This window comes from Alosa pseudoharengus, unplaced genomic scaffold (assembly GCF_046254945.1).
Source record: "Alosa pseudoharengus isolate Yale_2024_CS ecotype anadromous, Long Island Sound unplaced genomic scaffold, YU_APseudo_1.1 YU_APseudo_1.1_scf_2, whole genome shotgun sequence".
NCBI lineage: Eukaryota > Metazoa > Chordata > Actinopteri > Clupeiformes > Clupeidae > Alosa > Alosa pseudoharengus.
The window spans coordinates 16217148-16289236 of NW_027468663.1; the positions used below are offsets into that span (position 1 = coordinate 16217148).

General features: G+C 40.3%; 2 protein-coding genes and 1 long non-coding RNA gene across 4 annotated transcripts; 1 reads left to right on the forward strand and 2 right to left on the reverse strand.

The window, feature by feature from the left end:
- Positions 1–31089: 31089 nt before the first annotated feature.
- cxcl8a (chemokine (C-X-C motif) ligand 8a) lies at positions 31090–32272 on the reverse strand. Its single transcript, XM_076293963.1, has 4 exons — positions 32054–32272; positions 31795–31927; positions 31502–31588; positions 31090–31377 (listed from the first exon to the last, which is right to left on the reverse strand). Exons 1-4 carry the CDS (start codon positions 32112–32114, stop codon positions 31365–31367), a joined length of 294 nt encoding a protein of 97 aa, XP_076150078.1. The 5' UTR covers positions 32115–32272; the 3' UTR covers positions 31090–31364.
- Positions 32273–42719: 10447 nt separating this feature from the next.
- Positions 42720–44155, forward strand: LOC143133962 (alveolar macrophage chemotactic factor-like). The gene is made up of 4 exons (XM_076293965.1): positions 42720–42964; positions 43152–43284; positions 43429–43515; positions 43621–44155. The coding sequence occupies exons 1-4, from the start codon at positions 42901–42903 to the stop codon at positions 43631–43633; spliced, it is 297 nt and encodes a 98-aa protein (XP_076150080.1). The 5' UTR covers positions 42720–42900; the 3' UTR covers positions 43634–44155.
- A 2485-nt stretch (positions 44156–46640) lies between these two features.
- On the reverse strand, positions 46641–49106 carry LOC143133964 (uncharacterized). 2 transcript variants are annotated; one of them, XR_012988574.1, is made up of 3 exons: positions 48962–49106; positions 47264–47377; positions 46641–47037 (listed from the first exon to the last, which is right to left on the reverse strand). It is a non-coding gene; the product is annotated as an uncharacterized LOC143133964 (long non-coding RNA). The 2 variants fall into 2 exon arrangements; XR_012988573.1 differs by having other exon boundaries at positions 46641–47040.
- Positions 49107–72089: the final 22983 nt, after the last annotated feature.

Here is a 72089-nt window from a genome sequence, read left to right on the forward strand (position 1 = left end):
TTCCCAACCAGCAGTGCTCAGTATGACTGGATTATGGATCCATTTAATGCAGCATTTCTATATTGTACAATGCTGTATAATGGCCTATGCTTCCTAATGTTGCTGGAAAACAGAAATATGTGTGTTATGCATTTATTTATTATTATATCTGCAGCACCAGCTGATTTTAACTCTGTTGAAGAGGATATATTTAGAACTTGTCATTATTTCAATAAATTTGACAATTTTAAGCTTGACCTACCACTTTCTTAGAGCGATGAGGGACAGGTGTGGCTCGAGAATGCCCCCTCAAAGTGGGGAATGAAAGAAAAAGTTTGAGAACCACTAATCTAGTTTGTTAACTACCACAGTCACGAGTTGGGTCGCGATAGTCTGTCATTTTTAAAAAGTGGGTCCCCAGAAAAAAAGTTTGAGAAACACTGCTCTATAGTGACATTAAGCTCCATTTCCCATTCCCCTTTGATATGTAGAGTGTTATCAGATGTGTCAGCCATTAGCTTTTTATAGATGAGAGACACTTGATGTTTTGTTGTTAGGAGTTGTTGTAATATATGTATGAAATGCATTTCAATATTAGTGGGGCCTTGCTTGATAATGTCCCAGTCAGTGTGCTTTGTGATGTAGTGTCTGATTTGCAGATATCTGTAGAGATCGCTTTGGGGTAAACTAAATTGATCCTGGAGTTGTGAAAATGATTTGAATACATTTCCTTCAAATAGCTGATTCATTATTTTTAACCCACTTTCAGACCATCTTCTATAGACTCTGTCAACTATAGATGGGAGAAACTCTATATTTCCCAATATAGGTATGGCCCGTGACAAAGCCACCCCTCCTCTTAGATGCTTTTGGACTATATTCCACACTCGGAGTGTGTGCTTAATATATATGTTGCTTATTTAAAAAAAAAATTGAGACTGCTGACTAAGAAATGGCAGAGTATTTAATGATATTCCTGATAAGGAATTTCTTTCAATAGACACCCATTCAATCTCTTCATCTCTAGCTACCCAAGCTACCATTGCTCTGAGTTGGGCTGCCCAGTAGTACAATTTGAAATTGGGTAGACCCAAACCTCCTTTCTCCTTACTTGCCATTAATATTTTCAATCTTATTCTTGGTCTTCTATTTTGCCAGATAAATTTTGATAAACGCTTTTCAAGCAACTTAAATGTGGACTGTGGAACCTTAATAGGTAAGGACTGAAAGAGGAAAAGTAGCCTTGGTAGTACATTCATTCTCACTGTCTCTACCCTACCAAACAGTGAAAGCGGTAACATATCCCATCTGCTTATGTCTACATTGATTTCTTTTATCAATTTATTATAATTTGCTGTAAATAGTTGCCCGGCCCTTGAAGTGAGCATAACACCCAGGTAGCGAAATCCCTGTTTGGGTCTTCTAAAAGAGACCCTATCATCTAGCTGGGAGGGCCAATCCCCTGCTATCATCATGGCTTCAGATTTGTCTGTATTGACTTTGTAACCTGAGACAGCACTGTACTCGCTAAGGCTATTCAGTAGTGCTGGGATAGAGGTACTAGGGTTCTCTAGAAATAATAAAATGTCGTCCGCAAATAGCGCTATCTTATGTTGAACTTTTCCTTCATCGCATATACCTTGAATGAATGGATTGGTCCTAATCAACTCCGCTAATGGTTCAATGCTTAGTGCAAACAGAGAGGGGGATAGAGAGTCTCCCTGTCTGGTTCCCCTTCCCAGTGGAAAAAATTTGGAACAGTGTCCATTAACTCTAACTCTGGATCTAGGATTGCTATAGAACATTTTAATCCACTTAATACAAGGATACAAGGAAGTTTATTGTCACATGCATATAGTTACTGGAAGTAAGAAATGCAGTGAAATTAAGTATGGTGTCAGCCTATTTGTGCATTTATGGGGGGGGGGGGTAAAAAGTGCAGTAGAAGAGGGGTTTAGTAGATTAAGTGGCAAGGGCTGCATAAGAAAGGTGGGGGAGGAATGCGATTGGGGGGGGGGGGGGGGCACCAACAAGGAGCACCCAAGAGCAACAGGGGCAAGGAAAAACTCCCTTACCAAGGAAGAAACCTTGGGCATATCCACGGCTCAAGGGGCTAACCCAACTGCCAAGGGTCTTGGTGTGTGTGTTGGGGGGATGACAAGGGAGATGGGATAGTGTGCTGTGTATGTGGGGAGAGGGCAGTGTGCAATATGTGTGTTGGAGAAGCTTCCTCATGAGACAATGTGCTGTGTATTGGGGGGCGGGGGCAGTGTGCTGTAAGTATGTTGGGGATGTGTGTTGGAGAAGCTTCCTGATGAAATAATGTGCTGTGTATGTAGGGGAGAGGGGGGGGGGGGCAGTGTACTGCAAGTATGATGTATGTGAGTGATGACAGTGAAGATGTGTGTGTGGGCGGGAGGGGAGTGGAGCAGTGACTGTGTGTGTGTGTGTGTAGTGTGTGTGTGGGTAGGTGGGGGCAGTATGCTGTAAGTATGTAGAGCAGGGGTCTCAAACTCAAATGAGCTGGGGGCCAATTCTGCCAACGTCATCTGATTGGAGGGCCGGCTATTTCTGAAAATGCAATGTTCTTTTTTTCAAATACCACACAAAACTGCAAACAGAAAGTGCAAGTGTTTTTATCTAGTTTTAGACACCTGTGCTAGCAACCTTAGCTTATAAATAAAATAATGATAAAATAAATATTAATACAAATTATAAAACAAATGAAAAGCATAAAAACAGGTATGTGTGTGTTTCACACCAAATAAAAATATTTTCCTCTCATAACTTTTTTAAACCTGGCAAACTATAGGCGTCAGGGTTAAGAAAGCAACACCATTGGATTTTTATATCAAAATTTCAAAAGGCCATGGCTTGAAAGTGGTCAGAGATAAAGTCCTACTGTAAATGTAAAAATCTTTGAGTAAAACAAAAGTTTATGAAGGGGGTAAATTTACCCATCTAATTTGCTACTGGATGGCAAGCACCTCAAATTTTGCACCTTTCAGTAAATACTGGATGAACATATTTGAGCAGGTTTACTTTCCTTTTTTCATATTACCCTCATAACAAATTAACAGGAAAACACCTAAGATGTACCAACACCTAAGATGTATATGGTTTCTAAACCACAAGGCCTGGTCTACAATAAAGTATTCTGGTCAAATCAGTTCCTATCGCGGGTAATCTGAGTACCCAGAAGTTTGCATCATATTGCGGGTGACTTTGTAGTTTAGAGCCCTATTTCTACTAGCCCTGCTGTCTGTACCACGTCCATTACGGACACTATCATCACGATTACCACTGCAACCAACAAGCTATGTTGGGCAGAGGGTCGAAATAAGCATGGTATGCTTAGTGGACCGTCGTATACACGCACCTCCATTCAATAGACGATCGATCATAATCTCCAAAAGGATATTCTCCTTCAGATTTAGAATAGGTGAATAACATAGCCTACCTAAGACTTCATCACACGTAAACGTTTTTCAACATTTGGTGTAGGCCTATTTCTGCTTCAATTTATGCAACATATGGCCTACATCGCTTCCGCGTCATTACAAATGCACGTCTTTGTGTTTCTCGCGTGTAATACAAGTATTTCCTGAAAACTTTGCGCAGCGATTTTGGGTTTGAATGAAGCTCTGGATGTCTAGCACATAGTGGAGCAGAGTACAAATGAGATTTGTCACCATACTTGGAACTATCGTCTATTTTAATCAGTATCGTTGTTTGTCGCAATTAAAAAGTTCCAAGGGCCGGATTACGTTATTATTTTGACATACGTCGCGGGCCGGAGTTGGGCCGGACGCGGGCCGGGTTTGGCCCGCGGGCCGGGTGTTTGAGACCCCTGATGTAGAGGATGTGTGTTGGAGAAGATCCTGAAGACAATGTGCTGTGTATGTAGGGGGGGGGGGGGGGCAGTGTGCTGTAAGTATGTTGGGGATGTGTGTTGGAGAAGCTTCCTGATGAAATAATGTGCTGTGTATGAAGGGGAGAGGGGGGGCAGTGTACTGCAAGTATGATGTATGTGAGTGATGACAGTGAAGATGTGTGTGTGTAATAAATGTATCATTAAAGCCCATACATCTAAGGGTCTGTTGGAGGAAGAGCCAGTCAACCCTATCAAATGCCTTCTCAGCATCAAGGCTGAGAAGCACTGACGGGGCATTTCTTTTGGCTGCAATTTCCTGTAAATTAAGGGCTCTTCTAATGTTGTCTACTCCTTGTCTGTTGTTAATAAATCCTGTCTGATCTGGTTTCACAAGTTTATATATATATTTCTGTATCCTCTTTGCTATTATTGAGGTTAATATCTTAAGGTCTACACATAGGAGACTAATTGGGCGGTAGGATTTGCATTGTGTTGGATCTTTATTGTCTTTATGGATTACACTAATTATTGCTTCTGACCATGAGCCAGGTGGGTCCCCTTCTTTAAGTGCAATGTTAAGTGCACTCTGAGCAATAATGGTGTTAATTCATTTATAAATGTTTTATAATATTCTCCTGGAAATCCGTCCACCCCTGGTGATTTATTATTTTTTAGATTTTGAATATTATCTTTAATTTCCTTGTCTGTAATTGGAGAAGACAACATTTCTGATTCAGATGATGTTAATTTAGACATTTTAATTGAGTTAAAGAATATTTCCATCTTTTCTTTTATCTGTGGGTCCTTCTCTTCCTCATATAGCTTTTCATAGTATTTAGCAAATGCCTCTGCAATATCATGTGGTTGCGTTAGCATCTTACCCTGATATGGGCACTGTATCTTGTGAACAATTCTACTAGATTGTTCTTTTCGGAGTTGAAAAGCCAATAAACGGCTTGCTCTATTTCCAAATTCATAATATTTTCTTTTTGTAAATCTTAATGCACCTTCTGCTTTAGAAATTAACAGGTCATCCAATTTTTGTCTAGTCTCCTTTAGTGTTGCTAATACTTCCTGATTATTAGATAGCTTGTGCTCTGTCTCTAGTTCCTTAATTTCTTTCTCTAATTTATCTTGTTGAGCTAATCTCTGCTTTTTCAGTCTTGAAGAAGTTGCAATAATTTTGCCCCTCATCACCACTTTGGCCCCCTCCCACAGGATAGAGGGAGATACAGCTCCATTATCATTTAATGTTATGTATTCTATTAAATCTTCTTTTATTTCTTTTTTAATTAAGTTGTCATTTAACAAAGAAACATTCATTCTCCAGTATTTAAACTGTTTACTAGGCCCTATCCTCACCTCCAAAGTCACCGGTGCGTGGTCCGATATAGTGATGGGTTCAATACTGCAGTTCCTAGTCCTAAAGAGTTCTGTTCCAGATATCAAAAACATATCTAATCTCGAATAGCTCCCATGCACCTGAGACATAAACGTAAAGTCTTTCTCCCTAGGGTGTAGGTGGCGCCATACATCCACCAACCCCAACTCACACATCATTGCCTGAAGAGTAGTGGATTTTTTGGACAAAGGCCCCACTGCTACTGGGAGTCTATCCATGTTCTGTTTCAGGACACAGTTGAAGTCCCCTCCTATTAAAATAAACCCCTCTGCTTTATCCGCTAATATAGCTCCAACATTTTTGAAAAATTGTGTGTCATCCTCATTGGGAGCATATAGATTCAGCAAAGTAACTTTTGTACCCCCAATGGTTCCCATTACCATAACATATCTCCCTTCTTTATCTTTAATAGTCTGTGTATGGTTAAAGTAGACTGATTTGTTCAGTAAAATGGCCACCCCCCTTTTTCTCCCGCTCTCAAAGGAAGAACTAAATACCTGGTCCACCCATTCTCTTTTTAATTTTAGGTGTTCTTTTTCCGACAGATTAGTCTCTTGAATCATTGCTACAGAACAGTGTAATTTCTTAAGTTGACCTAATATCTTTTTTCTCTTGATTGGATTGCCCAAACCCTTCACATTGTAACTAACACAGATTAACCTGTCCATATCTCAACCTGTATGTCACTGCATCTCTATGTACCCTATCTTTTATCTCCACAAAAGTTTCACACAATATACATAATGACAGCCCAGCATTTAACTCAATGTGAAAAAAGCAAATTAAAAATAAAATAGAACAATTACCTAAGCCTAACCTAAGAACAAAGTTATGAACCATAGACTTCCACATACCCAGCTGGTAATCAACAACTTGACAAAATTGTTTGGTCGTTAGACTGAACAAACCAGCTCATGGTGTTGCCTGGGCGAAGGGTGGTGACAGCTCCTCCGCGGGTGTCACACTCAGTGTGTTTGCGCTGCTGTCGTCCGTCTCGTAGAACGATTGCAGCTCAGTCTGCACAGCCTCGCGTTTCAAAAGTTCTGTCCAATATTGCATAAAACGATTAATGTCCTAACGTAGTAGTCTTTAACATATCCAAATTGTAGAAGAAAACTCGGCGTAATCAATGTCACTCTGCTTCCTCAAAGAAGGCCCTTACATCCGCATTCGCCAGCGTCGCTGAATCTCTCTCATTTCTCCTTCCTGCGCTTTTCCACCTGTAGCGTCCCATCTCCCCTTCCATCTGCTCCCGTTCATCTATCTGAGGTTGGATATTAAGTTCCCGAAGTGTAGGGAGTGCTTCTGTTAGCGTCGGATAGGTCTTCTCACCAGAATCCATGAATACTTTCAGCTGTGCTGGGTAGATGCATTTAGCTTTGATGTTTTTCTCTTTTAAACTTTTGATGACCTCTCTAACCTGCTTTCTCTTATTTTGTAACTCTGGGGAGTAGTCATGGTCAAAGTATATCTGTTCTCCTTTGAAAACAAGTTTTTGGCCCCATGCTTGTCTGAGAATCTTTTCTTTCACGGAATAGTCCACAAATCTTATGATGAGAGATCTCGGAGTGGCATTGGGACTCGTCGGCTTGGTTGTTAAAGACCGATGGGCTCTCTCAATTTCTAGGCTCACTTCAGGCATTGGGTCGAGGACGGACTGTATCAACTCCTTTGCAAACTCCCTAACATCTCTGCCCTCACTCGCCTCAGGCACCTTATATATTCTCAAATTATTGCGTCTCATCCTATTCTGCAGGTCTTCACACCTGGCTGTTAAGTCCATATCACGGTGCAGCAGATATCTCATTGCTCTCTCATACCTTTTCCCATTGTCTTCTGCCGCACTAATGCGATCTTCCGCCTCTGTTGTTCTTGTCTCCAGCCTTCTTATTTCAGTTTTCAGTTCCTCCATAGACGACCCCAATTTTGTAAGCGAGGCCTTAGTCTGTTCATGTCCATCACGGTTTTCCGCCCGTAGCTTTTCTAACTCGGCTAATACCCTGGATTCCATGTGGTGAACGTTAGCACTAGCATTATCGTCTTCTCCCTTTTGGTTTTGCTTCGGATTTTCATTCTTATCTGTCAAGTTCTGCTGTTTGCCAGCACCTCTGCCTCTAGATGATGTTGACATCACGTAAATATATTATATCGCCTAGTTTTCAATCAGTTGTTAGGATTTTTAATAATCAAATAGACGGAGCTCCGTTTTTAGGCTTATGCCTTAGACATGGCGTCACCGGAAGTCATCTGTAATTGGGTATTAGCTGGGCTAATTGGGTATAGCTGTTAGATTTAACTTAACTCAATGAAAACAATACAATTGAAAATGTATTGATAGTACCTGAAATACACAATTACATGAAATTTTAATGCTTTTAAAAATGGAGATATAGAATTTTGGAACCAAACTTCATATTTTGGGATTTGGGATGATAGTACACTGCTAAGGTGATGTAACGTTGCTTTAGAATCCTGGTATCTTCAGTGTGTGCGTGTGCATGCCTGTGTGTGTGTGTTTGTGTGCATCTGTGCATGTGGGTGTGTGCAACCCTTCGCTCGACTCCATCATCTAGGCTGATTGGTGTACAGTCACTAAATGTACACATAAATTCATTTGCTGTATGGCCCCCCATGAACGGAATTCCACGAAACTCAGCATGCCTTCAGAGGCTATCATAGTGATCTTACGCTAGGGTGACCAGACGTCCCCGGTTTCCGGGGACAGTCCCCGATTTCGGTGACCTGTCCCCGGCTGGAGCTGTCCCCGGAAAAGTCCCCGGTTTTCACTGTGACTGACAGACCCGAAATTGGAATAAAAGAAAGAAAGAAAACACTGACCAAACGTACAGTTGCGCACCCTTCACGCACAGTCTCAAGCTAGTCATAGGTCAAAGCAAGCGCTCAGACCTCAGAGATGTTCTAGAATGCCCATATTTCTGGTCTGCTATTTCGGTTAGTGGAGTAGCAGCGCGGTAGAATCTTTGAAATGCAGTGTTGGGAGTAATGCATTAAAAAAGTAATGTAATTACAGTAATGCATTGCTTTTTGCTGTAATGCAGTAATGTAAGGCATTACCAATACAATTTCAGTAATATTTTACTCGGTACAATTCTCAGTAACTGAAGATACTTTGCTTTTTAATCCAAAATTGAGAAAAGCTCATTTGGCACCAGAGAAGATTATCTAAGAATTAAAAAAAGTCATCTATGCTGGTCCTGGAATTTAATTGCCTTGTTTAGATCAGTGTTTCTCAAAGTGTGGTCCGGGGACCACTGGTGGTCCGCAAGCTAGCCCAAGTGGTCAGCGAGCAGACGTGGTAAAATATAATATAGATGAGTTGTTTTTCAATATTGAACCAACTTGTATGTAAATGCAAACATTTCTGCAACACTGCCTATGTAAGCCATGCCAGTTTAAATCATATGAATTCTCTGACACAATAATACAATCAAAGTGGTTCAGTGAGTAGGCCTATTGTGTAATTTACTATTGAAGTAGGTCTAATTTATTTATTTATTTTTAGCTAGGTGGTCCGTGAGGCTTTTTTTATTGATTAAGTGGTCCTTGGTCTGAAAAAGTTTGAGAAACACTGGTTTAGATGACTGTAGAAAGGGAATTTGAGTTATCTCTGCCATTCATGCAACATATCTAACATGGTTAGGCTATACTTCTCATTTCAAGCAGTGAGAATAACTAAAATTTTGTTTTTACAGACAAAGATCGTAGCCATTATTCTCAAACTATTTGCATTAAGTCTACACCACTGTAAGTGGAAGGAAAGGCAACCAGTAATGATGAGAACCATTTAAAGTCAACATACAATTTCACTATGGCTATATTTTGCTATATTAAATTGTGAGTGACCTTTGGCCTTTGGGGCCTACATTGTCCCATGAGCCATAACTGCAACCATTATATTGTTCTTTTGTTAGCCTTAAGCCTAGCTCAGTCATTATGCCATACCACATCACCTCCTGCCGTGTAATGAGCTGCATTGAACACATGAAGATCTATTGAGAACACCAAATCCATATTTCCTGTTATTTTGGTGAAAGTAATGTAAACGTAGTGTAATGCCTTACAATTCAAAGACAGTAATATTGTAATGTAACAAATTACTTTAAGATGACAGTAACAAGTAATAAATAATGTATTACGCTTTTGAAGTAACTTGCCCAACACTGTTGAAATGAAACCACTTGTGCAGGGGATTTATTTAAACTAACGTCATCACGAACGTGCCAGCTGCTCAAATCCAGGTGAAACTAAAATTGCGGAGTAGGCTACTTGTCACACAGACAGCATACATCCTATAATACGCAGATATCACGTGAACGGCCGGAATCTAAGCTTTCCAATGATATTAGCGATATAACCAAGTTGCTGTGATAAATGGTTCGCGAGAAAAATAACAATGAACTTATGTAACAACTCTAGCATCGGTAGGCCTACAACAACAAGCGGTTCCTGAGTAATCCGGTTTTGAAACTGCAACAAATTTCTACATGTTCTGCAACTTTGGGCCAAAATTATAATGTAGGCCTATTCTCATGTAAACTATTTATGTCAGTAGCCTACAAACATTTTTGTAAATTGTTTAGCCAGAGAATGCCTATCCCACCATGGTTCTCATATCGCCAGATTCCAGACAATCAACAAATATGAATATAGCCTATATTTCTACTGGCATGCTTCTTAGTGACATTAACAGAAAAATATAAAGAAAAAAATTCATGAGACGTTACATTATTACATCATACATTCTCAGATATGGGTATAGCACAGACTGTCCTGAAAAAAAAAAGAAGATAGGTATTACAATGACCAAGATAGCTAGATTAACTAACAACACGGCTACTAGGATATAATTTAATGTAGGCCTAGTGCTGAAATGTAGGCAATACTATTTTGGACCATTTCTGAACTTTGAAACTGTGAAGAAAATATGCTTTGTGGTTGGGCAATAACATAACTTATTGCAATATATTATAACCATTCCACCTGTGTGTGCATGGATAAAATTCTGAAGTGCAAATTTAGGCTACAGCACAAATAGGCTATTTCCATCCATAGATAAGAATAATGAAGTCTAACCTCTGAATTTCTTTTAAAAGTGCACCAAATTTATGCATTTAAACAATAAAATATACCAAATTTTCTTACGGGGGAGCATGCCCCCGAACCCCCCTAGGGGTGTTTGTGGACTAGTGCAGGTCTAGTGACACCCCTGGGACAGTGTCCCCGTTTTAAGTTTACAAATTAAAACATTACATGTTTTACGCTTCTCAACTGAAAATGTCCCCGGATTTTGTCTCAGAAATCTGGTCACCTTATCTTACGCGTCAAATTTATTTTTTAACAACAGATTTGAAAAACCTGTTGTTTTGTATTTTTCACTTTAACGTTCCAATGATAATAGCAAGGTTGGATATAGTTTTTGCCCCCAGGGAACATTGTACCATTGCGGAATGAAAATCAATATTTTACAGATATGAAGTTATAATAATACAAATGATCATAGGAAATCATCAAAAGCACTGTTATGTAGTTAAAAGCTCCATAAATCTCCCCAAACATTCTCCGGTACAGTATACATACACACACAACCACACACACATATCCATGAGTTTGCACACTTATACCCATGCATACTCATGTATGCGTACTGATGCACACTCATGCAAGTTACCTGCACCTGACTTTCTGAAAGTTTATAAGCAATTTGTCTCAAAAGAGAAACACAGGGGGTAGGCCTATAGCAAATAGAGGGATAAGTCAGGCCTCAAACTTGGGGCTACAGGGTACAGGGTAGCAAGTCTGCAGCTTCAGCGCCACATCTAAAAGCCATGGATGTTGGTATGATAGTCAGGGCACATACTCAACCATAGTGATGGCATTCTATAAAACTTCATGAAGCACACTCATGCACTTCACATATACAGTACAGGTGCTTCCCTACTTAGAATATTTGCTATGGCCATATGCAAGTCCGTTATGGTCAGGTTCCTAGGGTTAACCTTTGAAAGTCCATAGAAAATGCTTGGGGTCATTTTTGGGTGAGAAGCTCCTGTGCGTGGTTGGATGATGATATGGCGATGTTCCTTCCACTTGCAGATAATGGCCCCAATGGTGCCTAAGTAAGCCTCCGCTGCACGCCGGGGTCCAGTTCGCCCTGTCGGGACCTATTTCCCGATAATGACCAGTTCGCCCTGTTGGGACCTATTTCCCGATAATGACCGGTGTTCTATACATTATCCCTTACTTAGAACACAGCTGATCAACCATCTCAACCATTAATAATAAACCTGAGACTTCAATAATCTCAACATGCATTAGGTTGTTGTGGGGGAAAGGTGAATCATTAACAAGTAAGGTAGCCTACAGTATGTCAGACTTGGACAGCATGCGTATAACATAATAGAAACTCACCAAGATCAGCAGCTCTAAGTATTACTATTATTATTATGAATATAATAATAGAATAATAGTAAAAATATATCTAGCCAAGTGATAAAATATTATTTTTTTCACCTTTATGGAACTATCTTGTTTCTTATATCAATTAACATTTGTCAAAATGTTTTTAATAGGGAAAACCTCTAGCTTAGCCAAAAGTGTAGGCCCAAACATTTGCCATTTTGGGGATATTATTGAATTTATATTGAGTTTTTGGGAAAATGTCTAAATGCCATATGTTTTAATCTGTTTAAGTTAAGGTACCCAATTTATTTGAGCTGTATTTAACCTGTAAGAGGTTTATGTTTGAAGGAAATTTGATGATTTCTGATATTTGACAAATATCTGACAAAATTATAATTTTTTAATGATTTAAAATTGTTAGAAAAATGCTTAGGGTTTTTAAATCATCAGTAAACCTCTGTAAATATGTGTTTGATTTGTTGGTTGGCACACGTAGTCGGGGTTGGTTGGAACACATATGTTATAGTCCTTTGCAGTACTCCTTTTGGTTTTGTTTGAAGTGCTCATCTATATCACTGCCTGTAGGGCTTTGCTGATGTCTTTCCTGTGTGTTTTTCTTCAGTAGGGCCCACCGTCAAGACCAATTTGGTCCCTACCGATTTTTTTTTTAACTTCAAACGTTTAAAAATGTCTGAAATGCTTCCAAAAACTATGTTACAATTACAACATAGTTTACAGTTAAACAGTTAACATTTAAATGATGTAAGAAATAACTGTTAATTAGTGCCAAAATACATTTAGTTAACTATTAACAAATATTAATACAATATTAGTTAATAGATTTGTTAAAATATTAACATACAGATTTTATGCAAACAACTAACATTGAATTAATGATGAAAAAACTATTAACTTGTGCCAAATAGATATTTTAGTAATAATTAACAAATATTAACAAAGGGTTCGGTAATTACTAGTTTGCTATTTATTATGGCACCTTATTATGGAGTGTTACCTCTTGCTTTTATTTCTCATGAGCTATGTATTGAGTTTCGCAGTGCATTTTGTGGTTTGAATGTTCAATGTAAAATGTGACTAAATATAACTTTTCTAATAAAAAAAAAAAAAAAAAACTGTTGATTACAAATGACAACAATAGATTGTGGACATTCATTTTGGAACTACATTCTAGAGTTTGCAAGTGACAAAATGTATTTGCCAAGATAGTTCTGCTTGCTAACTTTGTTACAATTGTATATGCCAATAGGTATATATACATAGTAGCCTATATATGCACCCGCTTCGAACGTTATCACTCGATTGAATGGGCGTTATCACTCGTAAGGCATAAAAAAAAAAAATTCTTGGGTTCCGGTTTCCGACCGACCCTATCAATTTATGTGCGACCCAAATTTATTTTATGAGCTTGGGGAAGAAATAACACTAAATAGTCTAGGCTGCATTAAATAAATCCACAAATAAAAGGCGAACTATAATTACATTAATTACCCCTTGCGTTATGTATAGGGATGAGCGTATTCTCTCTGTTACAAAGTAGCCTATATGCACAGCTGTTCACGAAGACGATTGTTTTCGTCACTTACCAAGGCACTTAGCCTGGCTAGCGCCACCACAAGGCACTCGCAATTTTGTCCAAACACCGCAACTTTTTCGCAAATTTGACCAATCATCGTAGTTTTACTGTGAAATGTCACCTACCGCAACAGTCCCTCGCGCAGAATATTGAGCCAGATGGCACACTTACTTCTGCACCTTCTGCATATGACACCAAAGACTGCCCTAAGTGTTCGTTCCTCTGCAGTTTTGATGACAATAAATAGAAGGCTAACGTTAACGATCTGCTTACTTGCATCTCTCAACCTGGTGTTGCTAACCTACCTAGGCTATGAAAGTAAGTTAATTAAGGCCTACTTGGTTTACTGACATTTGAGTAGGCTATGCAACCCATTGGCAAACGTTTAGCTGGATATGTCCTTTTAGCTTATGTCATGTTTATGTCAAGCTTATGTTTGCTAGCTTGGGCTTAGTTTGAGTAGTGCTACCAAAATCATAGAAATTAATAAAATTGCAAGACATTTACCTCTTCTATGATCCAAGAATGATTTCATTCGAGTTGTTTTTTTTAACATTTATTTTAACTAATGACATAGAAGACATTCCCAATTGCATCAACATATGGTAATGCACTATGCAAAAAGTGATTTACACTCGTAGCCGAACACAGTGAGATGCAAGCCTTCCAATCCACTCAGAAATGTAATTAGGCTACTCTCACGTCCTTAAAGGGGCAGGCAGTCAATTAGACGTACACCACCAATGTAATGACATTAAACAGAAGTGTAGTCAAATAGTTTAAATCAATATGAAATTACTAGATACTTACTTCGATATTAGTAATTATGCAGGCCACAGACTATGAATTATTAAAAAGATATGAACTTAATATGAATTAGGGGAGCGCGGGGCACAAAGTAACACTTTATGGTTATGGCTAAATAATTCTAAAATCATTTGAGTTTCACTAGTTATACTTTTTAACAAGCAACATACATATCTCTGTTACACATATGCACTGGAAGTTTGTTTGTAGGAGCTACTGTTCTTTTACAATTCCACCGAGAGTGGCGATAGGTGAAATGTTACAACCTGCCCCATATGCGGGGTTAGTTGTAACACTCATCCCAAAGGCTGTTTTTAATTAAATGAATTCAATAAATGTATCTGAATGTGTATGATAGAATAGGATCTGACTATTTATGATACATAAGTCATGAACTAACAACAGACATGTGTCGAAAATTGACTTTATTTTCTATACGGAGAAATAACATGAGAAATATGCGCCAATGGAAGCAAAGAGTCTAACCAAGGTCAATCCTGCCAAGAAAAGCCCTCAAACCTGAAAACACATGAGGCAAAATGCAAAACATCACAAAAACTAACTAAACTAACACTAATACGCGCATATTTTTGTATTGCAACATCATTGTACAGTATGAGTGGCTTAGTTGTAACAGCGTGTTACAACTAACCCCGCTGGGTCACGTTTGTTATAAGATAAGCTAGCTCCTGCTATGAGTTGGCTACATGTTTCAAAACGGTGTTCATTTTTAGCCTACAAGACGGTTATTAAGATGATAGAAGATTGGAGTCAGTGAGCTGCACCCACAACTCAGTAATGGAAAGACAAGTACCACCTAGACATTTAAGTTGATGTCTTCAAAAGGAGTTTTGCTGCAGATCTACGTGGAAACACGTCCATACTGACTGAAAATTTGTGGAACACCGTCTCATAGTAATATGATTAACTGACCAATAGCATGCCTCGATCAACCCCCTGCAAATAGGGAAAAAGTCCGTGTTACATTTAACCCCGCGTTACTTTGTGCCCCGCGCTCCCCTACAAAATATATGAATGTATTGAAACATATGACATGATGCCATCTCTTTAGGTGACTGTCTTTTTTGGACAGTTCTACTATACTGCTTTGTGAATTAGCTCAGTCAAAGCATTTTCACAGATAAAGTAGGCCTACTTTGATTTTCTGTAATCCTTACTGTTTACCTTTGATTATCCTTTTTAATAAGCATCAAGATTATCAGTGTGATTTTGGTCTTACTAACCTTAATTGCCCTAAATTTAAACTATTTTTGCAATTTTCACTTCCTCCCGCAATTTCTCCACAAGAAACAGCTAAAATCACCGCAACTTCCATCCAGGCATTTTAGGTCGCAACAGTCTCAAAAAACCTCGCGAAATCCTGGAGGGATTGATTTTCTACCTATCCCTTACTGCCACTGGAAAAAAAAAACAAAAAAAACAATTCCCTACCGACCCATGGCCTCAACTGACAACCAACAGGAACCAAACCTTTTTTTTTTTTATGCCTAATCAGCCTCATAGTTATGGGTTAGAAGGGGCCATCTACACCTTCTAGCAGGTTCAGAAGGCTGTTATCATCTATTCGCATGGTTGATACTCCGATACGAACACATTAGGATCCCAGAATCTATCACGTGACACAAGCAACCACAAGAAAGCGGAAACGCTGCATAGAGCGAGCCATGGAGAAAGTTAGCAACGTTAATTTTGTAAATAGCCTAATAATTGTGTTGTTTTTTGTTGTTTCGAACAAAATATAGGCATACTTATCTGACCAACACTCCTTCATAGTGTACAAAGCCTAGAATCGCGCGAATTTAGTGCAATTTCTCAGTACAATTCAAAGGCTTGTAAGTAAAAGTCGTGGACAAATACGTGATTAGGTAAATAAATCATTGTTGACACGTTATGCAAATTATCGAAATGAGTACGATTGTGCTATAATCCTGCTAAACATATTAGGTTTTAATGTCCAAAATACAGTTTTTCCTAAGTAGGAACTACAGATATTCCAAAACAACAGTGTTGAGACCTGAAGTTGTAGAGTTGTATTTTATAGTAGGCCTATTGTAGTATTTGAATATTTACCCACAACAGTTTTACCCTTGTCTCACCAATATACATTATCTGTAAAGGTGTCCTGATATTTTATTTAGGGATGGTCCTGCAATCTTTTCTAAACATATCTTAAATTTCTCCCATCTACTTATGTTTTCACAGATCCTTGCTCCTGATATCCTGATGTAGAGGTTGCATTTCATTTCATTATATAACTCCAACAGAACACCTACACAAAGGAGCTGTTTAAGTGGTGTCCTGCTACAAACAACAAGACAGCCAGCATGTAAACAAGGCCTTGTTTGTCTACTTCCTGAAGGGGCTGAAGCATGCTGGCCTTGACACCTCAGTTTTTGCTCCCATTTACAGCTGTGTTGTGGAACACATTCTCTCATCCTATGGTCTACTGCAGCGGGTGGTTATATCTTTCACACAAACATACGGGTATTTGTGGGCGTTTTTGCGAGGTAACCAGGTACGCCATGTTTTTGTAGGCGCAAACACGCTGCATTGCCATTGAGTTCACATAGTAAGGAGCTGGCTCAAGGGTTATTTGTCGTGTTTAGTTGTATAATAAAAGCACAGCTTTTATAGCCATCCATGCATCTTTCCTTCTGGCTCTTTGGCTATGAATTTGGTAACTATAGCGGACTATTTGACGTCTTTAGAACACTAAACAGGTGGAGGTGTCAAATGTTGAGTTTCTCCAGTCTAGATTTTTTGACGTTAATCACTCCTATGATGTATTAGTATTGTCTATCCAAAGTAAAATACCTGTTTCGAAGTTAACTGATGGTCAAATCAACCAAAACTCTGATTGTTTGCACCTCCAAGTGGTGTGTGACGTAGGTCTGTGACGCGAGTTTGTGTGAAAGAATCGGTATAGAGGACAATTGACAGCAATCTACTCATTATCAATGACCTTTACACCAGTAGAGACATATGATGCTTTCTACAGGTATTTTGCTAAACATAGCGGTTGGTGTGGGGACTGCTGGCTATCTTGCTGCCTCTCAGCCTGGGATTTTGTCTTGTCTTTTGATTTGGACTTTGTGTCATGTCTATGTAGTGTTCTGTTATGGTTTATCTTCCATGTAATAAATCCCACTGGTTGGGTACATTTTAAAAGGTGTTCCTGTTATTTATTAGGATGTGGGGTCAGTGGTGGGTCTTTGTTCACCCCTAAAGGTGCCACGTAAAGGTGGGGTGTAACAAATGGGGGCTCGTCCGGGATTGAACTATCCATGAGGTGAGGTGATGTCTTTGTTTGTGTAGCTGTGATAGACTAGTGTGCAGTAACTTGTGTTACTATTTCCACACAGAATATGCTGCCATTTAGAGAGCATATTATTGACATATGTTGTTAAAAAAAGTTCTTAAACCATATACAAACCATTAAGACATCCATATTTAGATTGATTATTATACACAGAGGTGTGCTGTGCTGAAATAAAAGCAATTTCACTTATCTTAGGTGCTGCTGGAATTTTGATGAGCAAGAAATCTTCAGAAATGGCCGTAAAGAGCATATTTTTGACAGATGTTGACCAACAAAAGTTCTTAAATTAAACATAAACCATTAAAACATCCATATTTTGATTGAATATGATACACAGAGGTGTGCTGTGCTGAAATAAAACCAATTTCACTTATCTTACCTGCCATGGCAAGTTTGATGCACCGGACATACTCAGAAACTACATTTGAGACACCCACACTCTAAAAAATACTGGGTTATTTTCTCAACCCAAACGCTGGGTAGAGGCTGGCAGGGCAATTTGTGGGGTTGTTTTTACTCATGTTGGGTTATTTTCTGTAACCCAGCTTGTTGGGTTGATAGTTTAGGACAGCGCCCCTCCTCTCTCCCACCTGACGTGGAGTACACTACCCAGCACCTGGGTGACTTTAACACAGCTGCATAGTTATTTGAGAATTCGAAAAAACATCGTTATTCTTCCAACCGTCCAGTCCACCAGCTGTCAGCATGCAATGGAAATCAGGCGATTTCGTAAGGTATGTATCTTTAACTTTTTTTAAATGTTTTATCCAGACGGATTTTAAAAGTCCACCCAGAGATGTAGAAGCAACCCTCATGATATGAATGGATATTCTGCCTGCCAATTTCGTTATTGTGTCATTCATGCTAACTAACATTAGCTAACATTAACTTACAATTACTGTTCATGTTAAATATACACAAAGACAGACTCATAAAAACATAGTTCATTGTTCACTGGGTATGAACTGCTGACAGAAACAAAACGAACTTTTACAACGAACTAAAATGAGCATACCAAGCTGGTTAACATTAGCAGACCATATAGCTAGCATCAATGCTAATTAAATATGCTTTGTGGTGGTTGTAGCCTAGACTAACGTTAGTCTATGGTTGCAGCTAACGTTTGTCAGCTAATATTAGCCAACACAGTTGAAGTAGCAGCTAATGTTAGTCTCTTCACAAGCCACACGTACGGTAATAATAATGGCAAACAACATCTTATTAATTCATTCAGGGTAGCTTCATATTATACAGTAGCCATGTAACTTAACTTTACTGGGTGTTTTTGGTTGTAGCAGAGAAGACGGGCTCTGGTTGTAGCATCAGACAGTCATTTAGCTAACGTTACTAGAACTAGAAGCTACAAGTTATTATAACAACTCCATACAGTAGGTGGTCATGGTTTCCGAGTGTGTTGCGCTAATATTTTGTCTCCTGGTGGATTTTTAATGTTTGTCAACATCATTCAATGATAATGGTTCATGAAAATCTTGATATAAAGTTCTGTAAATAACAGTGATTAATGCACTCTTTTTTCCTTCTTTGATTCACAGGGGTGATCCCCAAAACAGACGGTGGAATCTGCCTGCCATGGAAGTATCACAAGCTTTTTCTAGCTATCTGTTCAAAAAATAAACTGTCATATAAATAAATGTCGAACTGTTTTATTTCATTGCATGGCTATTGTTGCCCATTGGATGGATTTTAAAACATTATATTGTAACATTAATGATTTGCAAACATTTATTTGAATTATTATCAATTAATATGATTGGATTAAGGAGAACAATAAGATACTTAGAATAACCCATAAATTAGGTCATCATAACCCAGAAATGACAGTGAAAATAATATAAATCCTGGGTTGTATAAGATAGCCTACCCAACAATTATGTAGGTTTAACCTAACAGTTTTGTTACGATAACCCAATGTTTGGGTTAGACTATCAACCCAACTCATTGGGTTGACCGAACAACCCAATTTTCGGGGCTAATATAACTCAGTGCTGGGCTCGACCACTATTTACCCAGTGATTGGGTTGAAATTGGGTTGTTTTTAACCCAATGTTTTTTAGAGTGCACATGGCCAGACTGGCCTAGGTAAGTGTCACACCCATTATTTCATGAAATGTCAACATGTGGCACATATTTTGATAAAGGGAATGATAACAAACTTGTTTGTCAAATTTGAGACCTCCAGCTGCTTGTATGTTGTCAGGAGGCGGAGCCAAAGATTGGAAAATGTAGATTTCTAGGGGGCGCTATACAGTCTGTGAATGTGTGAGGTGTGATTTTACTTATCTCATATATTTTATGTCATAGATAGATGTCACATGCCAAATTTAGTCTGTTTATGGGTTAAAGACAAATAGGGTGTTCCAAGCACAAAAAAATAAAATGATTAAATTGTGTATTTTTTTTAATTCAATAATGTGCACAAATGTGTTACCTAGGTAAATATATATTTTTTTCCTGAGCATTTTGATTATTTTGTGTTTTTAGTGTTGTCGACAAATAACAATGGCGCAAAAATGTCATTCAGTGCAACGACTAATTTATGAAAAAATACATACAGAAGAAACAATCTTAGCCATTTAAAATGTATGAGTTCAGTATATCTCTTACAATAGATTTTTTAAAACACAAGAAAGTGCTGTTAGTCTGTTTTAAATTGTCTGCACCTTGTTTGCATTCTAATGTGTCTTGTGATTTTGGTAGTTTGTATGAAATAAGTTTTTGCTACGCCTTCTATTCTATTTAAAAATCAAACTCCATTTTCTATAAAACAGGCATGGTTTCTCTTACATTCACATGAAAAATTATATAATAATATGAATTGTAATAGTTATTTTAAGCAAAAGTTTCTGTTGCACTGTATGACGATTTTCTGTTGTACTGAATGACATCCTCCAAAGTGTCCCGTTTCTTGGTAATATGTGGATGAAACGTCTTACACATACAGTATCTCCTTTAAAGTAGCAGTAGTAGAATGTTAATATGCCACACCAATGGCAAGTATGAGTTATGGTATTACTACATTATGAAAAAAAGTAAGGCAAACAGAGGTATACTTGTTCAGAAAAAGCATCATCTTTATTCTGAAGTAAAACAAGAGCCTTGTTGCTGTTAAAACAGCATTTCAATATGAAAACATTCATACTGAACTCGTAACAACTCGTAAGGCACCATAACACATTTAAGAAAACAGATTTCTTAAAAAATGTGGAATCAATTAAAGTATGAAGTAATTGAAGTCTCATAACATGTGAAAAAATTTGGTCTAATGTGGAATAATTTCAAGTATGTTTCAAGATCTTAATATGTCATGTAAAGTAACTTTCAGCATTTCAAATATTTGAAAAAATGTAGTATAATGTCATTTCAATCATTTCAAGTATATTTAAAAAATGTAGTATAATGTAATTTAATCATTTCAAGTATGTTTCAACATAACTTTCAGTATTTCAAACATTTAAAAATATGTTAGTGTTTAACTAGTTAAAAACTACTTTTAATATCAAAACAGCCTTTCTAATGGGTGTCTTAAGTTTATAACATTTCAGTTCATGAACTGAACAAATGTTTCCCAGTCCTTTTCTGCTAACCTTGAGGCTCTATTTGAAGATGGCTCAGGTTCTGCGATAACAAATTTGACGTCTGTTAGCACGCTCGCCTCCCGTTCCGAGGTGCTGCTGTTCGCGGGTTCGAGTCCGGGCGTGTGCAGGGCTTAATGGCGCGGGTTCAACACAACGCAGGTTACATTGGTGCCGTGACCCGGATCGGGAGTGAGGTTTAGGGGGTTGAGTGTAACGGCTGCCAGCTAGCTTAGCTGTGCTTGTGGAACGTTGGTAAACCTCACTCCCCGACGCCTCAAGAGTGCTGCTGGCATGTGAGCCAGTAGCCTGGGCTATTGGCTCAATTGTTAGCACGCTCGCCTCCCGATCCGAGGTGCTGCTGTTCGCGGGTTCGAGTCTGGGCGTGTGCAGGGCTGAATCACGTAGGTTCAACACAACGCAGGTTACATCTACAGAGGAATGAGATCACGCTCTCTCTCCTTTGTTTAGCCTTCAACACCATCTCACTCCTTGCTACTTTTTCTGACCTTTTCAAAAGCTTATTTAATGTGTTGCACCGTAGTTTGGTTTATGCCAGTTGTTTTTGAAGAGCAGCAAGTTGTTTATTCAGATCTCTTTTCTCCTTTTTGAGTTTTTTAAAGCGTATTGGTAGTCTTTCTGGAGTGGAAGAAGCCAGAGGAGCATTCACCGCATGTGTAGGGGACAGAGGCCTTTGTTCCACCTCTTGTAGTGGTATAGGTTCAGGCTCAGGTATATTAACAATGTTTTCAGGTGGTGCTTCAAATGAATCTGGGGTGAGGTCAAGCACCGCTTTTGCTTGCTTTTGTTTCTTTCTGAACTTCCTCTGAGTTTCTCTCCAATTTTCTCTTCCTTTTTCAGCATCAGCTGCAGAAACATCTTTAATTGAAGGGTGATCTGGATTTCTGCCATTGAGAGCTTGTTTTCTTCTATGATAGCTAAAATGTTAGGAGGACATAGGCTTAATTAGAATCTTGCAATACAAGACAAAATAATTTGCATAGAACATGTAAGTGATCAAATAAATAAACAATCCTTTCAAACACATTACACACATAAAACCGTTAAAATACATATGACATTTGCAAAAAAGCATCACGTTTGTCTTACACCTGTTCTCTTCATTTACTCCTGTTTACAGACTCTTCCTTTAGCTGTCCTACATTAAAATGTACTTAACACACTTTACCATCATACCATAACACACCTTAACATCACCTTTATTTTCTCTTTGCTAGTTTTTCCTCCCTGAGAACAGGATTTTCCTTCAATTTCTGTCTGTACCTAGCTGATCTCTCTTTAACAGATAAAGAAAAACATAAAAATATTAATATTTATTGTTCAAATTGCTTTTATTAAGAAAGCCTAGAATGGAATCATGTGGTATTAATATTTAACTTATTTTAAAATGTAAAAAAAGTTAGTCATCGTCAATTTAGGGCAACAGTGAAATTCTGTTGCACTGAATGACTGTTGTGGTACTGAATGACAGACATTTTACTTCAGCACATTTTACAGTTAGCCCTGTGATTAGCCAAAGCTAACACTGACCTTAGCTTAATGACATTTCTACAGTTATTCATATTTAAATGTTAATATCCTTGTTTGTTTACAGAAATAACTGCAATATTACATTCTCTGTGTTGTACTGTATGACACTCAGTTTTGTACTTTTATGTGCCATGACAGTAAAAGGAGATTTTTATCAAATCATTTTGAAATATACTGACCTTGCATGTGTGATGAAGGGTCCACAGGGGTCTTCTTGTGATGTCATAATTGGTAACATGACTGCAGCAACTTGATTTGATTTCAAAATAAGGGTCTTTATCAAAGTTGCACTGAATGACAAATGAAGATTGCGGAAATGGGGACTGAAAGTGTCTTAAATATTATTAATATTAAAGAACACATCTTATGGAATAAAAATTAATATATTACACATGACTTTTGTACAAATATGCCAAAGCAGAAAATATTACGTTTTACTGTAGATTAATTTGTTTTTTCTTCATGTTTTAATCCTTGAAGAGGTAGGAGGACAGTTGCGCTGAATGACATTTTGGGGGTTTCAGGGGATATTTTTAAAATAATTATAAATGTTCTGAAAAAAGCACTTTAAGTTTCAGTAAACATGTACAATGTGTATAGATTGAAGGTATGTCCACTCATATAAAAATATATTTTTTAACATTTATTAAGTGGGGACACCAAAATGTTATGTCTCGTCTTTGACCCTTATGAGGTATGCAAGTTAGAAATGCTAACCCTAGGTTTAGATGGCCATAATTGGCATAGGTCAGACAGGCCTTGATAGGATTACACCAGTTAATTCAAGATAGTACCAACATGTGGCACATATTTTGATACAGGGAATGATAACAAACTTGTTTGTCAAATTTGAGACCTCCAGCTGCTTGTATGTTGTCAGGAGGCGGAGCCAAAGATTGGAAAATGTAGATTTCTAGGGGGCGCTATAGAGTCTGTAAATGTGTGAGGTGTGATTTTACTTATCTCATATATTTTATGTCATAGATAGATGTCACATGCCAAATTTTGTCTATTTATGAGGTATGCAAGTTAGAAATGCTAACCCTAGGTTTAGATAGTCATAATTGCATAGGTCAGTCAGGCCTACACCAGTTAATTTAAGATAGTACCAACATGTGGCACATATTTTGATACACGGGATGATAACAAACTAGTTTGACAAATTTGGGACATCTAATGGCTTGTGTGTTGCCAGGAGGCGGAGCCAAAGATAAAAAAAAAAAGGATTTGTAGGGGTTGCTACAGTCAGTGAATATGTGAGGGTTGATTCCATTTCACACATATATTTTGTGTCATCCAAGGATGTTACATGAGAGCTCGTGCCCAACACGGACTTTCGTGCACGGAGCTGGATCCAAATGCTCCATGCTGCGCCATACTTGCTATGGCGTATGCTAACATGCAAAGCTAATCTGCACGCTCTTGACCCCCTGGTAATTTAACTCCGATCTCATATTTACTAAGCCTAGGTTAATAGGTCATAGGTCAGACAGGCCTTTGTAGGGTCACACCAATTACTTCACAACATTAGCACATATAATGCATGGGATGAAAACAGACTTATCTGAGACTAATTTAAGCCTTGACCTTGCTGATTATAATCAGGGTGCAGTCAGTCAGTGGTCAGAACATATAGAACCAATACAAGTGAAAGCCAATTGTATATTTTCAAGTAATTATTAACATGGAAAAAAATCAGTGAGGCTCCTTTTCTATCAAAGTTGCTTTGATGTATATTGTACATTGACACATGAAGGGGATAATAATATACTCAAGTCCCAAAAAAGGATGATAATAGAATAGTAAAAAAGAAATTCACTCTCAAAAACAATTGTAACCAGTAAGCGTTTTTAATGTGATTATGGATTTGTATAGTCTAAGAGCAAAAATAGCAGTATTGCTTAAAGGTGCCATGTGTAAGAATTGAGGTAAAAATATCCAAAAAATGAGCTACACACATCAAAAGAATGAAAAGAAATAAGGGCGATGGTGTCATTAAAAAAATGACAAGGTATAGTGCTGCAGAGATATCAACCTGAATTAACATGCTAAATTACTAGCCACAGCCCGACAGGTGTCATAATACCACTTTCGGCCATGGGAGGCGGTATGCGGGCAACATCACCGCCAGCCAAACTGCAATACATGTGTCTCGGTTGTTACTCTAGGGTAGGCCAACTCACTTTCTGGAGGTATACTGCCCCATCTTTTATGGAATGTGGAATATGAATTGATTTTTTGGCAGACATTACACATGGCACCTTTAAGCCTATATGATGCACCAAAGTAAGTAGGAATGTGGTCAACCAATATGACTACCCTAGCAATCATCTTAATTACCCTACCAACAACCTAACAATTACTACCATAATGTCAACCTAGCAACCACCATTGGAACCAACATGATTAACCTTGCAACCAGCATAGCAACTGTTTTGTTAGCATAACCCCCATTATATCTACCCTAGCAACACCATAACAAACTTCTCAGTTACCCTAGCAACAACCTAGCCACCACTACCATAGCAACCGCCATGTTTAGCATAGCAACCACCACATCGACCCTCATCTCAATTACCCTAGTAACAATCTAGCAACCACTTTGATATTGTCAACCAACATGACTACCCTAGCAACCATCTCAATTACCCTAGCAACCACTTTATTTACCATAGCAACCACCATATCTACCCTAGCAACCTTCTCAGTTACCCTATCAACAACCTAGCAACCACTTTGATATTGTCAACCAACATGACTACCCTAGCAATCATCTCAATTACCCTAGCAACCAGCATAACAACCACTTAATTTAGCATGCAACCACCATATCTACTCTAGCAATACCCTAGCAACCTTATCAGTTACCCTATTAACTAGGGATGCACGATATATCGGCAGCCGATATATCATTAGCCAATAAGTGAAAAAATGAAAATATTATTATCGGCCCGATAACAGAATTCTGGCCGATAATTTGCGCCGATATTTTTTAAAGTCCTAATTTAGGCCTACGTAGGTCCGTCTGGCTACACTGAGCTAGCCTACTTGAGCTTGGTTGGCTATACTTTTTCCTCAATATAATGTCAGCGGTGTGAATGTATTTCACTACTCTAACAAAATCTGTGGATATGCGTTCATTTGGGAATCTGTGCATCTCAAAATCCTCTCATGAATGATCCGCCATTTAACCTTAACAGAGCGGAGCTCAGCCCTATCTAGAGCCGTCTTGTGCTGGTGTGTTTGCACTTTACCGCGCTGGTCGGGGAAAAAAATAAACAAACTCGTTAGTGGGACGAGTACATAAGTAGGCCTAGTTCTAAGTTGTGTTTTACTATTATATTTGCATTACTTTAGCTTGGGTTTTGTATTATTACCTAGAAATATGCTAACCATTCGTGCTTCAGTTCCAGACAGGTCATCATAATAAGTTATTAAAACCTTCGGGGCTAACGCCTTTCATTTCTGCTGCAGCAGGTTGTGCGCAACAGAGTAGACGGACATACAGTCTGAGGAGTTGCAGCTTTATTCAGTTACCCGCAGTTGAAACTAAACCTAAGTTTCCCTCACAAACTCTGATTTGGTCGCTATACTGTAGCTTATTCCAAGCTGAGCCGTTATGAGCGTTTAGTCCTAAATGAAAACAATTCAAACTCTCTAGCCACTCACTCGCAATTTACTGACGTCAGGTTCACTTAAAGGAGCCACAAATACTGTAGGGCTAGGCTACTGTTATGTTGTTGACTGCCGTACTATTGAGGACTATTATGAGTTCTGTCCATCATTTGATGGTAGGTAAAATTACTGCAATAAAATTATGCTTATTAAATGCTTTCCCCAAATCACTTCTCACAATTTTTTTTCAAGAGTAATATTATCGGTTATCGTATCGGTATCGGCCACAACAAACCAATAAATATCGGTTATCGTTATCGGCCCTAAAATTCCATATTGGTGCATCTCTACTATTAACAACCTAGCAACCACCACTAAAATGCCAATCTAGCAATCACCATAGCAACCAACATAATTACCCTAGAAACCTGCATAGCAACCACCATATATACCATAACAACACCATATCAACACCTTCTCAGTTACCCTAGCAATAACCTAACAACCGCTATGTTTAGCAAAATACCTGTAGAAAGCCTCATATGTCTCTACTGGTGTAAAGGTTATTGATAATGAGTAGATTGCTGTCAATTGTCCTCTATACCGATTCTTTCACACAAACTCGCGTCACAGACCTACGTCACACACCACTTGGAGGTGCAAACAATCAGAGTTTTGGTTGATTTGACCATCAGTTAACTTCGAAACAGGTATTTTACTTTGGATAGACAATAGCAATACATCATAGGAGTGATTAACGTCAAAAAAATCTAGACTGGAGAAACTCAACATTTGACACCTCCACCTGTTTAGTGTTCTAAAGACGTCAAATAGTCCGCTATAGTTACCAAATTCATAGCCAAAGAGCCAGAAGGAAAGATGCATGGATGGCTATAAAAGCTGTGCTTTTATTATACAACTAAACACGACAAATAACCCTTGAGCCAGCTCCTTACTATGTGAACTCAATGGCAATGCAGCGTGTTTGCGCCTACAAAAACATGGCGTACCTGGTTACCTCGCAAAAACGCCCACAAATACCCGTAAGTAGTCCTTATCCTGAACTATCTGTCAAAAATAAGCCCCGCCCCCTGAAACGCCACAAACCACGTGCTAGCCACGCCTCCTTTTTATGCAAATTAGCCATGTGGTTTTCGCCACGTGTTGTTTGTTATTGTTATTGTTTTGTGAGTCATGTGACAGTCATGTGACTGGTGTCATACCCCTGGGCGGCCATATTGGATGTAAAGTCATGTGACAGTCATGTGTCTGGTGTCAAACAATGCCACGCCCCCCTTGGCATCCATATTGGATGTAGTGTCATGTGACAGTCATGTGACTGATGTCAAACCCCTGGGTGGCCATATTGGCCCCCAAACCCCCCATGTGTGTTTTGTTGTTATTATTATGTGTTATGTGATAAACTTTGTAAGAGTTGTATAGGAGTGTTAATAGCAGGAAATAAACGTATAGTATGCTACTAGCATAGCCAATAACCTGAGCATGTTGTTAGTGGTTTTGGTTGAAAAATGTGTTAGCTAGAGGCTATGCATTGTAATGTAACCTTTATAACTGAAATCATGGTGGTCTTAGGTGACAAAAATGATAGTCTATGATCCCCCTACTTTGTAGGGGTGGTGTTTTGTCCGGGCATGTCTCAGTGTATTGTTTGAGACCCCTTTCATGTGGGGGGTCTGCCTACTACTTACGTACACTAGTGATGATAACATTGTAAAAGAACTGTATGGTTTGTCAGAGTTTCTGGTTGGTTTTATGTTCGATGTGGTTTTATGTTTATGTGGCCTGCTTCACTTTTGGGCCGGTCGAGGGAAAAATATTGGCATTTGTCACGTTAATCTATCTTCTCTTAAAGTTGGCTACACACGTTCGCATTCTATGCCTAACACCGCAGCCTCTGCATGGGTTCTCCCCTCCCAAGAAGAGTTAATTGGTTGGGTCCATATAGCCCGTCTTTCCTAAAAAGTTTTCTCAGATACCAGCCGTGCCGGTCCTACCGTAGTGATAAGCGTCAGGGAGGATGGATGGTAGAAAGATGCCATGAGGGACTGAAAAGGCCAGGTAAAAAAGACGAAAAGTATTGGAGTGAAATGCTGCCAAATGTGCCATGTTTCCAATGTTCATGTTTTTGAAGAGGACAGACATAAGTGGCAACTGGTAAAGAGAGATAGCTATGATTATAACATCGTAATTGGGCTAATAACCTACTGGACGTTGTAGCGTTGTCAACCTATTCACAAGTAACATAATGAGTTAAAATATTAGCATTTTGGTATCATCCAATATGGCTATTCATAGACTTTGCAAATATTATGCAAATATTGATAACAAAACTCAAGCTTGATCTGTGTATGCAGTAACCTATAGGCCTAAAAACAAAAGTAGCCTGAGCAGCAGATCAGCCAGTCCCCCGCAATGATGAGCCCGAAATGAACTATGACTATAGGGACAAGTAGAAAGGATAATAGAGTTAACCATATGAATTAAAGTTATTTTATGGAAGAAAGAACAGTAGGCTATGACAGCAGTAGGCTGCATGATCAACCTATATGGCTTGTTTGCTCAGAAGTGGGTGTAGTAAAGGAGAAAATCACCAAACAACAACATGATAGCTGACCCATGCAGAAAAAACATGTAAACAATACAGTAGTTCAATATGCCTCTTAGTGGAGTTGTGGGATACATTTCAAATGCTTTATTTCTTCCTTCCTGTTTTTGTTAACTTATCAACCTATCCTTGTGGAATAGTGGAATATTAGCCTATAATAAAAACTACAGGATAGTAAGAGCTGAAATGATGCCTTTTTAATCCAATTTCCACCACCACTAAAAAAGGGGGCCGGTCTTGGGCCTGAAACTTCTGGGCTGAAAAGTGGCCCCACTCCGGCCCTGTCGCTTGACGCAGAGAATGTCTAATAAGGGGAGAACTGCCACTCTCGGAAAACTTCCAGTTTCTGAACTGGTTGCAGTTCCTTCTGTGGTTCCACATGAGGGCGCTCGTCCACGAGTGCAGAATGCATGGAGGTCTATGGAGCTGTACCCCTCAAAATCCACTTTTCTCGGGATATAATTTTTTTTCAAGTAATTTGAATATTGTATTCGAAAGGGGAGGCAAAGAAAATACACCTGGTGGAGTATTATATTTTTTAAAGTCACTCAATTGTTCTAAAAAGCCTTTCAAATGACGTCACTCATTAGCACAATGCTAGCGTGTTATGGGCAACAACGACCCAAACTGTAAGAAATCAAAAGGACATAAGTACTCGTTCATTCAACTTTTGACCTATAACCCATGTTGAAGTTATACAAACTACAATCAAATCTGAGATTTGTCAACGACAATCAGGTGAAAGAGACAAATTTAGCCGTCTAGCTCCATTGACTCCCATTCATTCTGCACTCATGGCGATCGCCCCCAGTGGAAATCTGGTGGAACTGCAACCAAAATTCGGTACAATGGGACTTAATACGGAGTGGCAAGGCTCTCTGTAGACGGGCTCTGCTTGACGTCACCCATAGGACTAGAGTGGAATGCGACACGACAAAAAGAAGTGTCGTGCAAGTGGATCGGTACCGTCACTTTGCTGTGAGGCAAAGGAAAGTAAGACGTTCACTAAAATAATGTAGGTAGATAATGTTCCGCTGGATTTTCTGTGTTCTGTATGAATAGCCTACGATGATCGCGAGAGGAATTATAAAGGAGGGCAAACTGCGAAGATCCCGATTCGAATTGAAGATGACCGCAGCCGACAGCGGTGTCGAGAAGTTTGACGTTTGTTCAGGACTGAAACAAACTAGTCTATGCAGCTTGGCTTGAAGAAATCCTCTTGTTGGATTATTGCCATCTCTGGTTTCAAGTTTCAAGTTCCTTCCTCTTAATTCCCCTGTCTGAGCAACTGTCGCTGCACTTTGTTAACTTCTCCGACGGATATAGCTAGGCTAGGCTATTCAGAACTCTGCAGTTTACTAACCACCTGAAGTACCATAAACATTCTGCCTCCCATTTTCCCTTTATTCTAAAAAGCAATGTGTATTATTTCCCGAGGCTACTTTTTGTTCACGTTTTGTGCCTGAACAGTAGCCTATTGACATTATATGATCTGACCTGAATGGCAAATCAAGAAATAGCTAATTTCTTGTAGGCCCTAGGTCCTGTAGGACAACTTTCAACATATACAATTTGCCCTGTAACACCTGTCCACACCCTATGGGTGTGTCTGTGTGTGTCTTCCATCTCCACAAAAGTTTTCTTCTTAGTATTTTATATTTCTTGTAAAACACCAATTATGGGAACAGCCACCAGGAAATACACACCCTTCTGCATGCCATTATCCACAAGTAAAGGTGAAGGTCCATCCAATATCCTGTTTATTTACTGAACACTTTCAAATGGAGACAGTGAGCTGCTCGATCCCCTCCCCCTTCAACCCCACCCATTGAGGACCACAATGGAAATACGCTTTTTAGTTTTACTGTGTTATCCTTGATATCTTTGTAAGAATGTGCATGAAAAGCAGATCTATATGTTGTCTTCCAAAGTAATAAAGTCCTATCTATCTATCTATAAATAAATAAATAATATGGACATGTGACTGGAGTCTCTTCCTACCAGGCTTCCAAGCAAGGAAATCCACCTGACCATTTAAGCTCCTGAGCTAGTTACTTTTTTTTTCAACCGGGCATGTTCTATGACTCACGACCTGAAACTTTAGAGTGGTTCCATAGGCTATTACCAGTTTCATTATTTACATTTTTTATTAAAAAACGATACTGTATTATAGAATTATTGTGAAATGTATTAGAGGAAGACCACTGAACAGTGATAAATAAATATTTCATATATGACCAAAAATTCTTATTAAATGTGGGCTAATTTGCTATAAAATAACAAAAGTGTGATCCAAAGCCTGCTAAAACACAGGATTGTTTTTTTATCTTAAACAATAAATAAAAGCAGTATAAGTTAATAAATAAATAATATAAATAGATAAACCATCACAAATACTTTGACACATTAAAATGTGACAATATGGTATGTTTTTTCTGGTGTGCATGCAAAAATTTCAGTTGCTGAAAGCTGGCTCCATATGAGGTACTGAAGTGGTGCTATGGACATGATTCAGCAGCCTTGGCTGGAAAAGGTTGTCATTGTCAAAACGCTGGTCCTTGTTTCATGGTTTTCTGCTGTAAAGATTAATATATTGATTAGATTGATACAAAATTCATGCAAACTATTCAATGCAATAATAGTAAATACAAAATTAGCCTCAATCTAATCAAAAGGTCCAACATTCAACATTTTACTTACTTGGAAAGGATCTTTTCAATGACTTTCTTAACCCAAGGAGCCATGGTGTCCAAGCAGATCTCCTGAGCAGTGCCTTTTAGTGTTGCACTGCAGGTGGTAGAAGACATGCGAGACAGTTAGAGATGATGCCAACCAATCAGAGACAGAGAAACTATTGTTTTTTTCTACAGGACAGGCGTACGTCTCCATTACTCTGGTTCTGTTGCCCTTCAAACTGCTCTGACCTATTTGCATGAACACTCAAAAGAGTCAATGCTGGCAAAGGTCCTGGATTCAAAAGAGGCAGAACTCACATAATTTCTGTGTCCTCACAGTGGGGGGTGGGAGGAAAGAGCTCCACGCTCTCGATCAATTTTCCAATTCGTCGGCTCTCCGTCTCGATGCAACGGCATCGAGGCTCCACGCCAAGGCCTCTCAAACTCATGCCTGCAGTCAGGAGATGAGTACCTCAACATTAGTTATACACTACATTACAACAACGTAATGCAGACAGCAGCTAGCAGGTGGGATAAACACCGTAAAGTTTGTCATCCAAGGTAGTTGTAAACTCACCCTCTGACATGGTGGTGATGGCAAGGAAGGTGGCAAAAATCACAATGAAGATTCGACTCATTTTTCCAAAGGCTTTTAGGAGACTCTTTCCAAGGCTAAAATAACACTGACAGGTTGCAGTGGCAGTTGTTGCAGTTGTAATCTTTTGTGCTGGTAGAGCTGGTAGCGGAGTATGTCTTCTCCCTCTTCGTCTATGGCCTTGAGGTTTGAATGTGGCGCTGAGCAGATAGCAGGCTCCTTTTAAGGCTGAGCCTTGGAAGTGAGTCAAGTCGGGATTTCGCAATAATGAAATCTGGGAAAGTCTGGACTGACGTCACCTTCAAGTCAGCAGAGAATTATTCTATTCAGCCTTAGCTGTCCATTAGTCAAAATATTAGCAATATTATCATTTGTTATCATTTGTGTGGAACTTTTTCATGATGTAGGCTATATTTGTTTTGTTCTCATCTTATATAATTCATGTATTTTTTATTCCTTTCATTTATCAGTTAAACATTTGGTAGAGAGATGTAAACACTAAATTTCTTTGAGTAACATTTGCACATATTCCACATAAGTTGTTTTAATTCAAGCAAAGTTCAAATTCAAATGTATTATAGCAATAACAAGATTAAATCAAGGCATTATAGAGCAAAGAGCCGGAGGCTAAATCTTTGTGTCATCAGCTACATAGCTATGGTTTGGTATTACAGACACAAGCATTGTCGTCAGAGGCGCTTAAGATCAAGGATTATGATACAGGATGTATTTCATGCCAGATATTCTTCAGTGAGCCATGGATTGACTGTGAAACATGTACAAGTCCGAACCTGTCACTTCCTTTCCCTCCACTTGAATTTACATTCCCCATCTGCTCTGACAGACAACTCATTTGTTTGTGTGTAATTGCTCAGCACTTACACAGATTTCAACAGCACAAGCTTCAGAATACCAGTGATCTTATGTTTTGTCATAAAGTATAGCACATTGGCGTGATACATCTGAAAACCCTCCGCTTTCACCATTTTAATAGGACTTTCTGTGGATGCATTATCTGCAGAGTTATAATGATTACGCCATGCTCATTTTACTGGCATGGAGACCAAGGTGTATCTCTGACTGACAGACAGACAGACAGACAGACAGACAGACAGACAGACAGACAGACAGACACACACACACATACATACACACACACACACACACACACACACACACACGGATAAGGATTTCCCTGCCTTCTTTTCCTTCTCAGACCGATACCTTTTCCATGCCTTAATGCCCTTTAAAATGATAGCTGGTACCTTGCTGATGTCAACTAAGCTCTAAACATGGGAAAGTACATACCAACAGGATGACATCCCATACTTAGTCTTAAGAAGGCTTATAGGTATATAATCTCTTCGGTGGAACTTCCAGAAGCTTATCTGAAACTGCCACCATTCCTCTCCAACTTCACAAACAAAAACAAAACAGGGAAACCTAATTTATCATGGCTACTTTCAAGTACAGGCTACACGACCATATTTTAATAAATTATCACAATCAGACAAGTATTCAAATAGAATGTATTTTTTCATACTAGATATTCAGCATGAAAAAACAAATAAAATGGCCATTTCCAAGTAAAATAAAAGAATATAAAAGAAGAAAAAAATGAATTAAAATGAATAAATAAACATATGACTATACAACAATCCACATGGCCTAATAAAAAATCAGCTGATTAATCAAAGGCAGTATAAAATAGTGCAGTTTTAAGTCTCTTTTTAAAACAGCTGAGCAGATCTATCTCCATGGAGAGGAGTTTCCAGTGGTGGGCAGCATAATGGCTAAATGCCATTTCACTTTTGAATGACTGAAATGCTTTCAATTAACTATGATGTGAAAGAGGGAGAGTAATGGGTGCATCTCTGTGTGTCTTCCATCTCCACAAAAGTTTTCTTCTAACTCCTCTAAAGGAAGCATTTTACATTTCTTGTAAAACACCTCCATAGCATGGGAAGAGCCACCAGGAAATACACACCCTTCTGCATGCCATTATTCACAAGTAAAGGTGAAGGTCCATCCAATATCCTGTTTATTTAATGAACACTTTCAAATGGAGACAGTGAGCTGCTCGATCCCCTCCCCCTTCAATCCAACCCATTGAGGACCACAATGGAAATAAGCTTTTTAGTTTTACTGTGTTATCCTTGATATCTTTGTAAGAATGTGCATGAGAAGCAGATCTCTGTTTGTTGTATTGCAAAGTATCGAATAAAGTTCATCTGTCTGTCTATCTATCTATCTACATTACATTACATTACATTTGGCTGACGCATTTTTAACCAAAGCGACTAACAACATGGTAACAGTTAAGTTTTAAAGCAATTCTCTCAACAATTTTAGGACAATTTAAAACGGTAGACAGGGGCTTTCCCTGTCTGTGGTAGAAGCAAAGAAAAGGGTGGTTATATGATTATTGTCATTCCCACCCCCACACTAAGCACAGGTGAAATCTGCATGCACTTGTTGACTCAGGCCTGCTATCTTGTTCATCTCATCTCAGTTGCCGGGACATTTAAATTCCCACGATGCGTGGACAATAGGAGGTGTTGCATGGTGAAACAGTCTGTAGCTTCTGTAGTGACATGTCTGGTATGTCTTTCTAGGCTAGGAGTTCAGGCAGTTGAGCATACTTCCTTGAATGTGTGTGTGTGTGTGTGTGTGTGTGTGTGTGTGAATGTATGTTTTTAAACAGATCTGGTTTTGAAACATTTTCATGGATGCAGGATTGACCTGAGAAGTTTCATATGAATGTCAGTTTCAGGTTTAAAGTTCATTGCTTTTAGCTTATTAATTACCCTCGATAAAGATGCAATATTACCAGTAAGATGGAGGTTCCATCTGGAGTGGTTAGATGGAAATGTAGTGGTTAGATGGAAACGCCAATCATTTAGAATATGTATATTGCACATTTACCTGTAGTAATCAGCCTGGACATGCACAGAAAGCTATAGCATGTTTCCAAAGAACATGGAATTTTACAGTGATGCTACATGTCAAAATTGTCTGCAACCATGAGGAAACATTATTATGTTATGTTATGCTACATGACACATCACATTACACATAGTTGCTCATGTGTTTTGCACGTGCACGTGACAGTGACAATTTACACCATCAGAATGTTCAGTGACAACATTAAGATTTGGATTGTCAAAACAGCATTTCATTGCTCTATACAGAGGATCAACTATGCAGTATGTACATTTATGTGTTTAAATGTTTTGCAAGATGTCATCTTCAGGGAGTGTGTGTGTGTGTGTGTGTGTGTGTGTGTGTGTGTGTGTGTGTGTGTGTGAGTTATGTGTGTTTATGTCCAGTCTATTAATACCAGGCAATGGTCTTAGATTCTTAGATTCTAGGCGACTATAGAGCCAGTTATGCCTGCTTGATGGTTTTCTTTGCCCCCACTGTCAACTTCAAGGTAGCGCTGCCTTACCTTACCCTAACTTTCCTAACCCTTGCCTAACCCTAGCGCCTTCCAGGCAGCTCTGCCTTAAAGTCGATGGTGAGGGCCAAAAAACACATCAGGCTGACATGACTCTGTGGTTGATGGACCATATCGTCATGCGCACATTCTATCAGAAATCACCAAAATGTCTGTAATTAATAAAAGTACCAACAGCAACAGTATTTGCTGAGGAAGCAACTCAACTCACGTTTTAGACACTGCATTTCACATCATGCCTGATAACCCCTTTTAGTGTTCATCGGAACCTATGGCGTCTTGGGACGTATTGCTTTTCTAAAATGATGAACTTATACCTTGTACGTTCAAGGAATTCTTGTTGGCCGTAAGGGTTTCTATTGTTCACTACACCGTTTTGAAAGTGATCCACGATATTATTCTATATGCCGCTGTCATTATAGTATCTGTGTCCGTCTTAGATCTTTTTTGGCTAAAGTCATAAAAACTGTACCATTATCATCACAATTATCATTGTAATGGTATTTTGGAATATTTTTATATTCAACTTCTTTAAGTAGAGTGTTTGTGAACTTTCAGAAGTAGTTCATGACTTTCTTTTTCACTAAGGTATGAAAATAAAGTGACACATGAGGCTTAGCACCCTAGTCAATTTTCAGCATGGGAAAGATAAGGGAATACAAGATAAGATAAGGGTTGCCGGTTCGAACCCCGACCAGTAGGAACGGCTGAAGTGCCTTTGAGCAAGGCTCCCCGAGCGCCACTGTTGTAGCAGGCAGCTCACTGCGCCAGGATTAGTGTGTGCTTTACCTCACTGTGTGTTCACTGTGTGCTGAGTGTGTTTCACTAATTCACGGATTGGAATAAATGCAGAGACCAAATTTCCCTCACAGGATCAAAAGGGTATATATATTTATATACAGGGTGCGATTTGTGTGAAAACCAGAGGGGGGGATGATTTTGAATAAGTTTGTAAACCCCCCCCACCCCCCCAAAAAAAAAAATGAACGAACGATTCATAGCCTAGTAATGTCATGGCTAATAATACCCTATATTGTTTTTGCCACCTTTGTAACATTTTAGTTTTAGTTTAGCGTGGTGTATGACTTTAAACAGCGAGTGTGCTTGGTATGATGATCAGCTCCTCTAATGCAGGGTAGGACTACGTTTTGACAAGCATACAAATTCACCTTGTTCTTGCCCCATCTGAAATGACTTCTCTACTTTTGCTGCCTCCATCCTTTCTGTATTTGTTGTGTAAAAAAACGTTGTATATGATGGCACTGAAGTCTTAGTGAATTGGCTAACAGTGTTAGTTGGTAACCAAATAGCCTACACATTGCGCTACACGCTGCGTAGGCTACGTCCATTCTCTCTCCTGCTGATTTGCGTTCAGTAGCCAAGTGCGTAATATTGCAAAAGTTGAAAAAATAAATGTGTTTATTGTAGCCTACAGAAAATAAATAGCCTATCATACTATCAGTTAATTGCCTACAGTGCAGTGAAGAGTTTGGAGAGTAAAGTTATAGGGCCACTTGGAAGTTTTATGAAAATAATTTACGAACCAGAACATAAAGACCATGAAGCTTCTATTTCTTGCAGCTGTTAAAACACCCGCTAGATAGTTTAAATACCCACCAACATTCGTTTTTGCAGTACAGATTATTTCTAAAAGTTATTTGTCTACTACTGGCTGATTTATCAAACGAGTGCTTTCTCGTTCGTCCTCCGCAAACTACAGGTGTTTCGGTAGAGAGCCATTGAATAAGCGATGCCAAGCAATTTCTGTAACAAATATCTCGAGGAGCAAATATCTCCTCATTTAATGTAAGTTCCTTCGGACAATAGGCCTACGTTCTACATCTACGTGCAGTTGTCCTCCATCTCAGTTGCATCAGTTTTCTAATTTTGAAGGTTCTAAAACATTATTATGCTTCACTGAATCCTTCTCGTTTTCTTTCATTTGTCCAGCTAACTTTTCCATTGAACCTAGCCATTTATGATGGATTACACACTCGACATTCTGAAATGTCCTGCACGATCAAGGCCAAATTAAGTTATCACGCAGGCACTGTGTCAGCGGCATCAGTGCTGACGGTGACGGTGCGTTTCTGATGTCAGATTATTATGTAGGCTAGCCTACTAGACTGTTCTCACGTTGCAGCACTTTACTTATATGAAGTAGCATTAATCAATATGAGGGGCAGAGGGGGATAAATGTTGTCCCCCCCGACGATAAAAATAATTTAGCAGAGGTAGGGATAGAAAAAAAAACAGAGGGGGGGGAAATCCTAACCATCCCCTCTACAAATCGCACCCTGCTTATATACTTATACTTATACACTAAATACATTTAAATAAAAAGAAAGTGTGTGTACATTTGTAAGTCAGGGAATGGCTATAAAAACTAGGTAGCCTACTTGGTTGAAAATGCACATACAGTTAAACAATAATTAAAAGGTTCTAATCTACTGGAAATATGACAAACATGCTTGGACAAAGACCCATGATTATCTTGCCCCCATAGTATGGAGGATGGTAAGAGAGGCAAAAAAAGAACCACTATTGGAGAGTTATAGAAAAAGGTATTATCTTTGGGTCACCAAGTCCCCCAAAAAATCATCAAAAGTGACCTCACTGCTAATAGATTATTTAGAGGTATGCCAGGTAAAAGCCTGCCCAGTAATTGAATTACAAATGTAAATTGTAAACCGCAGGAATTACTGAGTGGTAGGCTATGTGACTTTGTCTGGAAGTGGTCTATTGTCAGATGACATGAAAAGTGTGCTCTTTGGCAAGAAACACTTTAGGGACACTATTTTCCACCTAGTGCATGGCGGAAAACTCGTTATTTTCCCAGCGAAGTTTATTCTTATATAATTTGCACGTCTTGTTTTTAAACAATGCGCCCAGGGTTGTGGCAATAAACAACCTAGGGAGTGGTCTGGCGCATTGTCTAAAAATTGCTATCGTACACAACTTAAAACGCATTGCGCCACTGACCAAGAGAAACCTGGTCAGAAGTCCATGGTGAGTTGTTTATATACGTTGTTTTATTCGAACATTATTAGGGTAAGTGTTGCTTTTTCCAGCCTATGTTTTCAATGGTAACCCATTGTCAGTCAATAGCGAAAGTAACTAACTGTGTATAACTGTTTTGTCATTGCAGCACAGATCACAGCACTGAAACAGCTCTTAAGGTTTTAAATGACATACAAAACAGTAGGCAAAACATAGTGTTATTGCACTATGTTTAAGCACTATTGTTAAGCACTATTGTTAAGCAGAAGAGCCTGATCAGCTGGAGACTTCGCTCACTGCCTTGCACAACAGACAGACTGAGGAAGTAATTTGTCCCCAGGGCCATTGAACTGTTCAATGCTTCACTTAAGGAAGAGGAGAGATAGAGAGATATAGTCCACTAGCCACTTTTTACCACTGTCTTTTTGCCTCACTGTTTGCATGCTATATTAGCACATTAGCACATATGCATAACCCCTCCCTCCATGCCACAGCCGAACTGTGGCCACACTTATACCTTTTCTTAAAATAGTTATATATAGACTTTATTCTTGCACTGTTGCACTGTTGGACTTACTCATTTGCACTATCACCATGACCACTATCACCATTGCACTATCACCATGATACTCACTCACACAGAGCACCTTACCTTACCTTACTATGCACAGAGAATCACAGACTCAGTCCCTGCCTCAGTCATTGCAAGCGCCTCTTGATTGATTAATCACCACTATGTGGATACTGTTTTTAGAATTGATTTAGATTAAGTGTTAGTATAATTTGTATTTTAGTATATTTAGTATATTCTTTATCTTCTACTGTCCTTATTGCTTAGTTGTGTTTTTATATTATATACTTTTAATTACTTGTTCTGCTGTTAGTGAATGTGTGTGTGTTGTCTGTATGCTACTGAGACCTTGAATTTCCCCTGGGGATCAATAAAGTATCTATCTATCTATCTATTGGACCTAGAGCAGCCTTCGACATGGTTGATCACAACATATTATTACACAGATTAGAGCACTAGACTTTCAGGTATAGTCAGGGATGTAGTGGAGGCTAAACGCAAGTAAACACAGTTTATCAACCTCTGAAATTTCAGAAATAGAGTGTATACCTCTTATTAGAGTTTATCCACCTCTCAAAAGAGTTTATTCACCAATTGCAACTTTTACCATTAAAAAAATCACACTGTATTATCTACAGTCAAAATATGTACACTCATTAACACTCTAGGAATTCTTAATAGGCTACAATTGGTATTGTTATAAACACTGGACACTAACCTCCACCATCATCAAACATGTTCTGAATGCCTTTTTAAAGATCTGATACAGCATGGCACAGTCCACCTTACTGTATTCACAGAATTCATAGTTTACCCACCTCTTGCTCTTACCACTACACCTCTGGGTATAGTCACCAATTGGGTCAAATCATATCGACAAGAAAGGAGTGTATTTGTTGCCATCAGCAACTTACGGAGCCCTAGAGGTGTCATCGCAAAATGTTTTGCATATTGAGAGAATGTGCGCTCGTTTTACTACATTGTGCACTCGTTTTACTCTATTGTGCGCACAATTTACTATATTGTGCACTCGTTTTACTAAAACGTACGCTCGTTTTACTAAATTGTGTGCTTGGTTTACTAAATTGTGTGCACAATTTAGTATATTGTGCTCTCGTTTTACTATAGTGTGCGCTCATGGCCCCAGCCATGGCGCAACTGGCTGGAGCACCTGCACCGTACGCTGGCGACCCGGGTTCGATTCCCGCCCCGTGGTCCTTTCCGGATCCCACGCCGACTCTCTTTCCCACCCACTTCCTGTCACTCTCCACTATTCTGTCGCATTAAAGGCATAAAAAGCCCCCCCCCCCCCAAAAAAAAAAAAAATTGTGTGCGCTCATTTTACTAATTTGAGCTCTCATTTTAAGCATAGTAAAACGAGGGCACAATTTATTAAAACGAGTGCACTATTTACTAAAACGAGCGCACAATTTACTAAAACGAGGGCACAATTTATTAAAATGAGAGCACAATTTAGTGAACATGGTTATAGAACATTGTGTGCACGATCTACTTAAACGTGGCCACAATTTGTAAAACGTGCACTCAATATTGTCTTCTTGACATGTGTAAACATGAGCACGTTATAGTACATTCAAGATTTTAAGAAATTAAATTGTGTGCACAAAAACGTAGGTTTTAGTCAACAATCCAGGAGGTAGTGGAAACCGGTCATTACAACAGAGCCCGAGTAGTATGTAGCCTAGTAGGCCTAGTTACATTTCCCCATTATGGGTCTCCATAGCTGGCGGTTGACACCGCAGGTGACCCTGCTATAAAGAGTAGAAGTCCGCTGACCATCCTGACCACCTAATGGTGAAAACTAAAAAGGCTTTAATTAACTGCATGCATACATATTTCGAGAGCTCAATTTAAGCCTAAAACGGGGTCACGTTTTATTAATTCGAGGGCTCAATTAAAGGAAAACGTGCTCACGTTTATTAATTCGAAGGCTCAATTAAAGGAAAACGTGCTCACAAATTATCACGACCAGAAAAAATATCACTTAAAGTGACCTCTCCCGGGATCCGTAGCAACTGTACCTCAACGCCAATGTCCTTGACCTGTGGTGTTCCCCAGGGGTCGATCTTGGGGTCACTATTCAACCTCTATATACTCCCACTTGGACAAACCATCAAAAACAATTTCATTTTCATAATGCCGATGACACCCAGTGCCGGTGGACATTCCACCATTTGGGGAATTACACTCATTTTCCACCTCCCCTCAAGTTAAACAATTGATTTTTACCTTTCTCCAGTTCACCCAGCCGTTCTCTGAGTCTGGCGATACCACTTTTAGCTCCAGCCTTGCATAGATCATTGAGTCGGATTAGACCATCTCGCCTGCTAGCATCAAGTGACTAAGAATTCCGGTAATTTTCACATTTAAAACTTGTCTCTTCTCAAGTTAGAAAGTGTAATAAGACTAATGGAAAATTAAACGTGGAGATTTTGTAAACTGATTTGACATGCAACTATTACTCTCAAAATGAATGCTTCTAAATCCTTGCTAAATCCTTGCTTCTCTAACTTTATGGAGTGTATGAGAATATTACGAGCTGTTTTTTGACAAAGGGTGGCTTAAGAAGGTATTACAAGCAGGAGTGGCAATACGTTTTGTTAAAAATATTTATTTCTTTATGACATTTTTCTTTTTGTCATAATAAATTTGGTTCCCTTCAAGGTTGGCTTTTAGTCAACTTTAGCAGAGGTGCCAATAATTCTGGAGGGTACTGTATGTACCCCTTATCATCACTTAATTTTTCCAAATTCTATGGATTCTAATGGAACTCTGCATGGAGGGATACCCAGGTCATCAAAAAGTGGCCAAAAGGGCCACTTCTCCTGCCTACACCTGAGTTATAGGCCTACATAATGCTGTTATAGTTTGATTCTTGCTGTGGTACCGACCGAGATGCCATTCTTCCTATTATGTGTTAGAGGAACATGACAATGCCTTACTTTTGGCATTTTGGGCTACTCAGTCATTGTATGTGTGTGTCTATGTCTATATAATGTATGGCCATACATCAACTGACCGATGATCTAATCAGATCCTCAACGCATGACCTCCAACCAAAGTTGTGGATATTCCAATACAGAATGACATCAATATTACTGACCCTCTGTGCAGGGGGAATAACAAGGGCAGTGGCTTACATCAGCTGATGGGGAAATGTCAGATTTTCACTTCTCCATCACACTTGTCTTCATGATGGCATGATGAGATTCACTAAATGTGTATTGTATCACGACCTGGTTGATTCCCAAGGATATATTCAATACCTATTAATGTCAGTTGTTTGACTGTACATGGATTTGGCAACTATTGTCTATTCTTAGTTTAGGAGTTTAGAAGACCGTTCACTGCTTAAGCCTTTGATTATAATCCATTATCTCCTCACATTCAGTATGTGCATTCAGGTGCTTGTGCACAATGCAGGCTCTACAGATGGGAGGCAAAGTAACTCTGGTCATGGTCTTGTTGCAAAGTTTATTTACCAGCTGTCTTTTTGCATTTGTGTCATCTATTTGAGCATTTTTCTGTTAACGAGGTTTGGCCAGACTGTAAGAGTCCCAGATTACGAAACCTCATGACTCACTTCCACTGTCATTGTATAAAAAGAGAGATTGTTTCTCCCCACGACGTGACATTCACACGCTCAAGGAACAGGGAAGCGTTCTTGCAAGGAGTTCCTGGATCTGTAGTTAAATATTAAGCAATCTGTTGAAATTCTGAGCAAGCACGTTGTGGATTCTTGACCTAGTGACTAACCTAGAGATTAACTATAAGACCAGAATGGGCAGTAAAATACTCAGCGGCTGTTTGACCGTGCTTGTGGCCTGCTTGGTCATCACAGATGGTGAGTTCCCTATGCCGCAGCAGCATCCCATAGCCTACTGCAAGCATATCTGCATGCATCTCACAGACATTCATCTCCATTCAACTGTGTATTGTGTGTTCAGCTGTGCAAGTTTTGTAAATATGAATGTATTATTTTCCTAGAGGAGGGCGTATGCTAAACTCACCTTTTATAAACTCTACATCAGGTATGAGCCTGCAAGGGGCAGGAGTGGAGCCTCGTTGCCGCTGCATCGGCACAGAGAGCCGGCACATTGGGAAACTGATTGCGAGGGTGGAGATGTTTTCCCCAAGCCCTCATTGCAAAGACACTGAAGTCATGTAAGTGCTGAGCGTCAGTCTGTCAGTCATGCTTTTCTATTCTCAACCCTAGCTGGTCTTTTCACAGTTTGTTGTTAAATTTGGTCATAAATTAAGTCTTTTGAGGTGATGACATTTTCTCTTCTCTTTTCTTTCTTCTGACAGTGCCACCTTAAAGGATAGTGGGAAAGAGATCTGCTTGGACCCCAGTGCTCCCTGGGTAAAAAAGGTCATTAACAACATCTTGTCGAGGTAAGTTGGTAACATTTAAAAAGGGTAACTGGATAAGGCATTTAAGGCACTACATCATAATCTGAAATTTACTATGTGCTATGTTTCTCTTCCCCCCCCCCTCAGAAACCAGAGATGAAATCTGTTCCTACATGAAGATCACTAAACGTCCTGGTACAACACTGTCCAGTTCTAAGTGTGTGATGGCTGTACTCAGGATACACTGAAATGGTTTGTTAAAACCCAGGTGCAGTTTACAAGACCCAATGCTTGGAATATTTCTGTACTTACTGTAAATGCACTCAGAGTGAATGTTGAACATGTACGGTTCATGAAAGGCTTAGCAAAACATGGATGTATTGCACCCTCTGTTGGTGAAGTAAAAGAAGTGAAAAGTGTCCACCTGGGTCAATGAACACTGAGTACAAAGACAGAAAAACATGAAAACATTCTGTAATCTGTAAGTGCTTCTTCACATGTCTGAGTCTCTTCACTGTCTCCTTTAACATCAACCATAGCTATGTAACACAAGTCAATATAACACCACAGTACTAATTGGTCAGTAGGGTAATATAATGTTACAATTGACACCATATTATTTGCTGTATCTGAACTTGCATGCTGTCATCTGAAACCTGAAAATAAATTCAGATTGTGGCTATTTTGATGTTGACTTTACCCAGTCTACACTGGGCGTATCTAAAAAATGTGCCCTCTCTTGGTTGATAAGAGGAAAGGCTGCAGGTCAGGAGATTTCTATCATATAACATCACTTGTCAGAATAATCTATCTAAATCTAAAATAAATTATAATTTTTCAGAATAGGTGGTTGTGTTATTTCTATGTAGCTTTTGTGTAGCCTAATGCACATTACGTACAACCCCAATTCCAAAAAGTTGGGACGCTGAGCAAAATGTAAATAAAAAGCCGAATGTGATCATCTGCAAATCGTAAACCTACATTTAGGTTAGGAAATAGATATAACTCAAATCACAATAAGCTCATTTTTTGGTGTAATGATAAAGACCACAAAAGGAGGAATATTTCACTAATAGGTTACTGGCACCTAATAGATTACTGGCACCATGACTGGGAATAAAAAGAGCATCCCAGAGACGCAGAGTCTCTCAGAAATAAATTTGCTGAGGTATTCATCACTCTGCGTAAACCTGTGTGGACAAATAATGAAACAATATAAGAATAATGCTTTTTAACATGAAATTGTGAAGAATTTGTGGACCTCATCATCATCTACAGTTCATAATATCATTAAAATATTCAGAGAATCCAGAGAAATCTTTGAAAACAAGGGACAGGGTTGAAAAACAAGATCGGATGGCTGTGGTCTTTGTATAGCGTAAAACTTGTGTCACCTCAAACCGAATTTGAATATGTTGTATATGCATTGTATTGAGAAACCGAATTTGAATAATATATGCTGAAACTAAATTCATTAGATTGAAACTGAATCCCAGTCAACTCATAGAAGTGGCCTGGAAAAATCCACATTCATTCATGAAGTGAATAGTCTGGTCACTCTCGATTGGGAAACATTTGCAACACTTGCATCGTGATGTGCACTAACTTTGAAATCAGCCCTACCAATCACATTGGTCAGAGATTCCTCACGTTGCTTCCTAATTCACCTAAACTTTACAAACTGACAATAAACAGCATCAACCGTCAGGAAAAAAAGTATGTGGGTCTACCTTTGCTGTAAATACATTTCTGCATTTTTCCAACTGCATTTTTGACATTTGCAGGTGTTGCTGCTTCCATTTATCTCAATATGTTTCAGTTTCGTCTTCCCCTCTCGTTGCTGATTGGCCTGACATTTTTCTTGTCTGAAGGAAACGGTTATGAACTATGGTGTTCCAGACTAGATCTCCCTGAAAGAAGTTCTAGGTGGGCGGGGTCAGGCTACCATAGAAGAATCCAGGTCCTAAAATGGCCTGTCTGCAGTGTAGACCTCTCGCACTGTTTGTTAAAAAACAAATTTACAGAAAAACATACAGTAGGAAACAACCCTTATGACAACCAGTTCATCACTTTTGCATGTAATGACTCAAGCGATGAAATAAGGCCAATTTGTTTTATAGGGTAGGACTATTCAGCATGAGACTAGAACCTTTTGACCAACATGACAGTAGCAATTGAAAATGTAAAAAACATCAGACATTCATACATAATCAGTTGCATGGATGTAGTAAAGCATTTGCTGTTGTTCAAGATTGGGAGAAATTGCTTTTATTGTGTGCACAAGAGATAAGATGATAGAGTTTGACCAAGCAGTTTCAGGAAATTAAATTCTAATCTGAGAAATGCACCAAAGCGACTGAGAAAAACTGTGTACAGTGTTTGAGAGAAACAGCTTTTCTCTGCCTATGAGACATGCCATAAACCTACAGTCGACAGATCAACTATACTGACCTGCCTGTTACATCTCATAGCCTAAATACTGTATCAGAGATGCACTCAAAGTCCCTGAACTTGTGAAGTGGAGACAAGTCCCTGAGATTGTCAATACATGCCCAGATTGCTTGATATTGTACTGTGTAATGCTGTTTAGATAGATAGATAGATATTTTTTTGATCCCCAAGGGGAAGAGGAAGGATCATGACCCTTTTAGTTGTTTTTTAACTAACTGGGTATTGTGTAAGCTCTAAATGGTGCCGTATTTTTCATTGTATTCCTTTAGGTGATACATGGTACAACCTTTTGAGCAATATTGCAAGGCAACCACATAACCGTCTCCATGTGTTCAGACTGGATGATGATTAAAGTTCTCAATTGGTGTGAGAGGGAGTGTATTGTGTGTGTGAGCAACCTACATGTTACTCATCTTGCACTGGATCATCTTCCTGAATCTCAATATTCTGATCACAAGGAGGCTGGGCAAATTACTCAGCACCAGTCAGCATATAGTCCAGATAGCTCCGCTCCATATTGAGCCCAGTCCTGATCTGCATGCTGCAGCCAGGGGTACTTGGTCCCTGTTTGGTTCACAGAGAAACTGATGCTAATGAAAGGTTTACGTAGGTTTTCATAATTTAGCACACCCTTGGAGTAGTCATTACAGTTTAACCAATAAAAACATATGGAAACAAATGAATGAACAACTGGTGTATGTGTAAATAAAGTATTTATTAAAAACATTTTTTTCCAGGAATAAAAATGCAGATTCTCTTTTGAGAAACCATTACATTGAGGCACATTGTTCTATTTAAAATGATGACAATAGTTGATGCTACAATTATGTTGCCTTTTCAAAAGAGCATGTATGGGTGTCCTTATAACAGTGCAAAAACAGCATGAACCTACTGTATAATACCTACTTAGAATGTAAACATTGGCTCTGACAGAGAGAGAGAAAAGAAAGTAACAATGTACTTGTGAGACAGACAGGCGGACGATGAGTGTCTGTCCTCTCTGTTCCCCGCTGGCTGGATAGTCCTCTTACAGGCACATCTGGGGGGTCACTCTCCTCTGGAGAGGGGGGAAAACATGGCTGCCTGAGGCTTGGTGCTCCTGCCCACTGAAGCCTACTGAGACAGGTAATGTATATGCATATATTTATGCACATATTTACAGTTTGTAAGTGTGTGTGCGCACATGTGTGTTAAACCCCTGACTCTTCAACATACTCACAAAGGCTTCCTTTTCATGGTTAGATGCAGTTATAGTTCAGTAATACTGTTCATGGCTGAAAAGTCCATTTGATTAGACCAATGCAAGAGAGCGAAAGGGTAAGAGGAAATAAACACACACCTGTAGATGGCGCTGTTGAGCTTGGGTTGAGCAAGTAGCCACTGGGCTCAAACAGACCTCCAGAGGCTTCACTTGCCAGATGGTCTAAAAGACTGATATTGCCAGAGTGGAAGTCTTAAGATGTATGTATGTGTGTGTGTGTGTGTGTGTGTGTGTGTGTGTGTGTGAGTGTGAGTGAGAGAGAGAGAGAAAGAGAGAAAAGAAAACACTTTAGTGTCTTGCCTCTACAAACTCTAACAATCACTCACAATAAACAGCATCCACAGCATAAAAGGACATATAACAGTATAACACATACAAAAGTGAATAAAAGTAAAATAAAAAGGACTTTTTTAAATATTTGATTGTACTTTATTTCACTTTAGGCAAGAGAGATGATAAAGTAGTTGTATAGTTGATGTGTAAGTGTACTTGTGTTCTGAAGGTATAAAAACAATCCATTTGTTGAGAGGGCAACATGCTTGATGTGTAACAACTGCTTGGTGTGTAACAATAGCTTGATGTGTAACCCTACCAGGGAGGCTACAGCGGGTGCACAACTGAAGCACTCAGTTCATGTCACGTTACAATAGTTTTAGAAGACTGGTCTAACTTTTTAGAACATATGCGCAGCTATCATGTCTGTTGCAGTTCCATTGATTACAGTGGAAGCTGTTGCAGCAGATGCTACGCGAACGGAACACTTCAGTTATGTGCCTGGTGTAGCCTCTGATTCCAAGATCATGGTGACTCATGGTGACCCATTGCCTCACTTCCAGGGAGTCTAAAACATGCCCTATCTCTGGTTGTTTCATTTCAGGGTGCCCCAGAACTGGCTGCAGCATTGCCAGATGTTTTAGTGCCTAACTCTCACAGTAAGTCTCTCATAGCTACAATAGCCACTGTTGGTTAAGACTTATATTATTCACTCTTGTTAGGACAAATCAGCCACATAAATGAAGGGAAATGAGCAAATAAGCTTGTAAATTTTACTGAGAGCTTTTTCCAAAACATGCAAGGATTTGCAGAGCTTATAAAAAGGTGTACTGGAAATGGCCCCATTATTTCCAGCCGTGGATCCAAAAGGTCAGTCTAAAACGTTTCTCAGAGATCACTTATTTATTTTACGGTCTCTTCATAAGGAGCATGGAATTTGGTCATTAGGCAATAATAAATGTTCAACAGCCACCCCCTTTGGACCTCGAAGGAAGCATTCTTCTCTGTATCAAATTAATAGGTGGTTTTATTTAGCTCAGGTCTGACATTTCTAGTGGGTAATTATCTCTTCATTAAACTCCAGATGCTGTTTAAATAAAAAGCATCTGCCAACAAATCATCATCCAAGACCATTCCACTGCTTCTGAAAAAAAAGTTTATTTTTCAATTAACCATTGTTACTAAATAGCATTGTTCTCAAAGGCAAAACTCTGGCACACCACTAATTCCCTTTGTATTCAAATTACATTTGGTTTTTTTCAAAGCACCATTAAGAACATGTCAGTGCTTCTGAAAAAAATTTTTTTTCAATGAACCATTGTTACTAAACAGCATTGATCTCAAAGGCAAAACTCTGGCACACCACACATTCCCATCGTATTCAAATGACAATGTTTTTTTCCTGCAGAAAACAGTAAATCTTAATGACTTTAGTAGGTTTCAGTAAGTTTTCAGTTCTGCACTGAATCTAAATAAGGACACACACAGCAGACGGACTCTTACCATGATATGCCCCTGTTAGGTCAGGATAGAGCCCCTCATGTTTCGGATCACACTGGTCCGTCAGCAACCCCAGCCTGTCGGGATGGGCCAGTGGTTCCCCTCGGCCTCTAAGCAGGCTTACTTCTGAGAACATCAGTGACGAATGGAATCTATGGGCGAGACAGGCAGGCACTTGCGTCCACTTCACCGTATTTCACTGACGTAAATTACAGCCCACAACTTCGGTCATGAGGAATCAGAGATGCAAAGTCCGCTTTCAGAGAGTTCTACCATGTGCACTCAACACAGGTGATTACGTGAATTAGCTGAACTACCTGGCTGAGGAGTTGTGGCAATTGCATTCAGTTGGTTTAGTGAATGGTTGGAACAAATATGTGGTATGACTTTTACTTTCTGAAGCCAGACATTTACACCTCTGTGAGGAACTCCGAAGGGTCATGTTAATGTATGAGGCAATTCCATCTGCGTGTGCTGCCACATAGAGGAATCGTATACAGGCGTAATTGAGCACTCACAACACACTTTTAATGGGTTAGATATGTTTGACTTCCCCCACTACCCTGTGGATAACAGCTGACCCAGGGGCAGTGTTGTGTCTTTTTTGAGTAAAAAGTAGTGTAACGCGCTACTACTAAAAAATTTGGTAACGTAACGTAGTTCCTTTTTCAAAGTTACTTTTCCCAGGGACAGATTTGACAGTGACGCTGCTTTCTCAGCTGCACGCTTGCGCAATAGGCACGAGCTCCACACAGCAACCTACGTGACAAAGGGTGGTAGAATGAAGTGCAATCATAGCAAGTGAGACGCAGCCAACGCTAACTTCTGAGAGATGGAGGTATTCACATTACTTCGAACTCATTGAAACTAAGGGGAGGAATGTGAGTGTTAGTTGTAGCCTACACTGTGCCCTGATTTTGTCCACTGCCGTTAACTCAACTGCCAGCCTATTGATACGATTTGCACTAGCTTTGCACCAAATTTCGGAGGAGCGCCTGTTTAATGAAAGAGGCTATAAAATAAGCCCTCATATATTTTGTGTTCACCTATTTGCCCAAGATGTATCGAGGCTATGTTATTTGATATTGTTTCATAGGGCTTTAGTGGTGGTGTTGAAGCAGCCCAATGTTTTCTTGTCAAGTGCTCTGCTTGTGGCATTTTTTATAATAAAGAGCACAAAAGAAATACCTGTTATGTCCTCCATAGTACAACGTAGGCCTACAGATATTGGGTTCTGCCCAAAGTCGAGCAACATAAAAGTAACGTAATAGTAATGAGTAACGTTAAAAGTTACTTTCCATAGATGGTAACTAAGTAAAGTAACGGGTTACTTTTTTGAGAAGTAACGAGTAACCAGGGTTGGGTCAGATTACTTTGAAATGTAATCCATTACTGACTACAAATTACATGGCAATTTTTGTAATCAGCAACGTAATCAGGATTACCAAAAACATGTAACGTAATCTGATTACTTTAGGATTACTTTTAGATTACTTCAATAAATATGTCCCTTAAGTAAAAGACACCACCACTGAATTGATGAAAGAAATCTCATTCTATTTTTCTGTTTATTATTTCATTACATCTAAGAAATCTCTTTGCTCTGAGTAAAGCATTCCTGTGTGAATTAACTGATCTTTTCCTCCAAAAATCTTAATGTAGCCCCTTGTTTTAGTGTTACCATTTACTTTGAGTTCACCAGGTCCCATTGTCTGAAAAACACCCAAAACTAATACATTTCTATAGCTATTCTCCACTTTGGGGGTGGTATTTTGGTGGTTGAAATTTTCCCCATCCCAAAATTGATCACTTAGTCATGGATGTGATCATGGATCACTATTCTCCAAACATGCACAACTCAGTTTAACCTTTATAAGGGCACACCTGGACAATGAATTTAGCTTTCGCTGGATTTTTTTGACCCAGGGACATGGCCTGAGATTGAATGACACCATGTCCATTTCAATTGTGGGGGTGAGAAAATTATTCCTTTGGGATGTTTTTCAACCAGGGGGACCTGGTGACTTTCTCAAAGTAAACGGTAACACTAAAACAAGAGGCTACATTAAGATTAGGAGGAAAAGATCAGGCAGTGTGCCGAGAGACCTGCCCCAATAGTAAATAAGTTAGTAAGTAAGTATAGATACTCTTTTGATCCCGTGAGGGAAATTTGGTCTCCCAATCCGCGAATTAGTAAAGCACAGTGAACACACAGTGAGGTGAAGCACACAAAGAGCACACAGTGAGGTGAAGCACACACCAACCCGGAGCAGTGAGCTGTCTGCTACAACGGCGCTCGGGGATCAATGAGGGGTTAGGTGCCTTACTCAAGGGCACTTCAGCCGTGGATGTGGGCATGGGAGAGCAGTGCTCAACCACTTCCCCCGCCCACATTTTTTCTACTGATCGGGGATCGAACCGGCAAGCCCGAAACTTGTCGAATTAAAAGATAACTAGGCTATCATTAAAAAGTTGCATTGCTTGCATGATAAAATGTAATCAGGTAATCCCCAACAATGTAACTGTAATCTGATTACACAATTTTTTTATTGTAATCTGGGCTGATTATAGTTACTTGATTTTTGTAATCTGATTACGTAATCCAGATTACATGTAATCCGTTACTACCCAACCCTGCGAGTAACAAGCAAACACTACTTTTTAAAAGTAACTTCCCCAACACTGCCCAGGGGACAGTGTGAGGACCCTTGACTGTCTATGCGGAGCCAGAACCTATGTGACCCAGAATCAGCCTGCTAGATTATGGAGTGTAATATGTGACAAAATGTTCAAACAATACTTTTCAAATTCAAACAAAAATCAATTAATCAAAATATCAAATACAAAATGAAAACAAAAAAAATTACCGCTCACTTCACGAGTCCACCACAGCACTGTACGTCCGTCAAAACCGCCAAAACGAGAAGAGCAGTCATCTTCCGAGGCAAGTTGTAGTTCAGCTGTCAGTCAAAACGCATCAGCCAATAGGAATGCACCCCAGAGAAACCCACCCACCCTTTGCGAGTTTTTATTTTTTTCTTTGACTTTATTTTTTTTGTTTTCATTTTGTATTTGATATTTTGATTAATTGATTTTGTTTGGATTTGAAAAGTACTGTTTGAACATTTTGTCACATATTACACTCCATACTATGTGGGCACGATTCAGATGAAAAGCATTTATTCTAATAAAAACAAGAGCAATGCAACAAAGAACTGAGAGCTGCTGTTGTGAAAATGACTGGGATTATTGGGAACTCATATCTAACTAAGGATTAACAGCTGTTCTAGCCTCTCCCAGATGGAATGCTACTGTACCTACTTAAGACACTATGGACCAATCACCCAGCTTTGTTTTTTTTTTTTTTTTACCATCTACAGCAGTGAAGCCTTTGGTTATTTCATTTTGACCAGGCCACAACAACCACACGGCAGGAACGTTCTGTCTTCCTTACACAGGGCTCATTCCCGAAAGTTCTCTGGCATTAGACAGGAATGTGTGACAAGTCACTATAACTCACCGCTGCCAACTTTACCCTTTCAGACCTTGCTTGTTTCACTAACAAGGCCCTTTAAACATGCTTTTTTTAAAAATAAATCTGACAGCCAGCCTGCAAAGCACCAAACGAGAGTGTGGTTCTCATATTTGAATTGCCTTCCTTCTTCAAAAGCAGCAATGTTATGCGTTTCATGTGGAACCGAGTGTTTGTGTGGATGACGTGCGGGCCCGGCTCCTCTGGCTGTTGTGTTTTGCAGGACGCTGGCTCCTGGCTCCTCTTGGACGAGAGGTTTGGTGTGATTCATAAACAGTCCTGCTTCTGTCAGAGCCGCTGAAATCCGCCCAGGCCTAAAGCCCGCTTCTTGCTCAATTCAGATCGGCCATAAAATGTTGCAGTCGAGATAATCTATCTTCCAAAAATGCTGCTTTACTGGACAATTCCCATGTCAAAGGGATATAACTTTAAATGTAACACAGCCTTCACTCTTGGGCTTAAACGGAACAAAATAAAATAGAAATAAATTGCACTTCTTCAGGAACTGATGAAGCTAACAGATGTGTGCATGGGAATAAAGGAATAGGCCTAATATAAATGAGGAGTCCCCCCGTCTAGCAGCAAAGTCACGTCCAAATGTCTGTGGTGCTTATGGGCTCAGTGAACTCTCTGCTTACCTTTTGGCTCATAACGGCCCAGAGGTAAATCTGATGGTTGAGTTTGGCCTTTTGCAGAGAGGTATTGTACAGATGTTTATAGTGTCTTTTGAGCAACATTCACGTTGTGGCCCTTAAACCTTGCCTAAGTTCACAAAATTGCTATGCTTGTGCTTGAGATTTGAAATATGATTTACTCGTTGTGGATGAATTTCTATAAAAGTTAAAAGTCAATCAACTAGAAGCTCAACTCATTTCAAAGCATCATATCATTAAGGGTGAAAAGAGAGGATTATTTTCTTTTAACGTGTGGATCGCAATTCCTGAAGCCCTCCTGTGTGAGAGAGAGTGAATGTGAGAGAGAGAGAGCGAGATGGTGGTGCTCGTGTTGGCAGAGGGTGGTTTGGGGGGGGGGTGCCTCTGATGTTGCTGTCAGCACAAACTCAGGAAACAGTTCCACTCTTCATAGTTTTACAGCTTCTCCTCTCCGGGCGCATTAATCAGTGCCAGCTGACCAGTGCTGGCCGGTAGGAATGAGAGGAATCTTTCATGCCGCGCACCAAAGTCCCCACTGTCTCATCGCACTCATCCTCCTCCTGTTGATGTTGTTTCTCTCCCCTCTCCCTGGCACTTCACCCCTCCATTTCACGCTATCTCACTTGAAGTGATCTGGCTCTTTCTCAAGGAAAACTCTCTCTAATGAGGACAGCTGATGCTGCCAGTGCCAGGACAGGTTAAGAGAAAGGAGGGAACTGTAAAAGTTACACTCCTCATGGACTTAAGTCATGAAAGTTTATCTGTGATGTGACTGACTTTTTTAGACTGTCAGAATCAAGTTTAAATATCAATTAAATGAGAGACGGATAAATAGAGAACTGAAGCACACTTAGGTCAGTCATTGCTTTTCTCAATAAGTAAACAGTGAACTGAAGCTGTTCATTTCTCTCTTGGAACAAATACTGAGTCACACTTGACATACAGTAATTGTGCTGAGTCATGGTTTGCTGGGAATAATACCCACCCAGCCACCCTGAGTGACTATGGGCTAGCTCTCTAAGCTCCTCTGTCTGCAGCAAGATTCCCATAAAGATGCCAAGTAAGACTAAAGGTGTCCTCAGAGACAATCCAATCTGCACACAAAAGAGCCTACTGTTTTTTAGTACAATACCAGATAATGCTTTACGGTAACAAAACAATGTCAGCTGATCTGACACTCATGCTTGGGATTTCATCAGAAAGGAAATGTCTGCTGAAATATCCATGCCTGAGATATCCATTAGTGATAACAGTTAGGACAGGACACTAAATAGGCCATTTTATGATAGGCTGTCAAAGCAGACCAAAGCCAGCATCGATGAATCATGTTAGATATGTCCCCCTCTCCATCCCCATAGAGACTGACACACAAGCAAATGTACACACACACACACGCGCGCACACACACACAAACCCACACACATACAGATATACATAAACATTCCCCTTTAGAGCGAATAAGCCAGCCAAATGGAGGACATTTTTCCGCTGATCTGCTGATGGATAGCCACCCCACAGTAACCCCTGCCCCCTCTCTCCTCACCACAGATCGCATATTACCCATGTATCACTAATACATTCAAACTGACACAGGGCACCGCAAGCTCCGAGAAATAACAGCACTATGTGAAATTCTAAATGACTGCAAATGGCTCATTTCAGCCAGTGTAAACACATTTTGCAATGAGGTCAGTTCCTGGTGGCAGGCGAGGGAGTGAAGATAATTTGGTTTAAAATGTTTAATGTCTTTCAAAACTATCGGTGGGGAAAAACAAGTGCTTGGATTGGTATTGACTTTGGCAGGCTGTCACAAACCACAGCCGCTGAGCGTTTCTATCGCCCACTCCATCTTCGGCCTAATGGTGACGGACGGTTTGGGCCGTGCGTGGAGCCGAGCCGACGGAGGTGGACGCTGGTGGTTCTACACCGACAAGCACTCTCTAATAGTACCTCATGAAAAAGTACTACAAGTGGTTTACTCCGGACCAAGGCCGTAGTCATGATGTCAACATTGGGGGGGACCAAATCTGTGGTGGGGTCTGAGGGACCCCCAAACAGAATTTCAATACATTTCCTACCATGCAAAACTATTATTAAAAATCACAAACAAGTCGTTAGTTAGGTCAGTCAATTAGGTTATTCCAAACTTTTGACGGACATAGGCATGGCATGGATTATGAACCCCTGGACACAGATGCCCCCCCCCCTCCGGTGAGTTTTGTGAAAAGAGAAGGGTGGAGAAGAAGCAACTTCACTGGTCCATCCCTGTGTTCACCTGTGTTCAAAATGTATACTTTAAAAGAAATTATCTTATCTTAAGTATCTTATGATAACCTCTATATTACACAGAATGTGGTTCTTTAACTTATTACTTACACCTGAAGATTTTTTTAAACTAAGGCTTAGAATCATAGGTTTGGAGCCTAATAAGATTTTGTCTTTTAATTTAAATTTTATTATGCTGGCGGCTAATCACACAATTTTAACGTAGTTTGAAAGGGACAGGATTCAGGAATAGGCTACTATAAGACAGGCCCCTCTTCTGTCTGACTCACCTCATGTTACCCCTGTATGCATTATAGACTGGCTTCTGACAGAATGACGTTTTGTGCCAACATGTAGAAACACTAGGCCTACTACAGCCTTTAATTGGTGAATGGAGGTGCAAATTCCTTTCTTTGGTTATTGTCTGCGATTCACATTAACTGTAGGCTATCACGTATTGTAAACGTCGCCACATTTGATCACGTTTTGCCTGCATGGATGCGCGATTGAGTGCACATCTAAATAATATGCAAGATGCAACAATCATTTCTAAGAGGCCTATACACGGTAATTTCTGGCATTACTACTAGCATATGAATGCATTATTTATGTTGAAAGACGTGAAAGAAATGACACAGGCTTGCACAAATTCATCATTTAAAATAAAACGTTTCACTTTCGCTATCATTGCGAGAATAGGCTACAATATGGTCTGATCGGGTCCAAATATGTATGGGATTTCCTTAGCCTGTGCTACACCTTTCCAATAAGTTTTGTGAAAATTGTACCGGTAGCTTTTGCGATATTGTTGACAGCCCTACCTCACCACAGTAGGGTGCAGTAAATGGAAGCTTTTGATAGCGCACGCCACTAACGTGTAAGGGGTGTAGGCTACTCTGGAACCATAGGTCACTAATTTGTGCGTTATTTACGTTCGATTACATTTCAGATACGTTTTGGTTTCCTAGTATAGCGCTTTATTCTTTCTTTATTTTTCTATGTCCAAATATTGGGGGGGACATTTTGGTCATATTTGAATATTGGGGGGGGACACGTCCCCCTCAATGTCTATGGTGACTACGGCCCTGCTCCGGACTCTTGGCTATAAAGGATTTCTAGGTTCCAAAAGCACAAAGGGGGTTTAGAGCTCCTGTATCAGCTCTGTTCCTATCTCTCCGTCTTAGAACAGCTGTTTAAAGAGAAGCCTGTGAGTCAAATCTTAAGCAGGGCTTCTTTCCATTTACATTCATCATCTTTTATTTAGTCTTTTTCTTTGTAACATTTGTGGTACCAGACGACAAGGCTATAACTGCCTTAAGTGCTTTTCATAATTCTTCTATTTGCAGGTATTTCGACGACAAGCAATTCTATTTGCAAGTATTTCCATGACGCTTAAAAAAAGTAACTTTTTAGCGATTCTGGAAAAAGTGACTATGGAACTGTTCGAAGGCAAAGGCAAGACCATGCAAATCTCTGATGAAAATATTTTGGTTTTGGTTCTGTTTGTGTCTCCATAGTTCCTCGGTGCCTCTGCCCGCGGGCCACTCTGGAGGCTATTAGCTGCAGTGGCATGCGGCTGGGCTTCAGCTTGTGTTGCCATTTTGTAACTTTTCTGCTTGATGCACAGATATGTCTTACAGATGGTCCCCCCCCCCCCCCCCACAAGTGACAAACAGTCCATCAGGCACCATGGAAACTACTTCCATCTGGACACTAACAAGGCCACTTCAGTTTGTTTCAGCCTCAAACGTCAGTGCCACTCTTTGAGGAAGATCGGCTACTTCAGTACAACGCAGGGTAGAGTTCTGCGTTCTCTCCTTCCTGCATCATCATGCTCGAACTGCTGTCAATGGCAACGGAGTTTGTGCTTCTAATTCAGGTCTTTCATATTACTATTTTTTACAGTCTATGATTACTACGCAATGACTGGAACTTCATTCAAAAGTGAAAGCAGACGGTTGATCAGCTGTGTTCTAAAGAATGTTTGATTCAAGTTCAGCGTGTATTGTTGCGAACTATTTGTTTCTCAGCAAATGCCACGATGAACGGTAACAAATAGGCTAGGCTATGTAGGCTAAAGTCATATCGTGGGGAGTTTATTATTTCGTTTTGGCAAGTAGCTGTGTAATAAGCGGGATAATGTATAGAACGGCGGTCATTATTGGGGAAATAAGTCCCTTCAGGGCGGAACAAGACCCCTCCGCTGCACGTCGGGGTCCGGTTCGCCCTGTCGGGACTTATTTTCCCATTATCACACGGAGAGAAGAAATACTCTTTTCTGATTGGCTGGCGGGGTGGGTTTTAATTCTGAATAACGTGACACCTATGAAGTAGATCTGGTAAAAAAAGTTTAATCGCCGTTCCATATTAATGCTTAAGAATCGTAACTATAACAACAATAGTAGGACGACGGTTGAGCCTGGAGGCAATGGAATCAACTAAACAAGCTAACTGTCCATACTATCGCTGTTATAGGGCCAACGAAAGTTGTACAACAAGCTGAACTAGCTTCTTTTTAAACAGAACTGCGTGTTTCCTTTGCTTTACAGTGGCACAGGGCTCAGATTATCTTTTTGTCTTTAAGGGGGTCTCTCTATCTCATAAATAGTTGGCACACCCCGTGCATAGCCTAACAAGGCGATAAAATAGCCTAGGCGTACAATATATGCGCACGGTAGGCCTAGGCTTTACCTTGACACACGCACACAACAGACATAGATTTTTCATAGAAATTGATTGCTTTTAATTAATTAGAGGGCATGAAAATGCACTCTACTGTTATCCGATATATTCTTATTATTTTTCTTCTACGTATTTGTGCGTTTAATTCAGCTTCAACCGTTTGACGTTGAAACTTCGTTCAAACTGCTTTGCGTAGGTCTTACTTAGGTGACTTCAGCTATGTATTTTCAACTTTGTAACTTTTATACTTTTTGAACTATTAATTAAAAACTACTAAAAATTTCCCCATAGACTTAACATTGGTGATTATGACATCACAGTAAGGCACTTAGAATCCTATGCCAAGTGTTCCGGCCACCTCCAGCAACTGTCTGTCTCAGGCTTTAAGCATACAATCTGGCTCTCTTAAGACTACAGATCCTGTTCAACTGCTTCCTCTGCCCACAACTGTTTTAAAATAAAAGTCTCCACTACAATAATGCCCTATTAAATAATTTAACCATTTAAACTATCCAACTATTTAACTGTTCAACTATTCCAACTGTCAGTTATCATCAACTATGCGTCTAGCCTACAGTACTATATTAAACCACCACCTACCTAGCAACCAATTTAGCAACCATTGAAATTAAGCATCTATGTCAGATTCCATAGCAACCAACATGATTATACTAGCAAACCACTGTAGTAACTCTTTATTTCTGATAGTAGCCACCATGGACACCCTAGCAACAACCTAGCAACGACTTCATGTACCCTAGCAACAGCCTAGCAACCACATTCACAGTTAAAACCTAGCAACCAACATCATTAACCTAGCAACCAGCATAGCAACCACCATAACTACTCTAGCAACAGTCAGTTGTCATCAACTTTGACTCCCGTCAACTGTTTCCTCTGCCCACAACTGTTTCAAAATGAAACTCCTCACTACAATAATTCCATTTTAAATAATTTAACCATTTTAAAGGACAATTCCGGCGCAAAATGAACCTAGGGGTTAATAACACATGTGTACCGAGTTCGACCGTTCGCTGGGATTTGTTTTCATGCTAGTCGAATGTGACCAGTTTTATTGCAAACCGCTTATTATCGTTTAACGCTAGCCTTCGGGGCACACGTACACTAGAAAGAAATCGCTATTTCTATACCACTAACAAGGCTCAAAATAGCACCACACTTACACAGTAGCATAATTAGGGTCTCTACATGTAAACCGAAGCATTGAGAACTTTGTAAGTGTACAGGCAGTTTATTAAAAAGAAACACATTACCGTTCACGTCTGGTTCACATATACAGGCAGGCGATGTGAACTAAAATCAAACGTAATTTGCTCAATATAGGCCTTTCAGAAATAATAGCTCCGATGTAACATAACTTGTATAGTGTACTTACTTAGTGGATGTCCATCTGGTCCCTCAGTATGGATCGCCGCCGCCTGTGTGGCATTGACTACAGGTAGCTTCTAGCTCTCTCTCTCATAGCCCTTTCACGGAGCTCCCGCAGCTCTTCGTTGGTATATTCCGACCCGAAAAGATAAGGACGTCCAATAAGGGTTCATCCTCGATGTCTTCAAATTCGTTCAAATAACCTGCCATCTCTTCCTGTTGCGTTCAGTGCTTCTCTTTTGCACTGTCCTTCTGCAACAACGTTTCACCCGAGATTCACTTCACATTCACATTCTGTTTAACCAAGGCGCCTGCCTGTGAACCAGACGTGAACGGTAATGTGCCTGTACACTTACAAAGTTCTCAATGCTTCGGTTTACATGTAGAGACCCTCATGCTACTGTGTAAGTGTGGTGCTATTTTGAGCCTTGTTAGTGGTATAGAAATAGCGATTTCTTTTTACTGTACGTGTGCCCCGAAGGCTAGCGTTAAACGCTACACTAAACGGTACACATGTGTTATTAACCCAGGTTCATTTTGCGCCGGAATTGTCCTTTAACTATCCAACTATTTAACTGTTCAGCCTTTCAAACTGTCAGTTGTCATCAACTATGACTCCTGCCAACTGTTTCCTCTGCCCACAACTGTTTCAAAATAAAAGTCATCACTACAATAATTCTATATTTAAAAATGGTCATTCCAACTGTCAGTTGTCATCAACTATGACTCCCCGCCAGCTTTTTTCTCTATCTGACCTCCATCTTTTTACTTAGATTATATTTTAGACAATATTCAACAGTATTTCATTCAGCAGCCATTTTTGCATTTTCATGCACTCGTAATTCCCTGGAATTACATTCTCTAGTTTCAACATATTATTGATTGTAATAGTCCATATTTAATTTCAATTTCACAATACAAAGAAATAGACTAAACGATTTAGTCTGTGCCATTCTCAATTTCACAACGTAACTCATTTGAACAAGACCACCGTCTCAGATAGGCTATCCTCAGTGTCAAACACAATAATGCATACATAACTTATACACAGGGAAACTGGCAGACATTATAAGCCATTGCAGCCAAACTATGTTCTATTGTTGAACCGCGGAAAATTAATAGACAAACAATTTTGAAGTTTGCACTGAGATGTTGTCGGGTAGCCATTGAATATTCCGACATCAGAGATTGCTGGTGTTTCAAAATATCTGGGAACTTCCCGGAGCTCTGAATGGCAGAGGATAGCTACAGATCATCAGACAACACAATCATTGTAGGCTGCATTATGGGCCATAATTTATGGCTTTAACATAGAAGAGGTGAAGCGCAAGTTCAACAGCAAACAGGACTTTTCAGCACATATCAAACAATATAGGCTAGCCCAATGAACGCCTATATGTAAATAGACAAAACACTTGCATCAAAGCAGGGTGACTTCTTCAGATTTGCGAGTGCTGTCAAAACGATCGTATACGGTTTGCTCATAAAGTGTCATGCTGCGTTCAAGAGCGTAGGGTAGCCTAGGTCTACGTCCCGTAGTAGCCTATATTTTAATTTAACGTCTTTAATGGTAAGAGATCGCACAGGGATGGATAATGAGCGGTTGTTTAAGATTAAATTGCAATGCCAGACACCTTCAGATATGAGAGACCCCCTCAGGTTTTTGACTTTGTTGCTTTCATGGGAGCCAGTCCTCACTCTATGAGAGCTCGGCTCCCTCTGGCTCTCACGTAATTCGAGCACTGCAGTGGCAACAGGGTGATAAGCGAGATAACGGCCTTCGAGGTGTGTCCGGTTACGGAATTAATGGACTCGGGCGGGGAGTTCTTTGCCCCTCGCCCTCGTCCATTAATTCCGTATAACAGCACACCTCGGCAGCCGTTATCCCTTACATAATGACCAGCGTTCTATACATTATCCCTTACGTATTGTAATGGGTGGTCAGTGCTCACCTGTTCGGCAGGGTACTCCCTGGGGACATGAGGGCTATCTGCTGAGGGGAGCCCCCAACACGCTGCTGGAGGTCACATGGTGTGGAGGACAGGTCTGGGGGTGTGGCCAGGGCCTCTGATAAAGGGATGATGCTGGCTTCAGAGTAATCCTCCGCCCCTGAGGAAATAAGACCAATAAAGACAAATCTCGAAATCACAAAATCCAATTTATGGTTCACCCACAGGGTGACCAAGTAACTATAGATCTCAGTTAAAAAAAAAAAGTTGATAATGTGACATATTGGCAAATTTTAAAATAATCTAGTTGAAACAGTGCATGTGAAATGATTTTAGTTATTCATGCTCACAGAAAGTTTATGCTCAATTTTTTAAAACACTAAGATACTTGTCTCTCCTCTGGCAAATTGAGTCTTTTGAACTATGACATATGTTTTCATTTTCATCGTGGTCCTCTGGGCCAAATAGCCAGCAGTCCAAAGCAATTAATGTGGACAACTCCCTTGGCTTTTTGACTCTGAACCCTGACCAAAGGAGCCTCAGTTCACCTGACAGTTTCTTGAGCTGGACATAGCTGCCCATAAATGAAGATGAAAAAGAAAAAAACAAGTGAGAACGCAGTAAAAACATGGTGGAGAGAGTGTGTGAGCAATGGGGAGAGTGGCCAAAGGCCATCAATCCAGCGGATGCCCATCAACTGCCTAAACAGAACGCTGATGAGCCGTTTGGAAGAACAGATGTCAGCTGACCTGTGGGGAACGATGGACAGAGATACTGGTGTGATATGTTTCTTCTTCACACATAACCTACGCCTATGGCTGGCTCATTCCAATCCATTTACAAGGCTCTGTGTGTTGTACATGAGGCCACATTCTGTGAAAATATTAACAAGGCACAGCTCATTCATTTGTCATATAACCACAGATTGGGATAGCGTGTGTCATCCAAAATAAGAAACAGAACTATCAACAATTTGCGTGACTACAGTTTATCTTCTCCATACGAGTTTAATCGAGTATTCTACCAACCCTGGGCATGGGCACCCTGTGCCTCTCACACGGCATGAAGCTTGGGGTCGTTCGGTAGCACGGCGGACTCATTGACACGTATTGGAAATGGAAACTGTAGGACCTGACAAAGCAGACATCTGCAGTGAAGGAAAGAGGGAGATTCGCATGTGCAGCTGAGGTTGTTGTTGGCAGTGTGGGTTGGTTCTGTGCTGTGCTGTGTGGTGTGGAGTGAAGTTCACCTGGGAAAGAGAAATCATGTGGTGTGGTGTAGTGTGGTGTGGTGTGGTGTGGTGTGGTGTGGTGTGTTGTGGTGCGGTGTGGTGTAGTCTGGTGTGGTGCGGTGTGGTGTAGTCTGGTGTGGTGCGGTGTGGTGTGGTGTGCTGTGTGGTGTGGTGCGGTGTGGTGTGGTGTGGTGCGGTGTGCTGTAGTGTAGTGTGGTGTGGTGTGGTGTGGTGTGGTGCGGTGTGCTGTAGTGTAGTGTGGTGTGGTGTGGTGTGGTGCGGTGTGGTGTGGTGCGGTGTGCTGTAGTCTAGTGTGGTGTGGTGTGCTGTAGTGTAGTGTGGTGTGGTGTGGTGCGGTGTGGTGTGGTGTGGTGTGGTGTGGTGCGGTGTGCTGTAGTGTGGTGTGGTGTGGTGCGGTGTGGTGTGGTGTGGTGCGGTGTGCTGTAGTGTAGTGTGGTGTGGTGTGGTGTGGTGCGGTGTGGTGTGGTGCGGTGTGCTGTAGTCTAGTGTGGTGTTGTGCGGTGTGCTGTAGTGTAGTGTGGTGTGGTGTGGTGTGGTGTGGTGTGGTGTGGTGTGGTGCGGTGTGGTGCGGTGTGCTGTAGTGTAGTGTAGTGCGGTGTGGTGTGGTGTGGTGTGGTGTGGTGCGGTGTGGTGTGATGCGGTGTGCTGTAGTGTAGTGTAGTGCGGTGTGGTGTGGTGTGGTGTGGTGTGGTGCGGTGTGGTGTGGTGTAGTGTGGTGTGGTGTGGTGTGCTGTAGTGTAGTGTGGTGTGGTGCAGTGTGCTGTAGTGTAGTGTGGTGTGGTGCGGTGCTGTGCTGTGTGGTGCAGTGGTGTGTTCTGTGGTGCGGTGCAGTGTGGTGCTGTGCGGTGTGGTGTGGTGTGGAGTAGAGCCGAGTGGAGCTCACCCGGGAAAGAGCTGATGCAGGGTTGTGAGCGGGGCCCGGCGGGAGCAGTGGCGACGGCGGTGACGGTCACCCCGGGGGAGCCGGACTCCATCAGGCCGGGAGCGACGCTCAGGAGGGAGTGCAGCGCCAGACACTCGCTCATGCAGTCCGTCTCTACCTCAGAGCACAGCAGCACCTGTCCGTCAAACAGCCAGACGGACAGCAGGGCAGCGCAGAGAGCACACACACACACACACACACACACACACACACACACACACACACACACACACACACACACACACACACACACACACAGGCACCCATCAAAAGCTAACCTGCTAAAGCCTGGAAGAGAGACTCTGGACAAACTGCTTGAACACTCACGCCTAAACAGGGTTCAAATTTAACTTTTTAAAATGAATATCTACCAGCCATTAACTGACAAATGGTCAAATATAATCATTATTTTGTGTCTGAGATCTTCCAGACACTTTCATATTTATCCAGCATTTGGCTGATGACTCGTGCCCTTGACTCGGGCCCTTGCACATGAACACACACTCACTAGATATATTACAAGGCTTGACATATAATACATGTACAGTATGCAAGTGGGAAAACACACACATAAATTGTCCATGTTCATTTTAAATTTGATGCCAGCAATACATTTTAAAGTTGAAGTTGCATTTCGTGTCCTTGCTTTGGACATGCCAGCAATACATTTCTAAAAAATATTGTATCGTTTTCCCACTCTACCCTTCACTTCTAGGAGACTTTGCCTCTCTGGGATGCTCTTTTTATACCCATTCATGTTGCCAGTTAACCTAACTAGCGTTGTGAAACAATGCAACATTGTGCCTGTTTCATAAAATAGTGCACATTTGTCAGTTGTTGTCTATGTTCTTTTTGGAAATAAATATGGGTTTATGTAATTTGCAGATCTTCACGATGCATTTTTTTATCAACATCTTGTAAATAAAGAGAGTGTATGAACGTTTTTGGAAACAGGGTTGTGCACATTACAACAAATAACAGAAATTATTTATTATTATTCTGTGCTCACTAAATCCTTGAATAATTGGCTATTGCAAAGATAAAAAAGTAATCGCAGGTCAAAACAACATATTGTAAATACAACAGACCTATTGTTTTGGATTTTGAGGCATTTAGGATGATTCCCTCCTAAAGGACAATAAGAGCTATAAGTTGATGAACAACCTATAAGTTACACAGTTGAGAAAATAAGTTACACAGTTGAATAAGGTTTCATAAATCTCTCTGCTGTGCAACAGTGCATCATTTCCCAAAGCTGTTTGGATAGCACCAACAGGTCAACGAGAGCTTAAAACACCATTTTAAAGTAATTGCATACTTTATTAAATGAAGCTCAGACGCTTGTTTACCATCTGTAAATTGCATGGGTCCCACTGGGGCAGGCTGGTCCCCAGCTTATTATCTAGAGTGCAGGCCCACATGTGGTCCTGCTTACAGCAGTGAGCATGTGGGAATACACAATGTCCCCCACGCCAGCACCACCCTCATCCCCAGCCCACTCCATCATCCAATACACACAACCACAGAACAATGGGCCTTTTCTTGGGAAATGTAATGAAGAAGTGTGTGTCTATGATGCATCATCTTTTAAAGAGCAGTTCACGATTAGGCATGGACGGCAGTTTTTTTTATTTTTTTATTTATATGACAATGTGGCCATATATTCCAGAAATAACTATGCTCTCATAGGGATGTCTTGACTTGTCCTGAAATGCCTTACTTGGGAAGTTCAACCACGAGTGCAAACATCTGTCAACTCCTCTAAAAGCAACAGTAGGGAAAGACAAGTGCTGTCCCCTGGCTGAAGAGGACAGTCCCTCTGGTCGCGAATGTTCTTACCTGGTCTCGAAGCTGCTGCATCTTGACAGCGTGGGCTTTGATATGTTTGCGCAGGGAGCTGGGGTCTGTGTAGCGCTTGGTACATCCGGGAAGCTGACAGGCATAGGGCTTCTGTTCCCAACACAATGCAATCCAGATCAGACACAGAGAGGGACTAAGGACAAACACATTTGGCCTTGTATACTGTGAACGATGACTTGCAAAGAGCATTCAAACAGCTGTGGATAAGCACAGGTGCAGTGCAATAGCTAGTGAGTTTACAAACAAAGGCAAAGACGTGTTAGTGTAGTGTGAGACAGATAGCCAGATCTGTGAGGGGAGTTCATGACCACACTTGTAAAGCTATTTGACAGCTCTGTAATTAATACAAACAACATCATACCTTTCAGCTGTGTAACCAAAGGAAAGCAAGCAATGTGAGAGACAGACAGACAGAGACAGAGAGAAAGACAGAGGGCTGTGTGAATTCTTTTTTTAACAATCCAATAACATTATTAAATGTCTTACATCATCTTGGCTGCTGGAATTAAAACTTTGTTTATATTCATAACAGACTGAAGGAATGGTGAAACGCACTGCTGTACACATTTGGGGTTATTATGAACAGATATTTTCCACACCTTCCGTGCCGCAGCTCTTACAGCCGAGCCGCCGCAGCAGCAGCGAGTGATGACGGCGCCGTGGCAACAGCTGTCAGGCCCACGTGAAGCCGAGAGCGCTTACATGCAAAGCCACCCTGCTTTAGCGTGGCCCACTGTGTTGACTTGAAGTGCGCGGAGGAAACAGATATCACTGGCAGGCTGGTTGTTACAAGACCTTTATTAGCTGGCCTGAAACCCAAGCGGCGAGTGCTGCGGGCGACGAGAGAGACAGACAGAGAGAGAGAGAGAGAGAGAGAGAGAGAGAGAGCCGCGGCCAACACTGGTAGCAATGAAGTGGCTGTCTTCCCCTCGCTCCTCTCATTAAAGTGAAACGGGATCTCGTCGCCGGAGCCCACTGTAAATCCTGACTGGGACTCTTGTGTAAATAAAGGGCCTGTTATTCTAAGGGATTTCGCCGAGCTGGAAAAAGTGACAGGCATACTCCGACCACTTGTTTGTTAGTATTAGTCCTAATGGGCTTGATATGCCCCCTAATTACTGGAGAAGAAAGATGGCCAGATGATTTTTTAAAAAGGGGGGATAGGGTAAATTGACATAGATTAGAGAGAGGGAAAGAGAGGGTGCTGTACGTCAATGGCCATAAAAACAAATGGTAAAACTTTAAAACAGTCAAGGCCTTCCTCTGCGGTCAAATAATTGTCAGCATATTTTCAGCAAGGCTTTGGAAGTAGATGAACCATTTTGACTGTGGAACACCCTATTTTAATCCCTTATGCTTGCTGAAAAAAATAATCACGGACACTGCTGATGATATTTAGGTAAAAAGTATGTACAGCTGATCCTTACATGACAGACAGACTACAGAAGGAGAGCGAGGAGGTACCGTGTCCAGGTGAGTGCGCTGGTGTTTGGCCCGGTCGCTGGAGTTGCTGAAGGCCTTGAGGCAGCCAGCGTGTTGGCACAGGTAAGGCTTCTCCCCGGTGTGGCTGCGCAGATGGATCTTCAGGTTCTCCAGGCGAGAGAAAGCCTTACTGCAGCCCTCAAACTGTACACACATACATACGACGGAAGACACTCACAGTGACAAACCAACACAAACTCTGCATTTTTCCTGGAGAGAGAAAGCCTTATGGCAGCCCTCAAACTGCACATACACACAACAGTAGACACTCACAGTGACAATCCAACACAAGAGGAAAAACTATACACATTCTTTAAACATTTTAAAAGCCATTTGTAACAAGTCTGCATTTCAAGCTCAGCAGCCCAAGAATTTTAACACATTGAAGATGTAAAGTTCATAGCCATGTTGTGTGGTAATGTCAGCAAACAAACTGATTGCCAGGTTCCTCTAGCGGTGTTGGCACATGGTTTCAATAACCTGTCTAAATACCAGAGAAGTCCTGGTTAAAGTATAATATGACCATGAGGTTACAAAGGCTAGTCATTAATAACAGCAACCCTACCACCCATCCCACATGCAGTACCTACAGAAATGAATGCTATGCATGTCTTGGAAAATGGTGACACACCATAAAATTGTAATTTCCTGAGCTGCACTGTATGTAGTAAAAGCTGTGAAGAAAAGGAGTTAGGATCTTGTTACATAGAGAGGCCATGGTCAATTGTACTTGCCAGTTCAGTATACACAATAAGTGAAATATAACCTCAAATGTCACACAAGCATCGCCTTGAACCCAGATTGTACGTTAAAGATCACAAAATATACCAAAAATCAAACATTGCTATGATGGCAAAGATCCAGTTTGCACACACACAGATACAAACACACACACACACACACCAAGCTATACAGTAATATATTTAGAACATGAGCAAAAAAATTGTTTATGAAAAGTAAATTCATCCATATTCCTGAACTCTATCCAACAACAGCAATCCTATTTGATCGACATGCCCAACAAATCAGGCCTTCTCTCTCCATATACTAAAGAGTAAAGACAGGAGGTTATGCGAATTTAACAGCTTTTTCTTTAAATTATTTTTTTCTGTGACATGAACTTGGATGCTGATATATGTGTATAATGTGTATATATAATACATATTATGTGGTGAGCTGTTATCTGTATACCACATAGATGTCTGCCTCTATCATTTCTACAGTCTGGTATGAACACAATATTGTGTAGCAATTTGACACACACACACACACACACTAGGGCTATAGTCAAGACAAGTCCAAGTCCAAATACCAGCGAGTCCAAGGTAAGTCCGAGACCATAGAAAAAACTTCTTGAGTCCAAGACCGGACTCGAGTACTACAGCCCTGACACACACACACACACACACACACAATGTAGTTAAGAAGTATTATACACTGATGAGCTAACCTTACTCTGAGAGAGGAATACAGTATAGTGATTATTCAGGTTATTATCAGCACTGCTAAAAAACACTTTCTCTTTTTTTCACTTTCTCAAAGCAAATTCAAACCACCAATTTACTCAAAGCTTTTACATTTTCAGCAGTAACTTAAACAACCTTCTGGGCATCTTAGAAGAAGCCTTACAGACAAACTATCCACATTTCATTGTTGTGTATTTTTTGTATTCTTTTTATTTGTTTTCCAAGCCTACCAACATGTCTTTCAGTAAACCCCTTACAACCCACAAATAAATAACCCATGCACCCAGCTTTTATTTTATATGCTGTTAAGCCTAACAGACCCCAGTAATTTATGGATCTCAAATGTGCTGAAAAGTCCACTTGCTCTAACAGTGAGACGTTTTCTCGGAACATTTTGAAATTACTCACTTTATGCTTGGCTGGACTGCAATATTAAAATCATAAATCATCCAAATGTCTTCCAGATGGACACCCTGCATTTGCTGCATATATCAAACAAAAAGCTGAGGCATTGCCATGCATCAACATGTCAGCATCCTGCGTCTGCGTATTATTCTACGAAGGCCTGCGCGGCTTTTGAGTAAGAGGGCAAATAAGCCCAAAGGCAGGGTGTTGCTCTGCAGTCCTCGTCAGGCTCAGCGCGGTCCGCTGACTCATGGTCAGGCAGCCTTCATCCAGCACATTATCATGCCCTAGGGACACTGTGATGGATTCAGCCTTCAGGCACAGAAATGTTCATGGTATACGCACAAAAGAAAAATAAAAACTGTGGTAATTTCTTTTTATATGCAATTTATGTGATAAGTGCTTTGGGTGCCTTGAAAAGCATTTAGCCTATATAAATGCAATGTGTTGTTGATTGTGTGCAAGTTTGAGGTCTGTTCCAAAATTCATTTTTACTCTCCGATGACAACCCGGTGGTTTACTGATCAGTGTGATGCCCCTCTGGACCCATGACAGGACACTCCTGCTGTGGCTTCTCATCCTCTTTGTCCACTCTTGTGCTCTGTCCTCCAGATGTTTGAGCACCATCACTAACATTTCCCTGCACAGATTCATCAGTGCAGTCTTGCCCTCTGAGTGCGTCAGCTGCCAGCCGCTGATATACAGTCCCCTGATTCATTCACCGTGTGACACAGCCCTGTGAGGCTTACTCCTCACAGTTCAGCAGAAGCTTTCCACACTCACCCAATCTTAGGTCCCATTCAAACTGCAGGCCACTAGCGACAAGCGACAGTGTAATGCTAATGTAATTCTGCGACTACAGGCAAAATAACCACTAGAGACAAAATTAAGATAATTTCAGCTTTTGAGGTGACAAGCAATAGCTGACGAGCAAATCGTCGAATAAGTGGGGCTCTACTTGCTCTTTGTCTGATATGGCAAAATACTAAAAAAGTCACCAAATTAGTCAACAAAACCATTAAATGTTGTTATTTATGTTTGCTGCAGTTTCATGGCTCTATGTGGAAGATGACTAATACATGTTGATGTTGATGTTAAAGTTTGCTGGTATTTATAATAATATAACTTTATTAACCTTTAAGATGAGCCTGCATACTGTGTGACGTTGTAATTCATAAATGTAAGAGGTGAAACTAGTAAAAAAAAAAAAAGCATCAGCGAGCTGTCCAAAATATGTGTCTATATTAGTGCTCCATTAGAATAACAACAATAGGTAATAAAATCTCTGTATTAATGAGGGCATTATACCTAGAAAGATTATAAAGTTTAACAACCAAAACTGGCAGTGGTAGTTCATGGATCCAGCATTACAATTGGGAATTCAACTGGACTTGGAAAATTACTTGTTACTGCAATTATAATTTTTCATGCCTTACGATTTGACCACTAGATAACCTCTTATTAACACATATAGGCATTTAATACAGACATGCAGCCAAGCAGCAAATTTCCTGTTGTTAGCTCTGTATCATTGACATCTTTGCAATATTGTTTTTTCCACTTGGAAAATAATAGAAATGGACAAGAATGTCTGTTTCCGATGTAGTGTTGACATTTTAAAAACGGACTGTCACGAGAAGTCCTAAAACTGAAAAAGACTTTTGAGTTTCTTTATTATTGTCTATGTCAGCAAACGTGTTTCCCATAATACAATTTCACAACTGACCGGTTTCATCATATATCCAAGTCCTTTACTTTCACTACGCCGTAACATCAAATACAAATGAGCATTTCATCCACCATCACAATGCCCCGCCACTGAAGCCGGCCTGTGGGTTTACTGCGGCTAACACACAGCCAGATGAGGTCAACACAGCAAACAGGTCAGTGAACAAACAGGAAATGAGTGCATGTCTGCTCCAAAGTAACTAATATTTAATCACTGGCTTGTATGAAGTCTAAGAGCCAGAGGTTTTCGCGTTTGTTTGGTTTTCAATTCACGGGAACATCCAAAAAAATCCCCATTCCTTCTGAAAACCTTTGTCCAAATCAACCCCACATAAGGACTAACTCTTCTTAAAACTCCAGAACATTCCTGGCCTTTCCTGAGGGAAGCCTTCGGTGTGCAATGCATAGTGAAACAATACACCAAAAGAGACAAGAAGAGAAAAGCTCAAACCGCCTCTCCATCTTCAGTGTGCAGCTTGACCACATAATTTAAGTTCAACTGTCTGGAAAGGTCACTGATGGCAAAATCAATGTGGCAGACCTCTTATTAGTCAAGTGTCCATGAGCGAAGAGACCTGTGGCTTTGAGGAGAGCTGAGGTCGTGCATCAGTTCAGCTTTACCCACTAAACCTCACAGCAGTCAGAGCAGTTTCGTCCTGATCAGGCCAGGGATTCTTTTATTATTTATTACAAGCGAGGGGAAAAACAGTGCTCTCATTAAGCATTTGCAGGGAAATTAATTTCTGTGACCGACTGTGACAAACAACAATGTGAAAACTTTCTCAAATTATAGACTCTGTTTATATACCTATGCCCTCTATAAAAGCATGACTACATAAGCATTCACATCACAACTCAAGAGTGGACATAGACTGCAGCTGTTGGTCCACTTCAAGTCTGTCTATCTTTTTCTCTTCTTGGTCTGAACGTGAGATTGCTGATGGATGCTTACTGAGCCCGTAAGGAATAACAGGATATTGTAAAGAGACTTATCTGTAGTCCACTGCCTTGAGCAAGAGGCAGTGGATTAAATCTTGTTTTCATAACATTTAGTTCAACTCACCATGCACTTGTTGGGCTTCTCCCCAGAGTGGACCCTCATGTGGATCAGGAGCTTGTAGCGGGCGTTGAAGGGCTTGTAGCGGCGCACGCAGCCGGCCCAGAAGCAGGTGAAGTCCTCGCCTTTCCGCTGGTCCACGTGAACCTTCTCGATATGCCTCACCAGCTCCTCTGTCTGCTTGTAGGCAGCGCAGCAGTCCAGCCACTGGCAGGCTTGCTTGTCTCCGGGGGACATGCACATCTCACCCCCCTCCCTGCCCTTGCACGGCTGCCCAGCTTGGGCGTGGGGCTCCTGGGACGAGTGCCTGGAGGTCATGAGGCAGTGGTCCTTCAGATCCGTGGGCAGACACTGCTGGGAGTGGAGGTGTTCGTGTGGTGATGGTAAGGTGCCACATGGCGCCGGACGGCGGTGGCGTTCCTGGCCGAGATGCGCTCGATCCTCCTCGTGCTTCAGGTGAAAAAGCGCCTGGTTGCACGGCAGGAACAA

Excerpts from the sequence above, each read along its gene's own strand:
- cxcl8a (XM_076293963.1), bottom strand. The coding sequence starts at position 32,114 with ATGAGTCGAATCTTCATTGTGATTTTTGCCACCTTCCTTGCCATCACC. Across the intron at positions 31,928-32,053 it reads CATCACCACCATGTCAGAGG|GCATGAGTTTGAGAGGCCTT; the intron begins GTGAGTTTACAA and ends TCCTGACTGCAG. Across the intron at positions 31,589-31,794 it reads TGTGAGGACACAGAAATTAT|TGCAACACTAAAAGGCACTG; the intron begins GTGAGTTCTGCC and ends TACCACCTGCAG.
- LOC143133962 (XM_076293965.1), top strand. The coding sequence starts at position 42,901 with ATGGGCAGTAAAATACTCAGCGGCTGTTTGACCGTGCTTGTGGCCTGC. Across the intron at positions 42,965-43,151 it reads CTGCTTGGTCATCACAGATG|GTATGAGCCTGCAAGGGGCA; the intron begins GTGAGTTCCCTA and ends ACTCTACATCAG. Across the intron at positions 43,285-43,428 it reads TGCAAAGACACTGAAGTCAT|TGCCACCTTAAAGGATAGTG; the intron begins GTAAGTGCTGAG and ends TTCTTCTGACAG.